The 71,906-nt window shown below is 39.6% G+C and overlaps 3 protein-coding genes across 5 annotated transcripts; 2 read left to right on the top strand and 1 right to left on the bottom strand.

Annotated features, from left to right (window-relative positions):
• Nucleotides 1-22,685: 22,685 nt before the first annotated feature.
• Nucleotides 22,686-40,152, top strand: HEXB (hexosaminidase subunit beta; the record flags this gene model as incomplete). The annotated part of the gene is made up of 14 exons (XM_082302030.1): nt 22,686-22,978; nt 23,073-23,230; nt 25,951-26,016; nt 26,793-26,839; nt 27,060-27,170; nt 29,724-29,825; nt 31,409-31,538; nt 33,219-33,399; nt 34,423-34,509; nt 35,089-35,161; nt 35,834-36,008; nt 36,791-36,881; nt 37,109-37,213; nt 40,019-40,152. The coding sequence occupies 14 exons, from the start codon at nt 22,686-22,688 to the stop codon at nt 40,080-40,082; spliced, it is 1,683 nt and encodes a 560-aa protein (XP_082158156.1). The 3' UTR covers nt 40,083-40,152.
• A 200-nt stretch (nt 40,153-40,352) lies between these two features.
• GFM2 (GTP dependent ribosome recycling factor mitochondrial 2) lies at nt 40,353-58,551 on the bottom strand. 3 transcript variants are annotated; one of them, XM_082301812.1, is made up of 22 exons: nt 58,295-58,551; nt 57,991-58,082; nt 57,602-57,691; nt 56,988-57,072; nt 55,922-55,967; nt 54,850-54,947; nt 53,725-53,850; nt 53,259-53,347; nt 50,845-50,933; nt 50,545-50,605; nt 50,264-50,449; nt 48,374-48,454; nt 47,512-47,660; nt 46,866-47,006; nt 46,686-46,785; nt 45,960-46,149; nt 44,631-44,707; nt 43,987-44,125; nt 43,685-43,870; nt 42,146-42,261; nt 41,722-41,904; nt 40,353-41,265 (listed from the first exon to the last, which is right to left on the bottom strand). In XM_082301812.1, exons 3-22 carry the CDS (start codon nt 57,662-57,664, stop codon nt 41,137-41,139), a joined length of 2,334 nt encoding a protein of 777 aa, XP_082157938.1. In that variant the 5' UTR covers nt 57,665-57,691; nt 57,991-58,082; nt 58,295-58,551; the 3' UTR covers nt 40,353-41,136. The 3 variants fall into 3 exon arrangements, with proteins under 3 accessions (XP_082157938.1, XP_082157936.1, XP_082157937.1); XM_082301810.1 differs by lacking the exon at nt 48,374-48,454 and having other exon boundaries at nt 58,295-58,335; XM_082301811.1 differs by lacking the exons at nt 54,850-54,947; nt 55,922-55,967 and having other exon boundaries at nt 58,295-58,335.
• Nucleotides 58,552-58,745: 194 nt separating this feature from the next.
• NSA2 (NSA2 ribosome biogenesis factor) lies at nt 58,746-63,985 on the top strand. The gene is made up of 6 exons (XM_082301834.1): nt 58,746-58,880; nt 59,101-59,288; nt 60,406-60,556; nt 60,896-61,075; nt 62,158-62,350; nt 63,709-63,985. The coding sequence occupies exons 1-6, from the start codon at nt 58,878-58,880 to the stop codon at nt 63,774-63,776; spliced, it is 783 nt and encodes a 260-aa protein (XP_082157960.1). The 5' UTR covers nt 58,746-58,877; the 3' UTR covers nt 63,777-63,985.
• Nucleotides 63,986-71,906: the final 7,921 nt, after the last annotated feature.

Genomic DNA, 71,906 nt, shown 5'->3' with positions numbered 1-71,906 from the left:
AAACGTGTAAATGGATTTAGTAGCTCAAAAGTAATAGTTCACCAGAATATCTAGGCAGATATCTCTAGTGCTCAGTAGCTTGTGTCACATGCCAGTACATTTATGGCACACGTGCACGCACACACAGAGCCTATTGTATGCACAAACCCAGCCAGAACTTGTGTTTGTATATGTGTAGTCACATTTTCTTATTTAGATTTTAAAAAAAAATAGAAATTTAAGGATGACCAATTATATGAAAATTCACCATATTTGGAAATCTGATATCAACATTATCTCAAGCAAATTTTACATGTTCATTGCTCATATGAAGATTGGAAATAACTGAAAATCTCAATGCGCATTAATAGAACTGCCAGATTTTAATGCAAATGAAACCTGCATTCATATGCAAACAGAATCCTAAGATTTATCTACAGTATCACCTGAGCTGCTATGATTAAGGTAGTTTGGAAAACCCTTTATTTGTCTTCTGCTCAAGTACTTTTGAAGAAGCTTTTCACTTGCTGGCAGTCTTTGAGATTCAGTTCTGTTAAATGAGGGAAAATCTTAGAGGTATAAAATATCTGACAAAAATCTTAAATGGTTTCATCAGATGCCATTGATTTTCCCATATCACAGGCAGATCAAAAGAAAAAAATAGATTACAAAACAAAACAAAACAAAAATCCTCCAACAACTTAGAATTCTCCTTTATGATTGACACAGCAGATTTAATTAGTTTTTATAAAATTAATAAATAGAATTATTTTATGTTGCTTCTCTGAGCAGCGTAGTGAAGATGTGTTTCTGCAAAATAATTATGTTGCCTGAGAGCAAAACTGTTTTAAATCTTCTGGGCTTCCTTCATCTCATTTCCCACCAAATAGCATTAACGTGTGAACTTCTAGGGCATGCAGTAAGTAATGTGATGTGGTTAACTTTTTCATGCTAATGCACCTCAATAATCAGACTGTAGAAATGAAAACACATTTAAAACACAGGACTCCCAGCCCATCCAAACACAAGGCATAAAATTTTGTCCATAATCTTTAGAATAAATTTAAACAAGGACCAATCTTTAGACACCTTGTCAAGTTTTTTCTTTTAGGATATTATAAATGTTTTTATATTTCAACCTATACCTATATATTCCTGTATGAGAAATCAGCTAAAAAAAAAAACCAAAAAATCCAGCCCATTGTTTAAGGAGACAAAAGAAAAAGATACTTTAATAATCTATTACTTCAACAAGGCTTACAAGAAGAGGAAATCTCTTTAAAACTTCATTTTTCTTCCACTGTTAGTTACAGAACCTACTAGTGTGGAATTAGCATCATCTTCAACTGTGTACTTGCTAGGTATAATGTTTTAGACTCCTCTTTTTAAACTGTGATAGTTGTAAAATCTGGGCTGAGTTCTGCAGCCGTTTCTCCCTATTCTCCCTGTGGTGAGATGGCAGATGCCTGCCCCAACTCAGCACCTCTGCAGGCAGGGTAGGACATTAACATCCTCCCTGCCTGACTAGGAAACAAGCATATGGCACCAGGAAAGGCAAGAAACTGCCCAAAGCTCATGAGAAAGGATGTTAAACTCACTGTTGAGGCAATCCATTATCACGAACAAACTCAGACATCTGAAAGAGGAATGAGTATATCCTGGCTTTGGTGAAGATAGCAATCTCAGATGATTGGAGACATGGTTTTTTCTCCCTAATTATTATAGAGTTAGACAATAATGCTTAGTGAAACAGACATGCATTTATATTACCTAGCCTCACAAATGTAAAACAATCTCCACCCTTCCCTCTTTAAATACATTCCTTTCCCCTTTTTTTATTATTTATGGTACAATTACTTATTCTTTATAGATAAACACATTCCTAAGGAACTCATTACAATGGCATTTTTCCTTTCTTTTCTGCATATATTCCTCTCTGCACAATTCCTGTTTTGCCCCACCTTTGCACAGTGCAATCATGTGCCTTAACTGTTAAAAACATACATTTCTCTTAGCTGCCCTCCTAGCTTAGCAGTATTTGTCCATAAAGGTAAAAGGAGCTGCAGGGAGAGAAGCCTGCCAATTGCACAGCCAAAATATACTCAGTCACACCCTGGTAATGGACGGATTCTGGAAGGATTGCACAGATTCCACCCTGATAGGTTTTGGTACCACACGCCCTATCTGATCCACTTTTCAGTGAATCCCAAAGCCATGAAAAGATAGGTCTGACCTGTTAATGCCTGCAGGCATAGTTACCCACTCTACCCTGATCTGAACCAACAGATTAACCCAAAGTTTCTGAAGCACATTTTTTCAACATTATTTATTTAAGACTAAAACCCAGCTCCTGTGAAGTCAGAGGGAGTTTGCCAGTGAATGTCAACACCTCTGCTATTTTATTCTTTGGCTTCCCAAGCAGGAACTGCCAATCATACCTTATTACACAGTCATTTTATTAGGCATCCAATCATGCTTTCATGAAGTAGAGACAAGTTACCATTTGCCTTTGCCAGCTACCTTCAGAATCGGGCGCCTTCAGCAAACCACCACATTCTCTACATGTTTCTTTTCTTGGAAAACACAACTCTAAACTTCAAACTATTCTGCCATGTGAACTGAAAAAACCCCATAACATTATACCACCATGTATATATAGTATCAAACTTCTATCTGCAAGCCTATTCCCTGACATTTTTCCCCCTTTCAGGACCTAAGTGTTTTCCTATTTCTTACTGAATAACAAAGCCTGTAAAATTGACTTTGGAAGATTCAAAGTTAGATAGTTTTGCAGAACTAGAACAGAGTCAAGGAAATGTAAGATAATATAAAGAACTGAATCTCCCTTTTCATCAGAAAATCAACTCAAGCTTATAAAAATGTGTAATTATGACTTCAGATTCCTTGTCTAGAGGTGTTTATTTCTGACTGAGGCATCTTCTTGTGTGATTATTCTTAAAAACAGCAAATCTACATATAACAAAACATATGCCTAATAATATTAGGCAACCTTCTTAAAATAATGACATAGCAACTCTTGGCAGAACTGAAAGCAGCAGACAGATATGGCTTAAACGGTCTTCCTCTGTTTGTTTTCTTTTCTCCAGTTCCAGCTACAGCCAAGGCAAAAAGCCATCTCCAAGCTTCTTTTAACATTCAATAGCCCTTGGGGAGGGAAAGCAGAAAAATGGCAGTACACATGCGCTACTTAAGGAACACAAAATGGGAGTAACACAAGACTCCTCCACCCAGGGGATTGCTTTAAAGTCATTTTGCACTGTCAGCATCAGTCACAGCAGCTCTAAGCACCATGTGCCATTTGACTGCACATTCCCCCTATTTACACTGTTGACTTGAACAAAGCTGGCTTTCTAAGCCCTCTTCAGCTGACCAAACAAAGTGCTGAAATTAATAATAAAAGGCATTATAGATTAGTACAGTCTATTTTTGATACCACTCATTCATAGCAGTAATATGAGAACATTTACACAAAGCACCCAGGTCATACAAATACTAAGGACCAAAAGAAGCAGGAGCTAAATAACATGGTCTGACCTCTTCTGACAAATTAAACTGCAAACAAAATACACAGGCCTTAGGGCTCATTGAACAAAAGAGATTACTTACGGATTGCCAAAAAAAAGCAACATCTGTTACTGGGGTCTATACAAAGAAAATATTACTGTTTAACTGCAATCAAAACCATTCTGCAGCTCTTAAAAGCCGCTGTTCAATTTAAATGTATTGTTTGGGGGTTTTTTGAAACTTAATATTTTGTAAGGTTTTCTTTATCACTTAAAAAAATGCTTTTCTCCAAATTATTTCCCAATCAATCTTGAAATTCTTTTCAACAGGTCTAAGTACACTGAACAATACTGCTTGCAAAAGATTTTTAGTTATATTGTGGCAGCTCTTTGGATTGTGAATCAGTGTTTAGATATATTTTCTTTGAGACTTTCCATAGTCACATCTTTCAGATCTCAACTTTCAGGCTCTACACTGTACTTTTAAAATGTTATCATAATAAATTAAATATTCACAGTAAAGATAAGGGTCTTGGGGAGGTGTGCGTATCAATAATTACATTGATTATATATTGAAGGATCAATTATTCATTTTGTGAATACACAGAAAGTTTAGAATATTTCAAATTTAAAGTCTTTCTTATAAACAAACCACTTTAAATATAAACTCCATAAATTACATCAATTTTACTTTGCACTTACCCATTAAGTGCTTAATTAAAGTTAATTTTGAGACCTGAGGTATGACTATGATGACTAAAAGATATCAGATTATTTTCTCTGTTATGGAAAAATCATAAAATGTTAGCTGGAAAGGGTCTTTCAAGGTCTCTAGTCCAATCTCTTGTTCAAAGGAGGGTTATTTTTGCTTAAATCAGGTTGCCTATGGCTTTTTCAAAAATCTCCAGACAAATTCTGAAAAATCTTCAAGAATTGAGAATATTAACTTCCCTCAACCCACTGATGATCTTCCTTATACCACGCAGGATGCCATTCACCATCATTGCTGTGAGGTCATGCTCCTGCTCAGGTTCAACCCACTGTTCACCAAGAGGCCAAGTCCTTTTCTGCAAAGCTGGTCTTGTGACAGTCAGTGCCCAGCTTGCATCAGTGCATGGGGGTTTTCTGCCTGAAGTGCAGGACTTGTTGAGCTTGTTTCTGCTTGTTCCATGGTTGCAAGGTTCCATGGGTTTGTATATCTCCAGCTCATTTAAGTATATTCTGATTTGATCCTTCTCTGAGCTTTATTACAACAGTGTACAGCAGAACACAACAGAATAGCCTAGTTCTGTTGGAAGGGACCTACAATGATCATCCAGTCCAACTGCCTGAATGAGACCAACCAGAAGTCAAAGCATGTTATTAAGGGTTCAAATGCCTCTTAAACACTGTGACAGGTTTAGGGCATTGACCACTTCTCCAGGAAGCCTGTTCCAGTGTTTGATTGCCCTCTCAGTAAAGAAATGCTTCCTAATGTCCAGTTTGACCCTTCCCTGGCACAGCTTTGCACCATTCCCATGGATTCCATCACTGGATCCTAGGGAGAAAAGATGGGGATCTCATCTCACTTCCCCTTCTCAGGAAGCTGTAGAGAGCAATGAGGTCACCCCACAGCCTCCTTTTCGCCAAACTAGAGAAGCCCAGTCCTTAGTGGCTTCTCATAGAACTTGTCTCCCAGAACTCTCACCAGCTTTGTTGCCCTCCTCAGTGCACATTCAAGGACTATCACATCCTTCTTCTCTGATTCTATGATTTTAAAATCACAAGGCCCAGAACTGCACTCTACTCTCCAGAAGAGGCTGTACCAATGCTGAATACAGTGATAATAACCTCTCTTGCACTGGCAGTGCAGTGTTTGATGCATACTGGGATTCTGTTTGCCTGCTGGGCTGTTAGGGCTCACTGCTAACTCACACTGAGCTGCTGCTGACCAGCGCACCACATCCCTCTCTGCAGGGCTGCTCTCCTGCCACTCCTCTTCCAATTTATATTTGTATCCAGTCTTATCCTGTCCCAGGTACAGAACCCAGCATTCGTACTTGAATTTCATGCCATTGATGATTGCCTAATGCTCTATTTAGATCCCCCTACAAAGCCTCTCACCGCTCAAGAGAGTCAAAAGCACCTCCCAGTTTAGTATCACAACAAACTTACTAATGATGCATTCATCTCCTGCATCCAGATCACTGATAAAAAGATCAAACAGAACTGGCAGAACCTGGAAGGCTTAGCAGGAGATTCTGCTAGTGAAGACTGAAAGAAGTGAAGCATTAAGTACCTCAGCATCTTTCATGCCCTTCATCACCTACCTGATTCACCATCAAGTCTGTGATTTCCCTGGTCTTATTTTTGCTGCCAATATGCCTGCAGAAGCCCTTCTTGTTGCACTTCACATGCCTTGTATGTTTCAATACCAGCCAAACTTTGGCATTGCTAATTTCATCCTTGCATCCCCATATGGTGTTTCTATTCTTGGCAGTATATCCCATCTTCTGCTTTCCATACATTCCTTTCTTGTGTCTGAGCTTAATCAGATGATCTCTCTTTGACCACACTGGTTTCCTGTGGTGCCTGCTGTATGTCTTGAATATTGGGGTGATGTCAGTGGCCAATAAAGATTGAGTCAAAGCAGGCTGAGTCTACAGGAGTGGACAACTTTTTAAAAATAATTGTTCCATTTTGGACATCAGGCGTATTCTAATATTTTGGCTTAGAATTATTTTTTCCTGATGAAACCACTTGATGTCCCTCATATCTGAATTACACATTAAGGTTGAGACATGCTATCCCTCTCTGTCAGGGCTGTAGATTATTAATAAATCCGTATGTGACAGTTTTGTTATTTTGTTATTTGTTACTGTAATGAAAGGGTTTACAGGAGCACTGGATCTTGAACTTGAATGTCAGGCCTTTTTCTCTACACCATGGTTTTCTTTTGCCTTCATCAATCTTGTTACCAAATTAAGCATGTATACCTACTCTGTTCATCACAGACTCAAAATTGGAAAAGGAGATCCAAATCCAGTGAGAATTCTAAAAATCAGGAGTTGATGTTGAACCTGAATTCAAAGATGCCTAACTGGAGAGATAGAGGGAGAATATACATGAAAAAGTAATCTAAGCACAGAATTCTGTGTCTCCTGAATCTTAAAAGTATAGGGATTTAGAAGAACTATAAAAGAAAGAGATGAAAAAGCTGAGACAGGAAATGATTCAAGAATGAATAAGAATTTCAGTAGAGCCAGAGCTGAATCAAGGAAGAAGCCTAGCAGTGCTGTAGGGATTGGGAAAGGTCAGTGACACAGAAGCAAACTGTAAAGGAGGATAGAAGGTTTAGAAATCAGGTCAGACTTAAGGATGGCTTCAAGATTTTTGGTCTTCACTTTAGCAGGGGGGTCCCAAGCGCAGGGGAGCCGGCCAGAGTAACGACACGAACACCAATACGATTTGAGCATCGTTCTCCACTTTATTGTTTACTTTCACTAACTTATATCTACTTTGCAAAGATTCACACCCTATTCCCACAAGTCAGCCTCTAACCCACGGGGGAGCCGACCAGTGTATAACTTCGTCAAGGATTTTCAAGGCTGCCTGCTGCCAGGTGTCTTCCAGGCTTGCCTACAGCCAGGGGCCAGTTCAGGGGTTCTTCCTCAGCAACCCTGGGTTGGCCAGACTTTCCTGAGTATCATATGCCCCTGTTCCACAAGGAATCCCTCTACACTTCACTACTGCAGAAGACAATTAAGCAAATTATTGCAATAGTTGGAGTCCTCTTACAAAGTTTAAAAAACCAAAACATATTTCATAGCTGCCAAACCAGCATCCCTGCAGGCTTTTGCTCCCTTTCAGTAAGAGTTAATGGAAGGAGGGATGCACTAATGGTATTCTGGTACTGACACCTGTCAAGGCTGGCCTCAAAGCACTTGCTTTAAAACAACCTGTAATGTATTTGGAAATACACATATAGATGATTTATTTCTTTGAAGAGATATTGAAGAATAAAAAAAAAAAAAAACCAAATTAAAGAAACTGTAAGAGATTGACATTGACAGTTCTTGTACAGATAATAATCATATAAAAAGACACGGAACAAAGGATTATAGCAAATGCAGAATGTCGTGTAAACAAGGCTCAATGTGCTCAACAGAAATGGTAATGGTAAATGAAAGAAAGTTCCAAGTTCCATTTTTGAAAAAGAAGTGATGTTCCAGGATGAAAATAGTGAAAACCTTAGACAAAGAAAAGGTGTAGAGGAGAGAACAGCTCAGTTACCTGCTTTTCAGAGTTGTTCGGAAATTAACGAAGGCAAAAGCAAGGTGGGCATGATTCAGTGGAATCCCTTTTCCACTCAATAGAAGTTCAGTTCACCTTACATGAAAATGCCATGCAAGATTGTAAAAATAGAGACTTTGCAGCTGGCTTTTATGAAAAGCTGTTGTCCTAATGAGAAAATATGAAGCGCTGAAGAATAGATGTAAAAGAACAATAATTTCATAGACCTGTAAATCTAACAGACCACAGTCCTAGAGAAGAAATAAACAACTCTTAGATCAAAGGCTTCATAGATCACCTTCACTGGAGGAATAAGTAGAAATTTATTAGTCGCTTTTTCTTTTTCCTTTTTTTTGGTTTTTTTGAAGCCAGCTCACAATAAGTATACAGTTTAATGTCAACTTAAATTACATCTACGGTTTTCTGACAGATTCATTTGCTTTTTCAGGTTTCTGTCTAACACACTGACAGTTTCTAATCAATAGGAGACAATTCCCTTTGAGAGTTATTAAAATATACCTTGCATTTAAATGCAATAAAAAGCATGACTGAACATGCCTCTGTTCCTCATAACACATAAATACCACATCTGGCCCATAAAAAACATGCATTATACAAAGGTTGTATGAATGCCAGATACGTATTATTACATGGAACTGTTTTATCCATCTAGCCTAATTTCCAGATGTTTTATTACTTGTAGACAAGAGTATTGTCAAAACTGTTGCTGCAAGTCCATTTATTTCAAGAGGGCAAGGGACAGGAATAGCAAGTTAAGCTACAGGAAATGTTTGTGATATAGTTAATGGCAAATCATGTGACTGAATCATCAGTGCTATCGTGTTTAAAGAGATGCACTTAAGAATTCAATTTCAGACCAAGATTTCACTTGACTGCATTTAAAATATGCACTTACTTATTCTTCCAGCAGTAAATGGCACATAATTGTAGGTAATATTTACAAAACCAGAGCAAGCAACTAATGAAAATGAAATGGAAACCATTAGTACAAAAATTGCTGGTAACTGTAACCATAACCAAAAACATATCAAGCAGTTAGCTAGATTCTGAAGACATTGAAAACTAATATCTTTTAATTCCTCCAATTTGGAATTGGGCTGTGGGATTCTTCTTGGGTTTTGGGGGTTTTTTGTTGTTTGGTTGGTTTTTTTAAAATCTGTAAGGAACAGAAATATATTTTCAAATATTATTTGAAATTAGAGTGACAGTTCTCAAAGAACCATATGGCTTCTGAAAAGCTTGTTTGGGTCCCTCACAAAAGCCAGGTTTCTAGTGCAATAGTAGAAGTATGAGGTAGAGGAGGGGAGGAAAATGCATGCAGGCGAGCACATAAAGGAAAGGAAAAGCAGCAGACACTATGTCATAAAAATGGTGTTTCACCAAGATGTCTGAAGAGACAGGACACAGAAGAGTTTAAGCACAGTGAAGTAGAAATGAAGAATCGTAAGAATACCACTAACAGGGTTTGGGCAGTAACCACTAGTTCTCCTTGCAATGAAAGTACATTTTATTAAATGCAGGGTTTGGTTTAATGAAATACAAGATATAAAAAAATGTGAAGGTTACCAAATGAAAACACACAGTTTTTAAATAATTGGTGTATCAGTGTGACATTTCTGATTTTATCCCTGAAAACAAACAAAAAAGCAACAATCTTAGAATTACTATAGTAAATATACTTCACAGTCCTATTCAAAATGGCATCATAACATGATCTCATAACTTCTTTTTATAATATAATAATGTTTCTAAAAAGTAACATTAATCCCAGGCTCTTCTCGGTCCTGTAATATTTCCTATACTGGCACTGAAAACCTAAAACTTCCTCTACTCAATTCATTGTGAGTCCTGTTTCAAATTACATACTATTTCTCACACCATGCCTTCTTTTTCAGTAAGTCCCAAGCAGAAGCACAGCCATTTATAAAAAAACCCCAGACATTTCAGGTGAAGGGAGGCAGACCTAATAGGGTCTCAGAGAAACCTGGAGACTACAGTCTAGGGTTGACTTCATAGTTAAATGATTAATTTGTTTACCTCTCTTCAAATTAGCTAAACACCAACACTTAAAACAGGTTTACACTATATCCACTAAAAACCTAGAAAACATTTCCAAGTTTTTTGAGATATATAATGGCTGGGAGGGTAATTAATTTTCCATAATTCCCGTAATTAATGACCCCATAATTTGTATTTACCTGAAATCCAACATAGACTACAAAAATGTCCCAAGGTTTTAGACAGGACTCAAAAAATCAGAAAACATTCATCATTCTGTCCATGAAAAATATGATGGCTGATCCACCATCACTGATAATTCCTCAGAAGTTGAGCTAAGATGATGATCAGTAACTTACCCTGCTTCTCAAGTTAAGACCTGTCCTGCTGCAGCAATCAGTTCTCTTCTCTAAAGACAGACTGTCTTATTGATTAGCATTTCAGCAGGCCCCCTAAACCAGTCAGAAAACTTGGGGCTTTATGTACTGCCAACTACAAGACAAGGACATTTAGAGCTACAGATTGAGTAGCACAGCACAGAAGATTATCCTTGGTAAACAAAAAGTTGGCTATTGACTTGCCTTCCTGTGAATAGCCAGCTGAATGGCTTTTCAGTGTGGCTTGTGACCAAAGCCAGAGTTCTTACATCCCATGTCTAAAGGTTTGTTTATAATGATTGAGATAGCTGTGACAAGACTAAGGTAGTAATTAATATTTCTCACTGTATGTATCAGCCTTATTGCCAGTGCATTTCTCTTAGAAACTCTTTGTTCTTTTATTGTAAACAGAAAGCAATCTGGACCAAGAGCATATCTGATTCTGCTTGTACAACAGATTGCTCAAGGAGGACAGAGTACACAGAAATATTCTGTGTACGAACACCAGCAGGAAGAGAGAGACAATGCCCTCGTACAATGCTGGAAGGAAAACATCCTGTACATTCCCTGCAGTGTTTCTGGGTTGGAAACATAAATTAATTTTTCATTTTTCAATCCCAAAAAGAAGTCCTGGTTAAATCAATCTTGAGATTCTGCTTGACTCCTGCTACTGAAAATAAAAACTACTCAGACTCTCTGCACTGCTAAATATCCTGATATCTCTAGGGATCAAATCTGTCACTTAGAATATGTCTATAATATATCCAACAGAATAAAATAAAAATTGACTGATTACAGCAGTATAAACACATAGCAAAAAAAAAAAATTCAAAACAAGCAGCTTGTTACACATATCACAAGACTTAACATCTTTATGCTCAAATCACTTTGTTTTCAAAGCTAAGAACAAAAAGATAATAAATACTACTAGTAGTGCTTATGTTAGGAGGTCTCCAAACACTTTGCAAAGAAGACACCTCTCTCTAAATGTAACATGCTAGCCAAAACCATGCTAACTAAGTCAGAGACAGAACAATCACAAGCTAAATCAGAACAGATGCAAATTATATGGCAGGTAGAACTGGCCTCATCCTCAACCTTTAGAATAATGCATTCACCTGTGTCCCACTATCAGTTTTTATTGAAAGCATCTGCAAGCTCTCACTGCAACACTCTATTGTCCAAGAGAAAGACAAGTGTTGTTAAAAACAAAACAGTATCCTCAAAGTTTTCCTCTCTGGAGATTTTTTAATATACTGTTACTATATTATTGTCTAAAACATAGGGTATTCCTTTCACAGTTCTCCTGAAGTCCAAGGAAAAAAACTATATACATTTATCCTTGATTTTCTGGTCTAGAAAATGCATCTGCCTTGTAGGTACTCTGGGTCCTGTTTGCATACATGCTGTAATCCTAACACATGTTCTTGTTTCATTTTATAAGGACCAGTGGAAGAGTTTGTATGCACTGGCTTCTTTACAGCTCCATAAAGCACGACTCTTCTGTAATCAAAGTTCGTGTTAAAATGAAATGAGCCTAAGGAGGATAATTTATATCTCCTTCCTCCATATTCCCCCATCCATACCATCCTATATTGAGAAGACTGTACTTGACACTGCAAAAAAAAGGGGTTAGATTATTTTCTTCTTAACAGACTGCATGCAGCTTGCTGCTTTTGGGGATCATAATCCTGTATTAAAATAATAAAAAATCAGTAACAAGTTGCCAGCAGTGAACAATGCACCAGATCTAGTCTGGCAATATACTAGAACACATTACTGGTGAGCAACACAATCTGACATTTTGGACCTAAAGATACCAAATAGATCACAGAATCATAGAATGGTTTGGGCTGGAAGTGGCCTCAAAGATCATCTAGTTCCATCCTCCTGCCACAGACAGGGATACCTCCCACTAGACCAGATTGCCCAGAGCTCCATCCAACCTGGCCTTGAACACCTCCAGGGGTGGGGCATCCACAACTTGTCCGGGCAACTTGTTCCAGTGCCTCAGCACCCTCATAGTGAAGGATTTATTTCTAACGTCTAATCTAAACCTAGCCTCTGTCATCTTACATCTATTTCCTCTTGTCCTATCACTACATGTCCTTGTAAAAAGTCCCTCTCCATCTCTCTTGTAGGCCCCCTTTATGTACTAGATGGTGTTCTAAGGTCTACCAAGAACCTTCTCTTTTCCAGGCTGAACAATCCTAACTCTCTCAGTTTGCCTTCATAGGAGAGGTGTTCCTGCCCTGTGATCATCCCCATGGCTCTCATCTGGGCTAACTCCAACAAGCCCATGCCTTTTTTATGCTGGAGGCCCCAGTGGCCCAGGTGGGGTCTCAGCAGAGCAGAGCAGGACAGAGGGGCAGAATCCCCTCCCTGGCCCCACTGGCTGCGCTGCTTTGGATGCAGCCCAGGACACGTTTGGCTTTCTGGGCTGTGAGTGCCCACCAGTACCCACAAGTCTTTTGACTCAAATCTGTTTATCAATCCATTCTCTACCCAGCCTGTACTTGTGCTTGGGATTACCAGATGTAGGACCTTGCATTTGACCTTGTTGAACTTCATGAGGTTTACATAGGCCCAGCTAGGGCCTGCAAGGTCCCTGCAAATGGTATCCCTGCCCTCCAGCATATCAGCTGCACCACACAGCTTGGTGTGGTTGGCAGCCTTGCTGACATCGCACTCAATCCCACTGTCCATGTCACCAACAAATATTTCAAACAGGGATAGTCACAATACTAACCCCTGAGGAACTCCACACATCACTGGTCTCCACTTGGACATTGAGCCATAGGCTGAAACCCTTTGAGTGTGACCATCCAGCCAATTCTTTACCCACCAAATGAACACCCATCCAATCCGCATCTCCCCAGTTCAGAGACAAAGATGTCATGCAGGACAGAGTCCTTTACAACAGAAAGAGCAACACAAGCACCCCATTTTTTGAGCATCTCTGCCTTTTACCTTTTACTAACCCTTTTCTTGCTAGGTGATCTGACTGCTCTTGAGCCAGAACTTGATGTGTGGGACTTTACCTCAATGGAAAAACTGGAGCACTGAGTGACACATGCACACATTTTTGTTCTTCTCTTTTGCTCTCCTACAAAACTTACTTCTCTGACAGGATGACACAACTGCAGTCATAGATTTGTTCCATGTCCAAATCAGCTTTAGTAAACCCTACCTACGCCAGCACACAACAGTGAAGCTTTGGGGTCTCTCTGCTCAGCTGCAGCAGAGAGAGGCACAGCGTGGCCAGGTGATGTAGAGTAGATGAATCTGGTTTAGGGTATCCAAGGTGAACAGAAGACAATATCATTAGGTTACTATTCCTAGTAACTTTTATGTCATACAGATTTCCCACTAATCAGTGCATATTCGTAATTTAAGTATAGTGTGTAATACAGATCTACTGCAGCTGGCACTAAGCCAAAGTAACATCTATGAAGGAGTACTAGCACGAAAGGACTTCTGCACAAAATGCATTAACAGCAACACCAGATGAGGTCAGCTTCAGCCAAACTCAAAGGCCCTATGGATGAAACACCACAGCCTCTCCAGGGAGTTTGTTTCAGTGCTGCACTGAAGAAGTTACCAACCATGATGTGCAGGGCACTGAAGTTCATGAGCTTTCTAACCAATCCTTAAGTTTCTCAAAGTCTCTCTGAAGCTGTACATGTAGGCATGTCACCCTCTCTGACTGGAGAGTACTGTCCATAAATTGGATAGTTCACCACAGCAGACCGGTGGGTCTCCACTTGAAACACTCTGTGTTTGTTTAGTGGGGACTTAGTTCCGAGTAAAATTAGGAGAAAGAGATGAAAACTTTTCCAAGGCTCCAGAAATTTAATTCATCCTAAGTTTAACATTTTCAGTGACAGCAAGGAAGGAAGTAGAAACAAAACAAGATCTACTCAGGTCCTGAGAAATAATAATTTTATTTCTTGCCTCTCTAAACATAGATGGTTTAGCTTTTTTTTCCCACTGGAAAATTCTTTTAGTGTCCCTAAAGAGGACACAGACTTACCCCTCTAACACCAGCGCTCCTATTATCCTGTAATCTGTAATCCATAAATTTGAATGTTAACTACACAGAATAAAAACAGTCATTAAGTAGGCATCTGATTTGCATGGATTTCTTCAGACAAAATGCAGTAATATTTATTTTGCTGTATAAGCACAGTATGGAGGAACTCAGCAAAAAAATATGTGCATGGAATCCTGGGATGCTTTCTAATCAGCTAACAAAATGTGCAGACGAGACTAATTGTTGCCATCACGCCTGTAGTTCCACTTTCAGGGCGATGTCCCCAGGAATGACAGACACTGATTCAGTGAGAGCATAGCACCACCTGCTGGTGAAAACATGGCTTCACAAGGGAGGAAAAAATTTGGTCATCTTTCCCCATTATAGATTTAATTAAATTAAAATTTAAAAAACAAACAAAAGAACAACCAAACAAAAAACCAAACAAAAACCCACAAACAAACAAACAAAAAAACCCAAACAACACCACCAAAACATTCTGTATAGACTTTGCCCTCTTTGATTATTAAAGAAATCTCCAACATAAAAAACTTGCAAGGGCTCTGCACCTCAGACATTGTGTGAGCACTCCTACTAGATGTTTCTAGGTTATTTCAATTATTCCATCACATCCATATTCAGTTCTGACAAGGTGCTTCTCTAGAAAACACCCCTTTCAGAGCTTGTACACATGGGAAGTTTGGTCTAGTGTAAACGAAGGGATATAGAAGGATCTGTGAGTTCAGTGTGTAATGTATTACAGTGACGCAACAGATAAGTGACTGAGTTGTTCTAACAGGAATATAACCTCAAACAAATGTACATTTTGCCCGTGTGGGTCTGCCTTTGGATCATAATACATTAGCATTTGCCTTTCTGTGCCTCTCCTCTTCCTGATTTACCAGTCTGCTCATGTGAATGTGTTCTGCTCTCTTGAGATCTTAGAAGTCTAATGTCATCTCAAGAAAAAAAAAATGCTGAGGTACAGTCAGGCATATTGAGGTTTTGTGGCAGGGTTTTGTTAGTGGGGGGTTACAGGGGTGGCCCCTGTGAGAAGCTGACAGAAGTTTCCCCAATGTCCAAAAGAGCCAGTGCCACCAGCTCCCAGATGGACACATGACTGATCCCACCAGTAACAGCGGTAGCATCTCTGGGGTAATGTATTTAAGAAGGGGGTAAAATCTCTTGTGCAGCCTGAGAAAGAAGTGAGAATATCTGTGAGAAACAGCTCTGCAGACACCAAGGTCAGTGAAGGAAAGAGGTGCCCGAGGTGTCCCTGTGGTGCAGACCATGGTGAGGCAGCTGTGCAGCTTCAGCTGAAGCAGCCCAAGCTGGTTAATGGTGGATCAGATATACAGCTACAGCCCATGGAGGACCCCATGCTAGAGCAGGTAGATGCCCGAAGGAGGCTGTGACCCCAGTGGGAAGCCCAAGATAGAGCAGGCTCCTGGCAGGACCTGCCCGTGGAAAGGAGCCCACACTGGAACAGCTTTGCTGGCAGGACTTGTGATCCCACGAGGATCCATGCTGAGGCAGTTGGTGCCTGAAGGACTGCACCCCGTGGGAGGGACCCATGCTGGAGTGGTTTGTGAACAACTGCAGCCTGTGGGAAGGGCTCACGTTGGAGAAGTTAATGGAGGACTTCCTGCTGTGGGAGGGAACTAAACTGGAGCAGTGGAAGAGTGTGAGGAGTGTTCTTCTGAGGAGGGAGGAGTAGCAGAGACAGTGTATGTTGAACTGACCGCAACCCCCTTTCCCTGACCCCCTGTGCTGGTCAGAGGTAGGAGGCAGAGGAAATTGTGAGTGAAGCTGAATCCAGGAAGAAGGGAGTAGAGGAGGAAAATGTTTCTAAGATTTGGGTTTATTTCTCATTATCCTACTCTGAATGGATTGGTATGAAATTAGTTTTTCCCCAACTCAAGTCTGTTTTCTCCACGACAGTAATTGATTATTTCTCCCTATCCTTATCTTGACCCACAAGCCTTTCATCATAGATTCATCATCTAGCCTTTCATCCATCTTCTAGGTGTCCTTGGTTTTGGCAGGGGCATTAGAACCAGATGATCTTTAAGGTCCACTCCAACCCAAACCATTCTATGATTCTATGATATTCTCTGTCTCCTGTCCAGCTAAGGAGAAGGGTGATAGAACAGTTTTGGTGGGCATCTGGCAAACAGCCAGGGTCAACCCACCACACTGAGTTTGGTCCACTTTCCAGGAAACAGAGCATGTAACCAGCGAACTCAGCACCTGCCCTATGTTCTGTGTTGCCTTTTCATGTTATCAGCTGGAGCTTTGCTGGGATCCTGGACTCCCTTGGGAAGCAGCAAAGACATAGGATGCCCTGAATATTTAACATCAGAAAACTTTCAAGGAAATTGCTGTCTTGCACTGCTATCATAGTTATCTTGCACAGACAAATTAGGGGTCCTGTCTAAGTCTCCTCTTACCAGATGAGTTTTACCCTCTATCTATAGGTACAATGAAGCACTAACATGATTAGAAGTTTTGCACTAAAACACCTTTTAGTATCACACACTTCCAGGACTGAGGGAATGTAGTTGCAGAAAGTGAGACACATAAGACTGGAGACTACAGTGTGCAATTCTGAAGAAGCCAGCCTAGAAGTCAAGAACAACCAGAGCTATTTTTAAGGACAACTGTATATAGGCAGAACTACTTGAATATTTGGGCTGTGGTGGTAAAAGATCTGGAGATCTTCAGAGAAGTAGTCCTAGAAGTAAGAAATTCTCCTTCTGCTTGAATAGTCCTTCTTCCTCTGTGCTCAAAATTGTTACCCTTTTGCTGACTACCTTGCTTCTGAAAGGAATAAGATGAATGTGTCTTTACAAAGAGACCATAAGAATTTGTTTGGAGATAGGGTCAAGAACTTACAGACAGGGAAGTAGTGGAAGAAACTATCAGTTCTAGAAAATGTTACTACTTGACACAGACTGCTGCTCAGCCAAGGTGGTGTTAAATTCCTCAACTTAGAGAAAAAGAACAAAGACTTAATAGAATTATGAACAGTGTTTTGTTATAAAAGAAAAAAAAAAAGGAGTGCATATTAGAGGGGGGCATAGAGCACGTGATTTGGGAAGTCTGTACCTTCCGAGTACCTTAGCCAATGGGGAAAGGAAGAGGGTGAAGTGGGAAGAAACTCAGGATAAAAAGGGGGATGTGTTCACCAACAATTTGAGAGACCCCAGGGAAATATCCCATGGCCTCTCCCTTTATGTGAATAAAGTTACTGGACTCCTCTGTTTCCTTTTTGGATGTAAACCTCTGGTGTTGTGAATTTTTCCATACACTTCTAATCCAGGACAGCTCTACTATGTCCTACTTGACAAACTGTCTGCAGTGATGGCCAAATGACTTTGAGAAATCAGCAGGTAATGAACAGGCACAAATCATTACTCAAATCAGACTGTACAATAGGCCTTACTCAGCCTTTTTCTCCCTCTGATATCTCATTGCAATAGCTGCAGACAAAGAACCAGTGCTGATGAAACCAAAGACCCCAGAGTAATCTATCTGAGAGCAGCATATCTCTATCAGAATAGGAGGCTCCATGAGTCTGAAGTCCCCAAGCCCAGAGGCAGCACTGCTTCAGACCTCACTTTCACAGAATTCCCAGACAGCTGTGAAACAAAAAAGACAAATCAACAAAAGACCATGAGGAGTTCTACAGCCAGCCAGTAGCCTAGAACCTTTCTCCATCTGGCATATGCTAGCACTTTCTCCCGACATGTTTTTCACACCTTCTAGGGGCTTAAGCACTGAAGCCACAGACCTGACTCAGTACTAGAATTATTCAGATTTCTTTCTATCCGAACAACACAACAAATACTAAACCACTAGTCAGACAGCAACACACAATGAAGCTGGCAGACTAAAACAGAATTCCCTTTACAAAAGAATATATGTGTATTACATATGCTGTGTCCACAGTTTGCTTTCTAGCTGGTTCACCTACTTACACTAATCATGCATCTGGCATGTGCATCCATTCATAAACTGTCCTTGCTATTGTTTGAAACATTTTTAGTCTGTGAGTTTCCTTGAAATTACATCAGTTAAACATCCTGTTTTCATTAGTGCTGTTCCCTAATTATGTATGTCAACATCAGTACCAACATTCTCAGTGTGTAGCTCACACACAGCTCATGTATAATCTTCCATTTGGAAATTCTCTTCAGCCAACAAACATACTTGCAGTCAGACAGTTCTAAACCCATAATTCAAGCACTCACTGGTCACACATGGGATTTCTAGGCTGTCAGGGTTTCCAGCCTTCTAGATGTAAAAAGTGCCCAGATCCTCCTGATATATAAAAGACACCCATAAAAATATATCTATACAAAGTGTCCAGGATGAAAAAGAACATCTATCTGGAAAAATGTGGACATACCACACCCATACAGAAGAGTGTGTGCAAGCTAGATTAGGAATTTACAGTGCAGCAAGTGACTCCCTGCTAGAAGTTTATTACATTTCCAAACTGCAGCCCCCACTAGAAGTTTATTTCATTTCCAAACTGCAGAATCTTCACAATCTTTCCCTATACAAAATTACTGTCAGCAGCTATGTATATGTAGTATGAAATACATAAATGTATATGTAGTATGAAATTATCATCCCAACTTATTCAGTCACAACACCCCCTTGTAGGCAAGACCTTCATCTGAGGTAGCCTATGCCATTCACCTAGCAAGTAAGCAGCTGTGTGGAAAGATTCAGTCCCATCTGCAAAGGATATGTACTACTCATAGGATATGTTCCACTATTCGGATAGTGGAACAGCAGAACTTATTACAACCATGGTAAAAAGCATTTACTTGTGATCTGTCAGTTTCAGGTAACTTAGGAATTTAGCTTAGCTTGGAAATGCAGCAAATAAAATATCACCTGGTTCCCAAATACTGGGGGAGTTATACTTTTTACTAACAGTGATAAATTTCTTTCACAATTTAATGGATAACTTTTAACATACTCCAAAAATGTCTTTGCGAGACATTGATGTGCAATTCCCAGGTCTGGTCTGAATTCACACCCTAGTCTACTGGGTAGTAACATTCCTATAAGTTGACCAGACTACAGTGGCCACAAAATATTACTCAGTGGTGGTAAGTTGCTGCCTTGTTATTTCTCAAATAAGAAGTGGAGTCAACCATAGAGACTATATGGAACATTTCTTTGCACACCTGGAAACGCTCCTGAGAGATCTCCTATCACTTTGAAGTGACTGCTGTAGCCACAGAACAACTGCAAGAACTGAGAGCTACACAAATAAAAGAATTTCCTCCTGTAAATGTTACTGGTGTGCAGCCCAATTCCACCATTTGGGTTAGCAAGGTGAACTTTTGAGATTTCTAATGTTCAAAACCGATTTTTTTATTCCTATTTAACACAGGGATGTGCATGAAGGAATCTGTACAATTCTGTTGTAGGAGCCAAGCTCACCCTCATTTACCATGTTTTTTTACTGTAGCAATTTTCTTCCTGTTTTCAAAAAGGGGTCATCTGCAACTAAACAACACATAACTTTTACCTTAGGGAATGGAAAAACCATCTCTGGTAGAACCAGGGGATCCAAGTTCCTTATCTGAGTAACTCATGATTGTACTTTTCAATTTTTCCACAAAAATGCAAAGCAGTACTTTAGTACTCATTCAGTAGGTATGTATAACCTATAAAACTACGTAAGTCTTTACAAGCCTAGATAAGAGTACATTCCCATTTTAACACAGTTTACAATCTAGGCAAAAAGTGAACAATAAAGAAGATCAAAATCCATTCCTCTCAGAAAGCACATCAAACTTGTAGAACAGGCAAAGGATAAAGCATGGTGGATTTCCACGTTCAAGATTTTGAGTTGATACTGGAGCTTTTTTTTTTTTTTTTAGAGCATGAAGCACGCTGATGTCTTCTTTCATTGTGCACATGCTGGAAACAATTACAGTCCTAGCTCTGCAGTTCCATCATTCTGCTGTGTTCGGTGGAAATCCCACTGAAATCACCTGGCCTCCGAAGAGAACAACTTCAAGACTGCAGCCTGCAGTCCAACACTCTTGGATTCAATGTGTCCTGCTTACACTCTACTGTGAGTTAGAACCAGTCCTCACATGCAACATAAAACTGGGTTACATCATAGCACCTGAAACCGAAGTGTCTAAAAATGCCAAAGCAAACTGAGATTGTTTGTGGTAATCAAAGACACTACAGTCAGGTTTCCTTAGAAAATGAGGATAGCACGTTTCTGTCTGACTACTCCACCCAGTAATTTTTAAATCCCAGAGGCCAAATTCAAGCAAAACTGGCAAAGATGTAAATATCTCAAAGACACCAAGTTTCTACAATTTTATCCAGTATACCAGTGGGTAAAAGAAAGAAACTATATCCATGGACTTACACAAGGAAAGACTACCTGATCTCTTAATTGGTCATCAGAAAATCTACCCAGAGAAGGAAAAAAAGCAAAATTCATTTAATTAGCATTTTTTGCACTGAATAAGTATTTTAAAGAGTGGCAATAATAAATGATTAGGCAAATATTTATTAGGTGACTAATGAACAGGTGTGCTTCATTGGTGTAGAACAGCCTTACTCTACAGAAGATAGAGCCACTGAAAACAAATGAAAGCAAAAATTTTCAGTGTGTCTTCAGTAACCAGACCTTAGGAGTGGCCAGGCTGCTTAACATTTATCAGTACACAGAAGATTTTGTTTAGTATCTTACAGTCCCCTCTGCAACTGCAGCTACTTATTCTTATCCACTCCTTCCCTGAGAGCTTATTGATCTCTCAGATATCTCCAAGAAACCTATGAAACAATCCATAATTTCTTAGTATGTCTAAAAAGATGAACAGAGGTAGGCAGCATGAACAGTTGAATCAGCACAGTTGAGGAGACAATCACACCAGGTAAAGGAAAGATAAATAAGGTATATGTAACAGGCAACTGGAAACCTCTGCCACCGCTTGAAGAGTTTAACAATTGCCTCTGAGTGAGCCAGAAAAGACGGCTGCAGTGTTGCCATTTCCACCTATCTCCTGGCATGCAGAGAGCAGGAGGGTAGGTTTGCAGGTGTCATGTCCTGTGTGCCTCTTTGATATAATAAGGAATTGCTTTTACTTACAGCATTACAAGATTAAATAACACTCTGCTCTGCATCAAACACTTTCCATCAAGCCTTTGCACTGTAACTGCATGGTTGGGCACAGCAAATGGCAACAACCAGGATGTTTTGTGATTCATTCCCTTCAGGACAGCTGACCAGCTCCTCAGTTACTCTGCAGAAGCAGCATGCAGGTGTCAGCTCCCCTCATCATTGCTGTGGTATTAACTGGTGCATCAGCCAAAGCAACAACGATGACACTTCAGTGTACACATTAACCATTCAGTTAGAGGTGGCATGAAGCCTGAATTCCTCCCCACTGTGACTTTCAGTCTTGGAAAGCTTGAATTTCCTTCCTCACAAACAATTAAGAACAACTTTCCCAAGCTTGCATTGAGATTGGCCAAAACACCAGGTTTGGTTAAAGGTTGAAACACTTCACTGCAACTCAGACTCCAGCTTATTTACCATATAGCTTGTAACACATTCTGTAGAAAGCCTGTGAAAAAGTAGTTTCTGCTGAGCCTGAAATTGTTTTGTAGCACTACAAGAGATGTAGAGTCTTTCCTTCATAAAAGTGTAGCCTGCATCACACCCTCTCCATACAGAAATTAAGCTGGCCCAGCCACGCTCCTTTATTCTGTAGAGCAGTTCCATGTGCAGGACCTCATGGTGCCAGCTATTAATGGAATATGCTGAGCTGGACGGGACACATTAGGATCATTGAAGTCCAGCTCCTAGCTCTGAACAGGAGAGTCCCAAGAATCACACTACGTGCCCAAGAGTGTTGTCCAAACACTTTTTGAACTCTGTCAGGCTGGTGCTGTGACTACTTCCCTGGGGAGACTCTTCCAGTGCTCAATGACCCTCTGGGTGAAGAACCTTTTCCTGATAATAACCTGAACTTCTCCTGACTCAGCTTCACGCTGTTACCTCGAGTCCTGTCACTAGTTACCAGAGTAAAGAGATCGGGACCTGCCCCTCTGCTTCCCCTCACGAGGATGTTGAAGACCAGAATGAGGTCTCCCCTCAGTCTCCTCTCCTCCAGGCTGAACAGAGCAAGTGACCTCAGCTGCTCCTCATACGGCTTCCCCTCCAGACCCTTCACTATCCTCGTGGCTCTCCTTTGGAAGCTAATAGTTAATGCTTTTTATGTGCGAAAACCCCTCAGAGGAGAACAAAGAACTGACCCGCTCCACTCCAGGCCCTCACCCTGCCGCACGCCCGCCGAGGGGCCACCGGGCGGACGGTGCCGTGGGCGGGCACTGAGGCTCCCGAGCCCGCCCTAGCCAGCCCCTTGGCGCCGGAGGCGGAGTCGGGCTACCCTGTGAGTGTAACAGGCGGGCTGAGGCAGCCGCCGCACTATGGGCAGAGCCATGGGGCTGGCTGGGCTGCTGCTGGGGCTCGTCGTGGTGCCCGCCGTGCTGGTGAGCACCAGCCTCCGCCACGGCGCCCCGCGGGCCGGGGCCGAGCCGGAGCCGTCCGACTGGGAGGTGGCGGCGGACGCCGTCCCCGAGGACTCGCTGTGGCCGCTGCCGCAGTGGGTCCGCACGTACCCTCGCCAGCTGCAGCTGGCGCCCGGCCGCTTCCAGCTGGTGCACGGCGCCGGCTCCTCGGCGGGCCCGGGCTGCGGGTTGCTGCAGGACGCCTTCCGCAGGTGAGCGGCGGTGGGGTTGGGAGGGCTGCAACGGCGGCCCGGGGACGGGAGCAGCCGCCTCAGGGCCCCGCCGGCGCCTGTGCTTCCCCGGCAGGTACTACGAGTACATGTTCGGGCATTCCCGGCGGCGGACGCGGAGCCGCAGGCCGCTGGCTGCCCGAGCGGAGCCCGAGTTGTTCCAGCTGCAGGTGGTGATCGAGGCGGGGGACCCTGGCTGTGACAGGCACCCGCAGCTCACCTCCAGCGAGGCCTGTGAGTACCCGCACGGCCGCTCATCGCGCTCCTCCTTCCCCGGCTTAGGTGGCACCGTTAGGAGCTTGTTTTCCTATCACGTGTCTGGTATAGAAGTCAGCAGGTTTTGGGGGTATTTTAAAGGAACTCGAAAGCAAGGGCTCTCGGAAGCGCTAAAAACCATTTCACAACAGTGGCGACCAGAAGATAATTCTTGCTCTTGATGCTGTGGGAAATCCCAGCCCACAGTGGATCACGAAGCTCGTCAAGTGTCACGCATGATTTTTGCAGTTCAGCTATCATACAGCTCATTTACCTGCTACTATCCTTTCTAGCAGCTAGCATTAGGAATCAGAGATACCATGCTGTGCAATACCCACTTATCTTTGGTGAGATCTGTGCACAGTCAGGCGATGATTCCTTTCAGTACAGCTTATTTATTGAGTGAAGGCTGTCACTGCTTGCCGTCTCCTTAGAAATGACTACATTTGAATTGAAGCTACTTACACTGAGATATGTACATGGTATTTCCTGTTTTTCCAGGAAAACCAGAAAGTGCTCGTTGAACTTGTTACTCATCTTGCAGTTCTATAAACCTACTTCCTTTATATCTGTAAATACAAGAAAGGATTTTAAAACATGTTTATATTGGATTCATTTTTCTATGCTTCTTTAGTTCTGTGACTGAAGTCCAGAGTGGAGAAGTATTCTAAATAAAGGACTAATCACCAGAGAATTTCCTTAACAGAAATAAGAATGAGCAATAGTATTGCTTTTTGTCTGGGCAGGCTAGCACAAAAATCAATATATTCAATTAATCTAGTTCTGTTTTGAAATAATCTTCTGTTGTTTGGTATCCAGGATACAGATCCTTAGAAAAAAGATCCTTTTAATCTTAAATCATACATGTGCAGCAGGATTAATTCCACCTGACTTGTAATAGAGTGTACTGATATTAAATTTACTAAATCCTTTTGAGACGTAAGCCAAAGAGTTCAGTTTTTATGTGATGCTTATAAAACTTTTCAATGCAAATGAAATACAGCAGCCAACATGCTAATGCTCTCATTGTTCTGCCAGTCAGGTTATTGTGCTGCTTGATTTTTATTTGAACTTTGAACTGGTTTTTGAACTTCAGATTTTAACCAAAGCTGATTCTTGTTTTCTGTCACGGAATCTGTCAGACCATGTGATTTTTAGGTTGCATTCTTTAGAACAGGCAGTTTTTTCCCTCTGCTCTAAGAAATAAGTTTCCTGTTACATGTAACATATTTTCTTCATGTAATAAGCTAAGCTTTCCAGACTTCAGTAAGTTTTAATTTTCTGGTTTTTGATGGGCTATCTTTTTAAGGGTACAAATTCTTAAAAAATGCTGTTATTGCTGATTTGCTGGTTTGGGTGGTCTGGCTCCTTAATAAAGATAGTATGGACAGTCAGTGACTATCCTGTAGCAAGACAATTGGATATGTAATCAAAGTACAGGTTACCTGTCCTCTTACCTGCTTGCGTAAAATGTTCCAAGTAGCTTATTGTAGAATTATCCATCCAAAGTTAATTTAAGGTATGATATCTGTTCAGAAAAAAAAACCCTGCTGTGTTGGAAATAAATCCTTAACAATTTATCACATTTTCCCTACAGTTTACCTGTGGAGATTGCAGTAATCTTCTAAGTTCTCTTTCTTACCCCAAACTTCCAATACGTGCAATCAGTGCTTAGGTTAATATGGAAACTTGAGGTACTTTTTTCATATTGCTGAATGGCTTTTCTCTGGTAGTTTAGATAAATGTTTGAACTGTGTAGATTATACACACCAACCATTCTTTCATACTGACACAGATCAAATAAATGATTGTACAGCAATTCAACCCTTTGATTTTTTTCTCTGCTGTTTCAGATGTGCAGTTATTACTTTGATGTTTGAATAATATAAATCTGTAGATTTCTAGATATAGTGTATTTTTATGCACATATATGTATGTGATTTTAAAAATTTATTTTAAATGTATTTGTTTGTTCTTTAATATTTACTGAATCGCCTTAAATTCAAAACCAAAATTAATTTAGGGTTGCTTTTTTTCACTAGTACTTCATAGTGTACTTCAGGACTCAAGGGAGGATTGTTACAGATTCCTTCAGATACCATTTTCATTTTACTTACTGTACTTCACCTCACTGCCCCTATACTGATGCTCAGGTCAAGACGGTGACCTGACATCCTTTTGGTGCATCAGGCACAGCATCACCAGCTGGGCAAGGGAGGGGATTGTGCGGCTCTGCTCTGCACTGGGGCGGCCTCACCTCGAGAAATAAACCGTAAACTACATAAAAGGAAAATAAAAGGAGAAGTAAACTTTTTGTGATTAGGTTTGGCTTAGCTACCCGACCCTTATCACATATGTCTTAAATGCAAAAATACAGTCTGTTATGTTTTAAATCAGGTGGGTTAAACTTTGCTGGAATTTTGGCTCATGTACAATATTTTAACATTACCATTACTAAGCACCTTACTTGTTTTATCTTCTTTCTGATTAGCTGTTGACTCTCTGAATAGTAGCTTGCTTTATATCAGGAAAACATAGATGAAAAATAATTGCATGCTATCACTTTTAAAAACAGGATTGATTGGAATTTAAAACACAAAGGGAGATGTGGCACTTGAAGAATCTTTTTAATGCCTTTTGGCATTGTCCTGTCAATTCATGGTTTCTTGAGGAGTAAGCTTTTTTTTCCTTTTCTTTAGATCATTTAACTGTAACTGAGCCTGTGGCTATACTGAAAGCTTATGAGGTATGGGGTGCTTTAAGAGGTAAGCTGATAATTTTCACATTGAGCTATTTGTTTAGGGCTTATACAAACTTCATGGCAGACCAAGAACCAGCTGACCACTTAGGCTTGCCCTCATTCAGTACCTCATTGGAAGTAAGCTTAGTCAAGCCAGAAGGATACTCAGATATGTATCAGTTAGACATTTGGTCCAGATGCTCAGCATCTCAGATCCAGTGGCACACTGTAAGTACATTCTTGCTGTGCCTGAAATCAGCCAGGCCAAGCAAAAAGCTGTCTAAACTACAGTGTGAACAGATTATTTTCTGACTGCACCTAATAACTGGACATGCTGAATGCATTGCAAAGAATAAAAATCCTGACATTTCAGCCTGCTGTTCTTACTGGAATGTTGACTCTGTATATTAGTTACCTATAAATCAACAGATTTTTCATGCTGAATTAGAAACTTCACCAGTTCCAGAAATTACAGGAATAGATGCATAACGAGACCAGAAATTCCTACCTCACTCTCAGTAATTGTATTACTATTTGGGGATTAATCTGCTACAGCTGAGCGGTAGCACAAGTATTTGGTATCTGTGCATAATGGAGAATTTGAATGGTTCTCTCCAGAGTTTTTTGAACAGTGGTGCTTAAGCAACTAAGGAAACTGTGCTAAAGAGAAAGAAACTCAGCTACAAGCATTCTTTCTAGCTATATGAATGCCTGTAAAAAATTATGGTACTGTTTGTAACTAAAACTTTAAGGGCAAGTATTGGTTTGTAATTGAGATCCCTTTCTTGGATATTTTTCCAGGCTTGGAAACCTTCAGCCAGTTGGTTTATGAAGATGACTATGGAAGCGTAAGTATAGCTGTTAACTACATCCACTGTCCTGGTAACTGGGTGCTTTTCTAGAAACAGCAGATCTACCAGTTTCGTTCAGCAGCATTTCAGTCTGTTACAGATTTCCAAGAATCATTTTCTGAAAAAAAAAAAGTATTTCCTGTTTGAAATTATGAATATTAAAATAAACATTAAATATTAAAATAAAATTCTAATTTTTAATTTTTTTTTCTCATAGTTTCTTGTCAATGAATCTGAAATCAATGACTTCCCAAGATTTGCTCATAGAGGAGTCTTATTAGACACTTCAAGGCATTATTTACCATTGAAATCTATTCTGACAAACCTGGTAAGTAGGCAGTTTTGTGTCATTAATAATGAAGGCTTTTTGTTGTTGTGTTTTGTCCCCTGAAGTAGGTAGGAACTGGAGCTGGTATGAAAGAAGAACCCATCTCTTCTGTATGATTTTAAAAAGACAGAGTGAACTTTGCTAAGCAAAGGTCTGAACGTAGACTGGAGAAGCATTGAGTGGACAGACACAATGAGTATTAAATCTGTAAAGGGGACTGGTGTTTGTGGTACCTCAAATTCTCTGTATTTTCTGTTGCCTAAACCAGCTTATGTATTATTTCTTGGAAGCATGTTTTGAGACATCTGACTGTCATCAATCAATGCAAGGGATACCTTGCAAATTCTGGCTTCAGCGCCAGTGATTTCAGGAAAACTCCAGTCTTTTGGAGCAGACTTTGGTAGTCCAGTAGCAGCCTTTGATAGTCCTTTCTTAGGCTACTAAGTGCAAGCCAGTAATTAAGTACTACAGAGCAAGGGAGAAAATTCAAAACCCTCACTGGAAGCTACTGAAAAATAGACGAACGAAAAAAAAACAAACAAAACTTTCTCCAAAAAGCTTAAATAAGCACATTAAGAATTAATGTGCTCCAACCTTGATGGAAGGGTGATGTATTTGTATAAATTAGCAGCCAAATCTTTGGGGGTTTCTGTTTTGCACTCCCCGTTTTTTTTTTTGTTGTTGTTGATGTCCTTGTAGGAGGGATTATTTAGTTACTTGAAGTGGAGGAATAGGCAGTTTCCTGTCTTGTCTCTGTCTTGCTTCTCCAAGGTGAAATAATATTCGAAATTTCCCCTCCATGTTGCAGAACTTTGCAAAACAGGTTTAAGATAAGCAGAAAGAGTGCACATAAAAACAGTCTTAATTTCTGAGGTCATCCTTGAACTATGCTCAGAACTTGTCCTTTGGGTATTTAACACTTGTATTCAACTTCAAGGTCAGTGCCTGTTCAGCAAGTAATGCTTGTGTAGTGTTACATTTGCAACAGAGGGTGCTTCAAAGTCTCAAGTAAATATTTGTGTCAGTATTTTTTGGTTTGTCTAAAAGAGATGTCCACAGAGACTTGAATTTCTAACTATTTTTGTGTTTCTGTAACTGCTGCTGTTCTGCTTTTTTTCCTTAAATTGCATGTCTGTCTCTAATACTATATCAGAGCTACATCTTATGCTCTTTTCATGGTTTTAAGAACAAGTATGCTTCTCCTCCCTCCTCTCTGCCTGCTTGAATCCGGAGTAATAAAAAGCATCAGTAATCTCTGACATGTGGTGATTAGATGCTTAGGGCAGCAATTCAAGTACATTTCTAGTTTGTGTTCAACTGCTGCACTGTATTTCCAGGAAGGGCATTGTCCTTGAGGAAGGAGTAGGTGAACTGAAGGTTCAGAGATGTAATTTTCTATGTAGAAGGATGGTATGTGTTAGAAATGCATGAAAACATGTGGCAATTAAAAATTCTGCAGTGTCATGAAACAGATGAGATAAATTTGGGGAATGTACAAAATATGAATCTTCTTTTGGATTTGGTGGGAGTTCCTGAAGAGATTTTATCACCTCTGTAAATACCCCTAGGTAAAAAAAGAATGGGGGGAATGGGTGGTGAAAACAATTGTATTGTGGCAAGGGCTTGGGAGCAGCTGTGTTGCAATCAGTCATGAATGATGTAAACACTTAATTTGGTCTGCTCACAGCACACACTTGTAGTCATTAACGAGCCAGCATAACCCAAGGTATGTATGTAACTGTCCAACTGGAGTCGTAATTCTAAAATATGTGTGTTAACATTGATCTTGATTATCTTCAAGATCAAAAAAAGGGAAGTACTGACACTGTTATGAATGAAAGCATAAAAGAAACACTGTCTTTTGCAGGGAAAATGCATAGTTTATTTTGCATGCATTTGAAATGGATTCTGCAGAAGTCACTAGCAAGAAGGGATGTACTATGTAGTAGGAAACTCTCATGCTGTTCTGTTTTCAAGTCCAAGGTGTTTCGTTAGAAAAGTATAAGCTTTTCTGTAAGCTGAAATAGGTGATGGTGCATAGAGAATTACCCACAGAACCATCTGAGTTGAAAGGGACCCAGAAGGATCATCAAGTCCATCTGTTAAGTGAATGGCCCATATGGGGGTCAAACCTCCAACCTTGGTGTTAGCATCACCATGCTGTAGCCACCTGTGCTAATCTCAGGGTATGTGTTCTGAAGTGGAAGAAATTCGTAAGTGTTCATAGCAGTTCATACTACACGGGCTGGTAGAATGGGGGTCAGATCAAGAGCTTGTTAACAGCAGTGGTGACAACAGATTGCAGGGGGATGGAGCAGTAGAGGTGTGTGCTTCTAGGATTTAGTGAAACGTAGAAAGGTTTTTTGGTTTGTTGGTGGGGGAATTGGGTGAGTTTTGGTTGGTTTTTTGGGTGGTTTGGTTTGTTAGAGGTTTTATTCTTTTTTAGGTGTTGCTCTAGGCATCCGGGATATGCTGGGACAAGACCACTTTTTTGCATAGGTTTTCTATGAGAATGAAGTGTTTAACTAAACTCTATTGCATTATTTGTTACAGGATGCCATGGCTTTTAATAAGTTCAATGTTCTCCACTGGCATATAGTAGATGATCAGTCCTTCCCTTACCAGAGCATTTATTTCCCTGAATTAAGTGACAAGGTGAGTAAACACCATTTGAGCAGGGTGGAAGGGCAGAAATCTGGCACATACTTCATGAAAATAAAATGCAGGGTTTACCAGTGCTTGAGTATATCTGATTTGGCTTATTGTAAAACAGTACAATGGGACCAGTAACCAGCAAGTCCACATTTAGGATCCTACCTGAGTGTCTGTGTGGACCATTTTTTAGTCTTCCCTGGTGGATACATGGTAAATGATCTTCTTAACTCTTCTATGCAAATTTTCTGCATGATCTTCAGTGTTTGCAGGCCTTCAAACACTAATGGTGTGCAAATAAGTAGTGAACCCTGCTTGGATTTCTGTTGATGGGATTCTTTAACTGGTTGACTTCTGCCACTCAAACAAATGTAGGAGATTTTCCTGCCAGCTCTTGGTCTGGAACCATTACAATAGTACTTCTGTCCTGTCTGATACCTAGTTAGCTTTACAAAACACAACATGTCTGTAAGAGGTCCAAAAGTGCAAGGTTGTTTCCTAGAAAAAATACAGTACAATGTGTCTTATTTCTAGATGCGTAGTAGGCTTTGTTACATTAGTGAGAGCCATCATGAGGTTCTTGCTCAGTCACGGTACAGTAGGAGCCAAATCAAACGTAGTTAAGTAGTTAAGAATAGTTAAGTAGACTAAGCCTAAGTACAAGATTTGTGATTCTGTTTTAAAGTGCTTGCTAGAATCTGACACTCATGAAAATTATGTTGGCAGTGCTTGAGCAGATGCTATGAAGAATTTTATAATTCAAAAATTTTATATGTTGCATAGTGCAGTCAGATTATTTTGTCCAGTAAAGGCTATGGAATTCTGTCGTATTTCCCATTGACAGCTAGAGAGAGGGAGATGGCCTGTGTCTGAACAAGCTTCTCTTTGAAAGGCTTGTTTACTGTTTCCTTTTTTTGAGTAACTCAGCTGTGGAAACCATTTCCAGATAAACAGAAGCTTAAGGTGCTATTAATCATGAAGAGTCACGATGTATTCTTATGTAGTTTGGCTCTTTGGCAAGCATCTGTTTCACCAAACTGTAATAATCAGGGTCATTGTCACATTTGTTGGCTGTGTAGGAGTGGAATTACACTCAAATTTAGTGTCACAAAACAAACATGTCCTGATGCTAAATTGGTCACTATCAAAACTGAGAAGCAGAGATGTTGGAAGTTCTTTCTGACTTGGCAGAATTTTTCCATTAGTCATGTATGTTATGTAGCAAGGGCCCAATGTTTCAGAGCTAATGGGGAACAACAACTTGCCTCTATACTATAGAATTGAAAAGTGTATCTTTCAAAATTCTGAAAGAATAGAAACAACGTTTTCTGTGTTCTTCAGTAACAGTGAGCTAAGGAGGAAAGGAAGGTCTCGTCAGGGAGGTCTGTCTCAGTGTTGTGAGTTTGTTGGTTTGGTGGGTTTTTTTCTCTCCACAAGTTAACTGAAAAGTTCTGTCTGTGCAGTTGATAAACCAGAGCCAACCTTTTAAACTGCTCTCCAGTCTAAGTTAAAATATTTCCATCCAAATTTTGTGATCTGCTGCTATATTGTGTTGCAAACTGTCTCTAAATGTGAATATTTTACAGGGGGCATACTCCTCTAATCTCATCTATACTCCTACTGACGTCCATCTGGTGATTGAGTATGCTCGGTTAAGAGGCATCAGAGTTATCCCAGAGTTTGATACCCCAGGACACACGCAGTCTTGGGGAAAAGGTATGCCCAAGAAAGTAGTAATTGTTAAGAGATTGCGGTGAGTAGTAGCGCAAAATGAATTTTTTCAGAAGTAACCAATAAAGTGCTTTGGAAGGCCCTTGATAAGGAAGAGGCACTAAGTAATGTCATGACCTTTACAGGTTAGAGGAAGTAAGATTAATGAAGAAAGTTGACATGTTCTGTGCTAGATGTGTGTGCAAGGGTACAGATATATTCTGCCTTACACTTTGTTGTTGGTACCCCATCACTCAGAGCTTTTGAGTTTAGAATAATAAGGCAGTGTCTAGAAATAAGGAGTTGCTTGCTCTGGAGTTGCTTTGGGAAGGTTCTTTGGAAGTGACTGATGTTTCTTTCTGTTGGTGAAGTGGTAATCTGCCAGTGTATAAAGCACAGTGAACTTGGATGCTTCTTCACTGACTTATCTTCTGGGTCTCAGAGTAATACTTCTCTTGATAGAGAATGCTGGTATTTACTTGCACTCAAGGATCAGGAAACCGTGTGCTTTAATACCACGTGCGCTGAATGCAATGTCACTGCAATTTACGTAAGATGACTTTGGCCAAAAGTAAAGATTTTTCTAGTGTTTCATAGCTTTAGCTTTAGCCATGGAATGAGTCTCGTAGTCATCCTGTGGGGATGTGGTCATAATGTTGGAAGATGTTTCAGGCTCTTTTCTCACTATTTAAAATGAGGAAGAAGGGAACCAAGCAAAACCTAAATTTGCTAAACACTCCTTTGGAATCTTCATCTGAAGCGGTCTTCACTCTTACAGAGGTCTGTTAAAACCATTGGCTTGCCTGGTGATATGTGAGGTGGTCTACATTCACTCAAAGAGCAACTTGATCTCCCTTTCCTAAAATCAGTTGTTCTCAATAGCTTCCTGCGTAGCTTTTTTTAATGCGATGCACAGAAGCCAGTTCTGGCTTTGCTTATGAACTTGGGCAGCTATGCTTTCTTTGCATTCAAATTGAAGATACTAGATAGAAGTCTTAAGGTTTGTGAGTTGAGTAGTAGAAGCAGTCTAGCACTAAGGTCTGTTTGGGGGAGATGTGCTCAGAGTAGGAAACACACAGCCAGGAAGGTGCTGCTGCTGCAACTACAGTGTACACCAAATAAACTAACTTTTTCCTGTTTAGTTTTCCTGGCTTATGTTGCTTCAGATATCTTGACTTGAGAACCACTGCATAGTTTTGATCTCTGTTTAGCCTTCATTTTTTGTGTAAAGGTACATTCTTTGCAGAGTGAGATAGGACATCTACCTTGAGCTATGTACCTGACAGCTACTTACATGTTAAAAAAGCAGAGTAATAGAAAAGAGGAGTCTGAAGCACACTCATTACGTTCAGCTTCCTTCTAATTGGCTTCCTTCTGATATTCATTAAAGCTTTTTTTGTTTTGTTCAAGTAGTTATCCAAGTTATGTTTTCCAGGTATTGTGACATGCTACGTGTATTAGTGTGTGTTAAATCACAAATCTGAAATTAAGAGTCCCGATTGCCAGTTAGACCCTTCAGCATTTTACAAGTTGTCTTATTTCATCCTGCCTCTATTTGATTATACTTAAGATAGGTGAGCACTTAGGTCATGTTTACCTTTTTAATATGGATAACTGCTTTTTCCTGCTAGCAAAGTTAGCATAGCAACATGAAACTGAATATCATCTATTAATTGTTTTTCTTAGGTCAAAAAGATCTTCTCACTCCTTGCTACAATGGAGAACAGCCAACTGGGTCCTTTGGACCTGTAAATCCCGTTTGGAATACAACTTACGACTTCATGACTAAGTTCTTCAAAGAGATCAGCAGTGTATTTCCAGATGAATTCATTCATTTGGGAGGAGATGAAGTGGACTTCAGTTGTTGGTATGGTGACAATTCAAAGAACAAATATCTAGTGCCTCCTAAACCTGTCCACCTCCATCAATTACAGAACTCAGTTGCATGGGACAGTTTTCACTGCATAGACAAAAGATCTCCACTCCTACCTCTGTAACTATTTACAGGTAGATCATTTGCGATCCTCCACAAGCAACTGATGTGCAGAATTTTGCTTTGACTCATAGTTTCATAAATATTCTAAAGGATTTCTTTATGAAAATTACCCTGGCAGGAAAAAGAACTAGTATGTTAGAAAAATACTAGGTAAGAAAATTAATATTTAAATGCTTTGTGTTAAAGTAGATCTTACATTGAGTTCTGCCCTCCAGAAAATCTGCTAACAGTAAGAATTACCAAACAGATTCATGTGTGTTTGTATTAGAGGTACAGCATGTATTAATAGTGTTCTTAATTCAGTTGTGGATTTTGAATATTTTGGAGTCTCTCTGCTGGAGAGACTAACTAATAATAAAGAATTTGGAGCATTTTGATGAGTATTCAAATTGATATAGTTAGTATTTCTGCATTCTCTTTAAAGATAAAATCCAAACACTCGGGACATTATTTAATTTTTATAGAGAAGGAAAACTTCTGGCAAATGCTTAACACAAATGTGTTGGTTTGTTTTTATGGTGGAAACACAAAATTGTTGAGTTCTCAGACTGCTGACAACCTTAGCACAAAGTGGCTGAGATGCCAAGAACCCCAGAGCTCTTAAAGAGTTTGGGGCAGCCTGCCAGAGACCACTTCAGAACAGGGACTCCAGCAGTTTTACCAGAGAATTAAGTCTATTGGCTTTATTTCAAATCAGGATGAAACTGTTTAAAAATACCTAAATCATGTTAACTTGCTGCTTCTGCTCTGCTGTGCATTCCAGGTTGTGGCATGCCTAAGGTATCAGCCAGTGTGCTGTGCATAGGTAGAAATGGTTGGGAAATCTGGTTTAAAATGTAACAAAAATAATACTTTTTTTTTTTTTTTAAACTTGTTTTCTTGTTGCGATTTAAGGAAATCTAACCCTGAAGTGAAAAAGTTCATGAAGAAGCAAGGTTTTGGCACTGACTATGCTAAGCTGGAATCTTACTATGTTCAAAAGTATGTTGTTTTTTTAATTCTTGCTCAGTTTTTCACAGTCATTATTTGAGGGTGGTGTTGAGGTGCAGATACGGAAACTGATTTAGTATCTATATTATTTTGAAAAATTGCCACATATTTGGGACTATCCACTTTATTTTCAAACACCAGGTCTGAAGTTCATAGCTTTAAAACGAGGGACACAGCACAGATATGTAGGCTGGTTTTACACACACTGTGAACGTATGGGGTATCTTAAACTACGGATCTGCAGTAGTGTCAGCACACACAGTGGGGAGGAAGTTTCTGCAGACATTTCTTTCTCTCCTTAAATAACACAGATTTAGTCACCCTGTATGAGTTGCTGGTAGTTCTGAGCATCAGTTTGCGTAAATGCATGTGCACATTGTTCTCTGTGGTAGAACATGCTCTGCAAGACAGAGCACTGAAGGCCAAAACCAGAACAACCTGCTTTTTCATGGTCTCCCATGCAGTGGTGGGAAAGGCCTGAGGTGCCTTGGGGTAGAAAATGTTGCTAATTTGAGTGCTTGTACTTATCTCATTGAAGTTCACAAAACTGATCTTATTTCTAAATTCTAGCATTGTGGACATTGTTTCTTCCTACAACAAAGGACAAATGGTCTGGCAAGAAGTGTTTGATCACAAAGCGCAGGTAAGATGGGAAGATTAGTAAGGTACTCTTGCGTAACAGCGCAATATTGCGTGAGGCTTCCTAAGTAGACTATTAAATAGGTCTGGCTTTGTCTCTTAAGAGTTAAAGCAAGTCTGTTGACATTAGCAAGTCTCCCCAGCTGTTGGAGCCTCCCTTGAAATTATCATTTGTTGAATATGTAATAGGAGAAACAGGAACACCAGCATTGAAGTGCATTTTAAAGGTGAACATAACCCGGTTATATATTAACCTGGTTAATATAACATGCTTTAAAATGTCAGAATAAAGGGTAGAGAAGTTTCTATGGGTTTTCTTTCTTTTTTTTTATCACTTAAGTGTGTGTCTGGTCCAGTAAGACCAAATGCTCAGTTTTTTAAAGAGCTGGTCAGATACACAGTGCATGTAGGAATCCCCTTAGAGCATTAACTGTCTATAGTATAACCTAGGCTTCTCTCTAGTATGAGTTGTGTTTAAAACCAGCAAAGAGCTAATCAGCTTTAGACTTTGGGGTAGGAGGGATGACAAAAGGTAGTTTCTAAAACATTCCTCTTCAAAACAAAATAGAGAGTTTTGAAATTCATGATCCTTTTCCTTGATAACAGCAATTAGGATTGCCATTAATGTTTTTGTGTTAAGTTGGTTAGTTAGTTGTTTTGTCTTTTCCTCTTTTAGCTGAAACCAGACACTGTAGTTCAAGTGTGGATGGCAAATAACTATGCTCATGAACTGAGCAGTGTCACTGGAGCTGGGTTCACCACTATCCTGTCAGCACCCTGGTACTTAGACTACATTAGTTATGGGCAAGACTGGAAGAAATACTACAGTGTTGAACCACTTAACTTCCCTGGTTTGTTACTTTTTTTATACACATGTTCTGTGCATGAAACTCCTTGGTTTATAGTACAATGTACATGGAAAGAATAGGGCTCTTTAGAGTGGCCATTCCATCACTGTGATTATAGCATAATCAAAGGAATTATGGTCAGCTAGAACTCTGGAAAACTCTTAAATTAAAAAAAAGAAACTTTGTACTTCTCACAGGGAAAGGTGTAACCTTCCTCAAGCATCTAGTACTGGTGTTTGCAAAAGAGAGAATGCTGGGCTAGGTGGGCAGATGATTTAGGAACAGAGTTGTGCAAAATGGCTGTTGGTAGACAGATACTGAATTTGTTATCAACCTTCTTGAGTGCTAAGCTATTCTAGAAAAAGACGTTCTCTCCCTGTGTCTAAAGTTGATACAAACATCTTATGCTTTCAATGGGGCTTTCATTTTGTGCAAGGGACCTCTCAGAGCTCATTAAGAACACCTAACTAATTTTTTCAAGGAATGTTCTGCATGTGATAGAATGAACAGTTTCCATCAGGACTTAAATCTCTAGGAATGTCAAAAAGCTGAGGAATGTCTTCAGAGCATAAAAGGTAAAATCCTTTCCGACAGAGCAGAGAAGTGGCTTCTCTGGGCAAATGGCTTGTAATTCTCACATTCAGTAACAAGACTAACAAAATGTTCAATTAGTGGTCAGGATAGGTATTTTATATGAAAACAACTGAACATCAGTCCTATCTTAATTGTTGATTATGTACATCTTCTGGACAGAGCGAAATTCTGACTTTCTGCTTTAAATTCAGGAACTGAAAAACAGAAGAAACTTGTAATAGGTGGAGAAGCCTGCCTGTGGGGGGAATTTGTAGATGCAACTAACCTGACACCAAGATTATGGTATGAACTGCTTTATCATTAGATTTTAGAAAGCCAGCTACAAGAAGTATTAATTAATCCAGCAGGACTGGATGATAATGGTAACAGTGCTCCGTGCTGAGCCTTAGCAGCTATGAAAATTAATGCTTCTGGGTATTAAAAGTACTATATTAGACCTGGTATTAAAAAAATGTATCTATTCTTGGTTAAAGATGATACCTACTCTAAAACTGAGTATACCTTTACAGGCCTCGAGCAAGTGCTGTTGGGGAAAGACTATGGAGCAGCAGCAATGTGACCAACTTGCAGGATGCCTACAAAAGGCTGACTAATCATCGATGCCGCATGCTCCGGTAAGATTTAGTAGCTACAGTGTATTTTGGTTCTCAAGTTTTATAACCACTGGAATAAAGGTACAGGCATGAACTGCTGGCCTGGAAATAGGGAAGAGAGCTAGCAGTTTAACCTGACTGAAAATGCAATCGCATATAGTTTTGTATCCACAGAAGAGGAAGACAGATACATTAAGAAAGGAGCTCTGGACAGTTTGGCAACTCAAATTTTCAGAACTCACTTTTTTCAGTGAAATACTAGGACTCATGTGTTTCTCTTTCCTATGAAGGAAAAATAAATACCATGATTGACTTATTTCAGACAAAAATTATATTAAAGGGTATGTGGGAGGAGTACACTGGCAGAAGGAAAAACAGACTTCTCAAAAAAAAAAAAGGTGGTGTTATTTATTTATTATTAATAATAATTAAAGACCTGCAGCAGGTAATCAAGTGGAGCTGTTTGCATGAGAGTTGAGCTTGGGCAAGCTATTCTTTCGTATTGCTTTACTCTAGGGGCTGAAAGGAGTGGATAAGCAGTCCATGACAAATTTTAATTCATTTATGAACTGACTTTGTTTACGGTAGTCCTAACACATTCTTTTCCCAGTTCTTTCCTAAAAAGTACCTACACAAGTTACTGGTTATTCATTGCTAGTGTTGTCTTTGTACATTCAAAGTTGTAGATACGAGTGATTTCTAGGAATTAAGTCTAAGTTTGACTTCACTTCAAAAGTATACAGTCAGAGAGCTGACTAGTTGAACTGCAGCAAGTGTGAAACATACCATTTTGTTTCTCTACAGAAGTTTATGACAAGTCATTGAAAATCTCAGCTCTGTGTGGTAGTAGGTCAAGGTAGATACAAATCAGTGTTTTTAAAAACAGGATACAACAGCAGTTATAGTCAGCACTTAAAACTCAAGCTCTCTGCTCATGTTCCTGAAGATGTCTTAGCATGACTATCTGTAGGAATCACTTACATTTAGTTTAGAATATACCATATATGTTTAGCTTACAGTCACTCTTTAATCAAGAGTGACTGAAGGACTTTTAAGTTTTGACTTGATTGGGTTATTTCAAGCTGGCTTAAAATAATGATGTAGGAAAATAGCTGTATGTAAGTTGTGTTATCTCCCTCAGTCATGAGAAAAATAGATACATGAAGAGAGAGCTGACAAATACATATTAAAAATAATTTTAAAGGGCTTTAAAAACTTCTGTCCTATTACTTAGTGGGATGGTGCATCTCTTGGGGGGCTCAGGTACAACTGAACAGTGAAGTGTACAGTAGCTGTACCACTAGCATTAGGGTTTTACAGTGAACTAAGCCAAGATGTTCTGGACCTGTTTAACTCCACTGCTGCATCTGCATCTTCTTCCTTAACACTTGTATTGCTGTGCAGGGAGCTGGTCCAGATGACAGCAGCTGCTCTGGTAGTGCTGGCATTAGTGATGCAGAATGCAGGGGCTACTCCCTGTACTTGTTGCACATACTTAGCATCAGAAAGAAGCCTAAGGAAAAACTGTTTTGCTGGCTTAAGATGAACAATTCCTGTTAGAAACTAACTACCTCAATAAAAAGATATGTTGTCCTGAAAATGAATCTTTTTATACAGGCTTTGAACCAGAAAAACACTAGAGAAACCATTCCCTTTCCATTGATGAAATGAACATTCCATGGACCTGCAGTTGTTGCCTTTCATGTATATGGGGCTTCCTCAAAGACCTGACTTAGTATCAGGCTGTTGCAGTCTTAGCATGTACGCAAGGACTGTTCCTACTAACGTTTTTATTCATCGTGTATACACAGACTGTGGCAGTTATAGCAGGACAAGGGGCCTTTCCAAGAGAATAAACAGCTCTGGGTTGCTACGCAGCTGGTTACCAGGGAGCAAGGGAATGGGTAGGTAGCACATTGTAACAGCTAGATCCTGGTCACTAGAAGAACAGTAACTGCCAATTTAAGATCAAGGCCACTGCTCTTGAAATATTACAGTGAACACAGTAGGTACTATTCAGATGTAAACTTAGCTTTCTCTAGGACACAGCAGGCCAGATTGCAGAGAAAGGGTGATGGGAGGAAGGAAACAAGAAGATGGGCATATATTCTAGAGCCCTAGATACCAACCCTTTTCTTAATTAAGAGTACGTTTTGCTTAGGGGCAGCAATCATTCAGCTGAGCTATTTCATTATTCAGTTTCTTCCACTGCACCACTTTTAAACATTAGTAGCACTATTATCTAGTTCTTAAACATTTAAGAAGTAGAATTTTGTTTTCAGCTACTTTAACTCTGAAACATGTTTTTATACTCTCTTACTGCACCATCATAAGCCACAGGTGTTGGTTTGTTTTTAAAGCCACATGAGAACATAATCATTTATGATAGTGTAAGCTGAAAGAAACCCTGACTCCCCCCAAAAATAATGAAAATTATGGAATTAGAGCTGCATATTAAGGAAGCATTGAGGCTGGGAGAGGGGAGAATATGCAAATATTAGTTGATTCACATTTGCCTTCATTATGACTTCTTTTCAATAAAAGCAATAGATTTTGCAGAACATCAAAGAACTAGCCCCTGAATTTAAGTTTTCAACTTGTTTGCTAATAGTTTGGTGCCTCTTGATTGAAACAGAGGCTCAATCCAAAGTACAATCAAAAGTACAATAGGGCCCTTTTTCACTCCTTAAATAGGCCATATGTTCTTTCTTGGAAGTAGTTTTGTTTATATAATTACTAAAATAGATTGCCAGTATCTCTCTTCCTGCCTACACAAGCAGCCAGTTTTTCGATTGCAGTCATACCCATTCTGCTTTATTTTAACAGCCGTGGCATAGCGGCCGAACCGGTGTTTGTTGGATACTGCGCCCATGAAGGTAGAGCGCTGTAACTGCTGCAAAGACTTCTTGTCAACAGCCTGAAGTGCCTCTGGGGGATAACTATATACATGCAGTTTTGTATCTGAATCATGACTTAAAATTTTCACTTTTAAAATAAAATTATTTGACAGCCTTGGTGGAGTAAAAATGATCATTTTTAACCTTTCAAAGAACTGCGATTCTTCACTGTAAGATCATGAAACTTGATAACATAGAGTTACTAGTTTGAGTTTACATACACTTTAAGGTTGAAGAAGAATAAAGCTAAGACACTGTTTAAGTAAGGAGCAAACAATCTTCTTTATTTCAAAGTATCACTTGCCATTTTTCTAGGTAAACCAGATACTTGCAATCTATAGCACATCAGAACATTACAGCTTAATTCACTCATTCCTAAAGGTAAACAAACAAATCCTTTCTCAACCTACTGCAGGATGGTAGGTAGGAATTACTGTCCTGGGACAACTGCCTTTCTTGTATTTTTCTTGCATGGATCTTACTTGATTTGCAGAATTATCCATTTCACTTGCTTGCTAATGGAAACTCAGGTAGAAATTATACCTAGCCCTGAACTCTGGTTCATAACTGGTTTCTACCAGTAAAAGTAATACTGGTAAGTTGTACAGTGTAAAGTGCTTATTAACAATATCCTTTTGTACAGCCAAAAACAAATCAAGATAGAGAGTGCCAAAACTGTAAAGCTATTTCACTGACAGACAAAAACTTTACAAATTTTATTTACTAGATTAAGAAAACAGTCCCAGTGGCACATTAACATGGACTTAGTGCTCATTTCTATGAAGAGGATTTGCATCACTTCTCATTACAGATGTCCGCAAGATAAGAATTTGCAAACCAACAACTTGTGGTTGCATCCTTGCTTTACAATCACGAGGTTGTACCAGCAGAACAGAGCCTCTTGAACCTTCCTCCCTGGACAGTTAAAACAGTCTGTTCATACAGCTGCTAACTCATTATTCACCATTACCAGTTCATCCCAGACAAACACACTGGTGTACATACGAAAATATTTAACAGGAGGATAGAAAATACCATTCCTAAAGATCACACCAGCCCCATCCTCCTGTGAAGAAGTGCACTTTGCTCCTGACTGCTCAGGGCTTGATAACTGGCAAGCTCCAATGTGAAGGTTGCTGAGCCTGATGTTAGAGAACGCAAAACAGTGGAGTAGCCCTAGACAGAATGGAGAACACACATCACTCAATTTAGGATAAGGGGCAGATAAGTTAGCATAGAAAGCTGCTTAGACCACAGAGAGAAAAAGAGTGTCAGAAGTATACTGCAGTGTACTAGTAAGTTAACTTTTCAGTATTACTGTATTATAATTGCAATACATGCATGAGTCAATAATAATCTTTTTAAAAAACTGTTCTCTGTAAAACCTATTTTAGTAGTATCTACTACTTCTCAACTTACAGCTGAATATGTGGTGGTTTAGCAATCTGAATTGGGCATAAAAAAGCTGCTCAATTTGTGGGCACTCCTTCTGGCCTTCAGGAATTAAAATACAATTTTAAAAATCCATTCTAAATTTACTTTTCATTTTGTTATGGATAAGTAAACTGAAGCCAAATTTTTTTAAAGCAGATAAAAAAGATCAGTTTTGCAATTGGTAAGGTAGTCACATACCATCATTTCTGCTAGTGGAACAGCAGCAACCACAACTCTGTTATCTTGACGAGACTGGATTTCCTGAATATTACCTCTCCTCTGTGCAAGATCAGCAAGTGCTGCACTGAGATGATCTTCACTTACTGTGATTTCTAGGTTCATCAGGGGCTCCAGTATTTGTATACCAGCTTTTTTCAAAGCCTACATAGAAAGGAAGGAAGTTACTGATGTATTCGTACGGGTTTTTTTAAATAAAATTGACATAAGTACTTATATCACTAAAGCTGTCTCAAACTCTCTACTTTTAAAAGCTATAAAGTCCCCAGCAAGGGCATTACAAGGGCATGCAGAGAGGAACAATGACCAGGTATTGATACACATATATTCTCCCAGCAGTAGATCATGCTGCTGTGTTCCACAGCAGCTTACAGTTTCACTGTACCTTTTGCATGCAACGGGAGACACAGGCTGATACCATTGTGTGTGAGGTGTCTGGATGCACTGTCAGTGATTGCACTGTCACATCTATATCTTGAACTGGGAATCCAAGCAAAGGTCCTGGGCAGGGCCAGGGAGAAGAGGTAAAAGGAAAGAGAAAAAAGTTCATTTGTTTTTCAGAGTATTAAGACACATGCAAAATTTCTTCAGAATTAATTTGAAGCTTCTCACTTTCCTCTTTGCTCTCTCCTTCCCTGTCCTCCCCCCAGGGGAGTGGCTACTGGTCATGTCCCTCATTTTGACGTTTTGTCATTACCTAACTTTGCCAAAAGAGACAAAGGAATGCAGACTCATACTTTCTTACTCTCTTTATCAAAGGACAGATAATTTTCAAGAAGCCCCTGAATATACTCATCCAGACAACCATTGCCAAAAAGTTACTTTTAAATACATTATATTATCTAAAACTAGTCTGTTGAAAAAGCCATCATTTGAAAAAGTAGGGAGAACTTTTGTTAACCAGAAGCCAGAATATTTTCTATATTTTCCTTTTGAACACAATATAATCAGAGCAATGCCTGGTACTAACACATGACCAAAACTCCAGGGGTAACTCAATTCCATAAAGGATAAACTAGTGTTCTACGCACATTGCCTCCCTCCAACCCAGGACTCTCAACCATACCAAACTGTATTAGACTAGATGTGAGGCCTGAACCACATCTGAGAAAAAAGGCATCACTTTTTTTTACAGAGAACATGGCCAGGTATTTTTATTTTTTTAAAGCACTTAATGGCATCTATTTTAGGCTGGAGACAGCACAGTTCTGAAGTGTCTTCAAGGAGCACAAAGAAACCACATGGTTAAGAGTCACTCCACAGCCAAAGATGGGAGATGCTTTCCAATTCCACAAAACAACATTGAAAAATCACATCATGCTGCTCCTTACAGAGAAATTCTCCTTTGTCAATCCACTACCTATTGATTTTACTGTAAGGCAGTTTTTTGCTCACAAGTTACTTAAGACTTTCTATTTTTAATCAAATGTCAAGGATACTTCTAGTCCTTTAGAAAATGCAGACTTAGCAATTAGATAAGGCTTTTTACTGAAAAGTCATGATTTTAACATATTTAAAAATCAAAAAAATGCATTAGTAACAGTAATAGAAGTGTAATACATGCTGGCCTATGAAAGCATTTCTGTTACATCACTATGGTTTATGTGATGTCATCAAGAGGCCTCATCTCTTATACCAGATTAAAAAATAAACCAAAACAACTCGAAGCTCACTGTTGACTGACTGAAATGACATCAACCTTAAAAGCAAACCAAAGGCATTCTGCCTTCCATTCCTGGCGTAGAGAAAAAGGTGTTTGGCAATTTTTGTATTTGAAGACATTTTGTAATTTTCCTTTGTACCTTACACAGATGTTAGTATGTACTATCTTTTAGTTTCCAAGCTACCAAGCAGGTTTTCCTTCTAGAGAATTGCTTCTTACAAAAATATTAGACCAGTATAGCTGTCATAGGACTTCCTTTACCTTGAATGCATGAATTTGTGATTCCATTTTCTATAGCTCCTTGGAGTTCTTTGGGTAGTACTTCACTGACACTCTCAGCATAGCTGATGATGGGTTTTGTTGTTGCTCCTTCTCCTGACCTGGGCCTTACCTCTACCTCTGCAGTTACAAAGTGTCGTTTATCTCCTACTGTTTTGTCCAATACATCTGCAGGGGAAGAAAAAAAAACCATAAAATTCATCTGAAAGTTACTCATTTATTATTTAAAGTAAATCAAGCTACAAAACCAGAAACAAGATGTTCCTTCCATTCACTTATTTTACCTGTAGCTTGGGCAGCATTTAAGATGGTTTCTCGGTATGCTATTTGAAGAGGTCCCAAGTAAGTCTCAATTCCATATTCACGTTTGATTCGGTCATGAATGATTTCTATGTGTAGCTCTCCCATGCCACAGAGGATAGTCTGGTGAGAGGATAGCAGAGAAGTGGAAAAACATGCAAAACTCAGGTTTTAATACAAATTCTTTAAGCAAGGACTTGCATGCTTTTGTCTCTTATAAATACTTCTAATTCTAAGGACCGTAATACTTCAAATTCTAAGGACCCTAGAGAAACACAATGCTTTAAGTCATCCGACATAGCCACCATTTAAGTGAGGGTTGTTACCAGTACTGTGACCACCATAAAAAAGATAATCTTACCTAACCTTAAAGACTACGTAATTCAAACCTTTTTAAATACAGAATTGTCAAAAACATGCAGAGCATAGGGTGACTTCCTCTGTTCTGTAAAGCACAAGTGTCCAAGACTCCATTTTAGTTTCACAGAACCTTGTACATGTATCACAGAAACATTTAGAGAGTCCTTTTTATTGAAGAAGAATCTCAATATGCAAATGAACTAACTAAAGTGTGGTTTTGACATTCTAAAATAATGTTGTAAGATAAGCAATAGAAGATTCATCTTACTTGTCCTGTGTCAGGATCTGGCTTCACTTTTAGACTTGGATCTTCACGCTGAAGGCAGCTCAATGCATTATCCAAGTCTGTACAGAAATATCAAACATTATATCTGAAGTGAATTCAGTAATTTGATAATCATAGTAAGTGCCTAAATATCACTTTATTTCCTCAAAACAATCAAAAGGATACTAGAGGAGCATAGATTTTGGCAAACAGTCAGGTCAAAATACAAGTAATCTGCAACTTCTGATTTTATTCCACAAATTAAGTGTGCTACAGAGTAATTTAATTATTATACATACTATTTACAGAGTGACATTTTGTGCTCCTATGAAGACAGACTGCAACCTACAAATTATTCACAAAGTCAGTAAAAGTATGGTCCTTTTGTACAGATAAAAAAATGTCAACTGTTACATGATTTACTTAAATATTTCAAGATGAGTTAGACATGAAATCATTCAAATGAAAATGTACATAGTTTTTTGTACAGGGTTATTTTTTTTTTCTGATTCCCCATTATCTTAACTGCTGAGGAAAGCAGCAGAATGATGAACCAAGAGCCGAGACTGCGTTTATCTACCTCCTAGTCTTAGGGAGAAAAAAGCAACAAAAGTGAACAAACAACCAAAAGCAAACTAAAACATCCAAACATCACAAAATCAGTAACACCCTCCAACCCAGTGGCTCAGCCTGCAGACATGTTTCTCCAAATCTGTTTTCTACCTTGCTCCATTCCATCACAGTACACTGGTAGTTACACCTCCTCCTCTTCACCCCCAAACAAGCTCAGCTTTGTTAGAATGAAGATAGAAAATTTAAAGGGTATTTCCAAAAAGAGTCAAATAACCAAGCCCTCTGGTACAGACTGTTGGGAAAGACAGTAAGATTACAGGTCTTAAGTAGGGATGCAAGGATGAACCCTAACAAGACACACAGAAGTCTTGGTATATGGTAATATAATATATTGTATTACTCTATAATATATATATTATAGAGTAAAACTGCGAGTGCCAACTGAAAAAACCCCCGATGTTTCAAGATTATTTGTACTCGGGACAGTAGGTACAGCCCACCAGTGTGACTGCAGCAAAACTCAGAATTCTGAGTGCTTCCACCTCTCCATTTCTAAATGATGAACTACTACTTTTCTAGACCCAAAAACTAGAAAAGTAGCAGTACCAGTCCTGCTTGACATAGAAATAGCAAAGGATATGGACAACCATGATCTAAAGTATACCATCAGTGCCAAACACCAGAAAGAACCATACTAGATAGATCACTGGCCATTAAGTTTGTGCAACTCATTCATCCAGCTAGGTGGCTGCATTGTACCTTGTTGTCTGGCCATTGAAGGAGGTTCAATAGTACAGAAGAAGACAGGCTCAGGGATCTCAACACCTGCCAGCAGAAGACTGTCTACACCACTCACAGACATCTTCTTTTCCCCAGCATCCCTCCTGGCTCGGCGTGCTGCAGCAACAGCTGAAGCCTTTGATGACACTATGGTATCTCCAGTGGCACTCTACAGATCAACAGAGGAAGTGATGTGAAATAAAAAACCAAAAACCGTAAACCCAAAATATATGCCGAAGCTGGTAACATTTTAGAAAATCTGTGCAAATGAGATTCATGCAGCCTATTCAGACAGTAAGAAATTAATTAATAAACTAATAGAAGCAAGCATGAAACAAACTTCTGTAACTTAAAACTGTTTCTTTTGGGTAATTGATTCGGAACATTATTCTCCATTCCCACAGGAGGTCTCTGTGGCATTACACTGCATTTTAAGAGTTACACTATTAATACAAGCTCAAACCCTAACAAAATACAACTTCAGCTTTCAGTCCTTTCCGATCAGCACTGCAGTTTCCTGGTCAATTACTGATATTTGTACACTGTGGTATTTAATTATAGGAGGAAGTACATCTGAACGTACTTCAAATAAAGCAAGTTTACATATGTCACCATAATCAAGAACAGATCTGAGATAGAGTGCCATAGAAATAGAAAGCACTCTAGTGAAACAAGCTCCCTTACGGTATCAATATTTTTCATTACCTGTTTTAACCCAACAGTCAGGGCAATGTTGCCAGGCATTAGTGATGGTATTTCAATTTGCTGATCAGCAAAAGGCAGGAGCAGCCGGCTCATTCTCTCTCTAAAAATAAAATTCTCTGTTATTGAGGACTTTAACAGATATTCCAGTGCTACACTGAACCACACCCCTCTCTTACTCACGTGCAGCTTTTGTTAATATTATATACAGCTGACTGAGGTTTCAATGAACCTGAGTAAACACGAACAAAAACTAGTGGTCCACGACATTTATCATGAAGAACTTTGAATGCCAGGGCACACAGATCATCCTTGTACCACTGTCTGCAAAATGAAAAGCACAACAAAAAGCATACTTGTAGGATTAATCCACTCAAACCCACATTTACCTAAATTTCCACTCATTTAAGAGGTGATATGTTTCTTACTGTAATGTTAATGGAGGCAGACTTTCAAAAACCATAATTTGTACCAATAAATAATAATCTAAGCAGTTCCACCTCCAACAGGACATTTATGATGTCATGTGATTCAGTCAATACTAAAAAGGATCCCTAGACCACATTTTTATAAAATCCTCAGATTAAAAAAATACTTAAAAATTCTGAAGTGCAAGTTTGACAGCTGGAAATAAATGCATCCAGTTCCAGTAGAACTGATCAAAGCAGGTTCAGTACTCAAGTGTATTTTTCTGTCCACACATCTCCACGGCTATTTAATAACTAAAGAGGGTAAACATTTTTAAAGACTATGAATGCTTTATTAATATATCTAATTTTCTCCTTTTGTGTTTTCTTACTTCTGAATCTCCTCTTCTACCCATACTTACAGAAACTCATACGAACGCTCATTAGGTGCGGGCAAGTACAGAGTAATAGCATCCAGTAATGGCTGCACCCCTTTGTTCTTCAGTGCACTGCCACAGAGGACAGGGACAGCTTTCTGAGCTAGCGTGATTCTGCGGATAGCAGACTGCAACTGCAAAAAAAAGAATTATTTTCTGTTAACGCATGAATTACAATTTAGCCTTAAGTTGCTCCAGGTATCAGATACTGCTAACCAATCCCCAAAATCTAAAAAGTATGTCTGTAAATACATCACTGATCCAAACTCCTTTCACTGCTTTTAACAAGCTCCAAACCATAAACCTGAACATTTAGATGCTAAAACAGAAGACACTGGTTTTAAGATTTCTAAACATTTCATATAGATCTGCTGCTGTTCTTGTTCTAACAGTCATTTTAATTCAGTATGTTGTACCTCAGTGCTATCAACATGCAGTGTCTAAAGATCCAACTATTTCAAAATAGTTGAGATGCTACTTTTGTTAGTGAGAATCAGCAGCTCAGTCACAAACTGCACTGAGTCCACCTGAAAGTTCCATCCACTTTTCCCTAAACTCTTTTGCAGCAGTAATTTTCAAAAAAAAAAGAAAACCCCAACTTCCTGAACAAATGTACCCAACTTTTAAAATTATGCCTAGCACACTGAAGAATCACAGTGCATTTTTATAAAATTCATACTAAGCCAGAATACATTCTATTCTAAATTCACACAACTGTTAATTCACTACAGAAGCTGGTGTGATCTATTTTTTGTTGATCAAACTGCAAAATCATAATTTGCATGAGCCAAAGGAAGAATAACCCAAAACCTCAGAATAAGAGATAGTAAGCACTTGTAAAAAATACCTTGTCAGCTGATATTAAGTCAAAATTTTCACTATGTTCTCCTAGAACCAGTTCAGCAAATTCATCATCCAGATCTGCAACCTTCAACGGAATCGTTCTTTATTATTTGGCATATAGCAATTTCATATACAAGTCACAAATCTTACTTAGGATATATAGCTAAACAGAGCAGGAACAAAGCCTTTAAAGACATCAGCAATTATAAATCCGAATCACATAAAATTATGGAAATGAAGGCTTCAAGAACGGATGGGGGGAAAAAAACATTAAAATCCACTTATAAAGCTGCTGTCAAGCAAAACATCCGTGGGAGAGAGAATGCTTGTACTTGTCCCTGAAATGGAAAAAAACCTCCAGCCATAGAGGGTTTAACTGATGTACTTCAGTCCTGCAAACATGGTGAAGCCTGAAGTAAGCAGCAAGTAACCTTTGCAAGCCAACAGACACTCGGCTGATAAAAAACAGACAAGCTTCAGGGCATTTTGACCTTCTTCATGTCAAGAATTTGTAGGTCCAAGAGCAGTATCTGTTTTCAAATTGTACCAGTTATCTTGACATGTAACTTAACTCCTTAAACTGTGTCTCACATACACCCCTGCACTGTCACAGACTCAGGACACCTAAGCGCAGGAAGGCACTTTGCCCCCTCTATTGGCTACAACACCAATTGGCCAAACTTTGAAATAAACCCTTGATAAGCAATTAGAAATCTTATCAAGTTACTAGTTAAAACATGAGAGATAAAGGAAATAATTCATTTAATTAAGTGAAAGGAAAGTGTGCAAAAGGGCCGGTATTCAAAATGCTACATTTTATAGTGTTTCTGATAAGGAATATTAACAGCATGGAGAGCATTTTGAAAAATATTTTATGAACACAAGGTTATCTCAATTATCACACTACTGCTCTACCTCTTCCTCCTTCAGGAAGGGCCCAGAAAATAAAGGGGAAAAAACCAACACTGTTCTTACAAACCTTTTTTTCTGACAATATATTTCTTAAGATAAAAGGCTGAGTATTAATACAACCATTTAAAACCTAGTAAGTTTGAAAACCATATTGTGCATATGTTCTACTGAACTCAGAGCAATATAAAACAGATCTCTCCAGTTTCAAAGGAAACAGAAAGCTAGCATCAATCTGTTTACGCACTTTCACAATGTTATTCAAAGTTGTGTGGAAGGCAGCCCTACCAATAAAAATCTATTTATGATTGGATTGAGCTGCTTCTAACACAGTATTTAGTGCCATTTTGACCAGCCTGCAACATCCCATCCAGCTTCTAGCTATCACTTTAGAAGTGTATGGATACCCCGCAGGTTCTATGTCACACCTGTCAGGCTTCGCATACCAAATACCTTTTGGCATCTAAGACAGTACAAGTACTGTCTGTTTTGAGCTTCCCCAGAACAAAAGAGACTGACAGATTGTACGAACTCCATTGGAAAACCACTAATGGGGCTGGAGAGCAGCTAGAGGCCCAGAGAGATGGGGTTGTCTGGCTTGGAGAGGCTAAAGCAGGATGCAAATACTGTCTCTTACTATTTGAAATAGTGGTAGTGGGCCTACTTCAGGGAAAACAGAACCAGATTCTCCTCAGAGGTATACAAGGAAAGCACCAGCATGGCTGTCTCAGCTTGCAACACTGGACATAAATTCCCATTGGACATAAAGAAATGAGCACTGGGACAGGCTGCCTACAGAGAATCATCGTCCTTTGACTTGAAAACTCAACTGAACAAGCCTAAACAAGTTGATCTAATGCTGAAGTCAGCCCTGCTTTGAGCAGGTCACTTAACCTGACACCTCCAGAGGTCCCTCTCAGTCTATTTTTTCTACTGCTCTAAGTAATGGTTTCAAATATATTATGTATTTACTTTAGAACTTTACTTGTTCTATTAAGGTATTTCTTGCATCCTGGACTTCTTGGAACAGGTTTGGATCATCAGTCTCCTGCAGTGGCTTTCGCTCAAAATTTTTTCCATCATCCAAATCAGAAGTAGGTTTCCAAATTATTTGCTCCTTAGTCACAACATCAACCAGTCCTCTAAAGCTCTTGGCTTCCCCAATGGGCCACTGCAAATAGAACAAAAACTTCAGACAGCTGCAAAAAATTAAGAAAGGAATTCCCATCAAAAGAAAGGAAGTAAGTATTAAATTTCTAATCTTACCTGTAATAGCAAAGGTTTCGTCTTCAACTTTTGTTTGATGCTCTCAACAGCATATGTAAAACTACAGAAAAAAAACAGATACTAAGTTACACAAGAAGTTATGACATTAGTGACAATAGGTCAACCATTCCCTATTTACTGCAAAAATTACTCCTGTAATTACACAAAAATATGCATTTGCATAATCAAAGAAGTATATAGTAAGTATTAACATAATTGGGTTGCTCTGCGCTTAACAGGAAAATGCTAGACATTCTCTTACAAGCTTTTTAGCAATGATTAAAATAACTGCCTAAATACCTTGCCCTGTTTTTGTCCATCTTGTTTAAAAAGCAAATTCGTGGTATCTGGTGTTTGTCTGCTTGTCTCCAGACTGTCAGAGTTTGTGCCTAAAGCAAAAGACAAAATGGAAACATTAGTGCCAACAGCTGAACTATATGCTCCCCAACACCACTGAAGGTCTGAGTCTGGAGAAGAGAAGGGAACTGTGCTGTGTATTGTGACAATCCCGTATCTAGCAACACAGACGAACTTCACAAGCAGCTTTGTCTCATCTTGTCTCAGCTATTATCATTCCCTTTCCTGCATTAAGAGCAAGCAGGCATAGTGGCAAGGGAATATGGAGAGAAACTAAGCATTACGGGGGGCATATATGGGAAAAACTCAGTAATGCAGCAACTTTATGCTTTATTGCCAAATTACTTAGGCACACATAGGCAGGCATTTCTGTGGCTACATATACAACACTAAAAACTGCTGTGGTTTTGATAGTAATTTGTGCACTGCTGAGACATTTCTTTTTAGTTGAAAGCTAAAGCAGGTATATAGAAAAATGAGTTCAGATTCAGAAATAGTCTCTTACAAATACATAGAATAATCCAAGAATTTGCTACAGAGTTTTAGAAAAAAACAAGCAGATCTAATTGTTTTGTTGTTGGGGGTGGAGGCTATCGCTCAGTTCAGGTTCATATTTAATGGCAACTAAATGTTTTCCAGTAGCAAGTCAAATAATGTGATTTACAGTGATTAAGAGTTCTCTCATCCCTCATCCAGGGAAAAAGTATGTCCCATGCAAGAGAGATTTCACATGTAACTTTCTACAGGACTGAACTACTGAAATGTCTTATGCTATAAAAAGTCCAGTTCTAGCCTGCCTCCATCTTTTCTGCACTATGTTAAAAAGGCCATTGGGGAGGGAGAAAATCTGGCAGAAAATTACCTATTTTCTACATGAAACCTGAAAATGAGAAATTGACAGATATTAATTTCTTTCCATTTATGGAGCTAGTCAGAAGCATTCACCTCAATCACCATTTGTAACAACAACAATCAATTTGTAACAATCAACAACAACAAAACAACAAAAACATGCCAAACTTCTAATTGTAATCCCACTTATTTGCTGCTTATTACCATGGAAATTCCTGTGCACTATAGGATTTAAAATGAAATTCTCAGCTTCCTGAAGCTGAATTTTGATAAAAGCATCAAGAGAGAGAATACAGAACAAAATCTCTGTACATTATTTCAGTCTTATTTAATTTATTAAGACACTGTGGGAAAATGACTGGGGCTGACTGGAGGTAAAATCAGAGAAAACTGGGAAGGTGCATTCATGCTCTAACAGAATTTATAGCAGTGTGGAAATTACAGGGTGAAATGCAGTTGCTACTCCCCAGACAGGATGCAATCAGCATGCCTGACTTCCCACACACAATACATGCTGAGGGGGAGCAGAGTGGAGACACTGTGTCCAGGCTCTGCAGAAATCCTTGCAAGAGGGGGAACTCAATGGTACTTTGTAGCTGATAAACCACATAGCAGCTGTCAACCAAGGGAGAAAAAATAAGATTTCTTGTTCTTGAACCAGGAACTGTGGCAAGATCACAGACATACACCTCCATCTCAAAGGTCATCTCAGATGTAACCCTGACATTACCCACCTACAAGGTACGACCACCCCCACTGAACATGATGCATGACTACAGTCACTCAAGCTCCACCTAAACACAAAAATAGTATAAAAGTAAATTAAAAATGGGGAGAAGTTAGAGACTTCTGAAAACTTCTGGGATCAGTCCTGATGGACTGAACTTGCCTTCTCTCCCAGAGTGACACCTATTGGGTTAGAACCGTACTCGACGCACGCGGAATGACTACATCACACTAGCTCTGGTTAGAGATTAGAGCTGCTTAGTATATTGCATTGAATACATTTTTGCAGCCAGATGCTATCACCAGAAGCCTTCAAACCTTAATCTGTCACAGTTTTCGATTCTCTTAATGAGGAGTGTTATTCCATGAACTGTTAAGTCTGAGTCCTTTTAGGGGGCTAACAGTTGCTGGCAGCAGGTAATGTACTTGGCTGTGGAGGACCAGGAAGGGGTTTCTCTTACGCTGTTGGCATGTGTTCCTGGGTCTTTCCTGAGACACCAACAGACCAATTAAGGACACCCCAGGAGGGTGTCTTTCTGTTTGCACATGAACCTGAACAAGGTAGTTGAACCACACTCTGATCCAGTGGACTGTTCAGTGAAGGGTCCCCAGGTCCCCATAATGGGACACTGACAGACTGACTGGACTGACTGGGCACAGGGATCTCATCTTTCCTGGGGAACTGACAGACTAATCAAACACAAAGGGTTTGAGAAAATCTCTCCCCTTTCCCATGACAGACTTCATGCACAACAAAAGAATCTAACAGTTGATTTTACCTCAACACCAGCTGAAGCATCAAACACTGCTACTGCTCCATCCAGGACTCTCAAACAACGCTCAACTTCCACTGTAAAGTCCACGTGACCTAAAAAACAATTTTCCTTTTATACCATCATAATTCAAACAGGCAACATCAACAGGTCATTACACATGTAAACAATTTTTTTCTTTCAAATTATGTCAAAACAACTTTTTCTTTACTTGCAGGGAAATACACATGCTCTTTGAAATGAGAATTATAACAGTGAGAACAACTTAATGTGGAAACATCTGAACTTTCTTTATATAAGCTAGTTCTGGAATCAGCAAACAATAAATATCTAAAGCTGAACAGAGTTTAGTTTAGGCATTTTTATTGATGCAATTAAACCAATTAAATTTTGCACCATATTTAAGACACCCTGTGACACTCCACCTCACCCACTCTCCCTTAATAATATGAATACAGCTAAAAAGCAGTACCTGGGGTGTCAATCAGATTGATTCTGTAGTCCTTCCAGTCAAATGTAACAGCAGCAGACTGAATGGTAATACCACGTTCTCGCTCTTGTGCCATAAAATCTGTCACCGTGTCTCCATCATCAACATCTGTAAACAGAAAGCAGGATTGGGTAGGTAATCAATTCAAAATCTGAAACTGCCATTGAATACAGATGTCAAGAGAGAGTTAGAAATACAGTCCCTTTTACAAATACAGATGTATAAGCTATGAAAATTAGCTTTTTTAAAAATATTGTAGTGTCAGGTAATTTACCCAGGCTCCCTTTCCAAGGAACAAGTGCATTACGAGTGAAAGACAAGTAATTCCAAGAACCTTGTTATTGTTCTTAATTCTAGTAACACCATGAGCATCCTAAAGTCCAAAATCATGAACAAACTGCAGCTTTTAAAAATCTGGCTGCCCTCACTGTGTGGAATGTGACTGACATTTTATAATTTGGTAATCACAAGGTAATAAAATCAAAAGTAAACTACAAACAAACAAACCACCAAGTAAGAGGTTTGGTTTTGCTTAATTTTTAATAACAAGAGAAGCAGTTCCACATTTTTAAATTAGCAGGATGCAAGTTCAACCACTTCACAAGCCTAACATATTCTATCAGTCATACACAGTAGAGAACAGGCTATAAAATTTAAGAGGTCAAAAAGAAACACAGACAGAGGCTGCTGTGACCATTTCAATCTTGGAAGAATTCTATTAAAGTTGGTGTAGCAAGGAATTCTTCCTGCACTATGACTTTAAAAAGAAATGGATACTTTTTTTTACTCTGGTTTCTTCACAGGTCAAAAGAGAACTCCACAAACTGCTTTACCAGAATGGCCAATGAGCAATCAGTAAAATAAGGAGATTCTCTAATTAAATGTTAAACAAAACATAATGTGCTAAAAGAAAAATACAAACCTTTGGTATCTCAAAGCAGCACTGCCTTAGAACACAAAGGAATATACATTAAAATTCAATCAAATTGCAGCACAGTGTTGGAACAACTGCCTTCTACCTGAGGTATTCCACCAGCAACTGTACTGCATGTAATTGTACTCTATTAAATTTCTTAAACCTACTGAAATACAAAAAGTATTTCTAACCTCCAAGTGTTCTTATATATCCAGAATAATACAGCATTCTCTCTGTTGTTGTAGTTTTGCCTGCATCTATATGAGCCATAATTCCAATGTTTCGGATTCTACATAAAGTGAAAACATTGTGGTTAGTGTGGTAATTTTTTTATCCTGTGATAATTCTTATTTACATAAATGGTTAATATTCCCAAGAATACTACACCAGATTTATAGCATTATTCCTCTGCTGCATATCTGATACAGCGTACATTCTAACACTGAAGGAATGAATGAATTAATATCCTGGCATATGGTGGATTTTCTTCAAATCAGTAGTACTGAACAGTGTTGCAAAAGGTTTCCAAGATCCACTTCAGGGAAGGCCACTTCTTGGGCTCATCCTCACCCATCTGCCCTCCCCACAAGCAGAAGCAGCCCCTCCCCTCTCTTGTCCATCCCAATCCCTGACCTGGTGCCCAAAACAATCTGTTGCATTTATACCCCAAATACAGCACTCAAGTTCCCATGAAGTTGTCCTTGATCTGGTTCAGCCTACTCTTCCTTTCTAAAGTGGCTCACCAGTAGCTTCCAGAACTGCTTTGCTTGCTCTGTGCAGCACAGGCTTGTCATCAGCCCCCATGCTCACCATTAATACTAGCTTGACCTCACCCTCAGGTACACCCATACCTACCCTCAGCAGCCTTCCAAGGAACTTCAGCCCCAAGACATTTCTTTGGCAGCTTAGCCCCTAATTGCCTTGCCCCCCCTTAACGTGGCAGAGTGCTCCCACGAACACAGAGCACACGGCCCTGCCCACAGCAGCAGTCTAGCTGCCAAGACATCCTTCCCCCTTCTTCAAAACCATGGCTTTGGAGCTTCTCCAACAGCCCAGTTTTGTTTATGATGGTGCAAGCAAGAGACAACCCAAGACCTCTGTGCCACCAGCAAGCACTATATATTGAAATGTCACAAGGGTAAAGGTAAGCAAGTACTAACTTTAAATTAAACATGCACATGTGACAGGCATGGCAACAACCTACGATTCTTTATCACACTGCTGACTGAAGTTACATCCAAACAATAAACTAGCTTGATGTACCTGGATATATGAGGATTAATGACAGAACGCAGAGACTTAACATCTCCTGGAAACAAACAAAATGAAACAACAACTTTTCAGACAGAACCCAACGTAGAAATATATTAAGAAAACTTCTAAAAACCTTATTTAAAACAATGAGATTCAGAGCCACAAGTCATGATAATCTGTAATCTCTACCACCCCACATTTCTAAAGACACATGCTTAATTTCAAATAAACCTCTCCTCACCTCAAAAAAAGAGAAACACTTCAAAAGACAGCTGTAATTTAGAAAGAACAGGAAAAAGCCAATGCAGAAAAGTATCATCAGCACAGTAATATCTTACTCTGCAGAAGCATACCTCAGTTCAAGACAACTGTAATGCTGACATTCATCTGAACTGGTGATTATATAACATATTTGAAAAGTTATTTCTCCTTTAAGCCTTGAAGCTATACAGCATAATTTTCAGTGATAAAAGGCAAGCTGACCTGAGTTGAGAAAATATGGGACTGGGAAGTTTTAAATGCTATTTTCTTGCAAGATATGTTCTTTCTCACACAATTTAGCTGGAAAATAAGTTGTCACGGTAATATTTTTTGAAATTAACCCAAATCCAGTCACTCAAGCTATTGAAGTTGTGTTTCAGGAACTCTCATAGTACTTTAGTTCATCTTTGATAGCGCAAATAGAATTCAACAATATTTAAGCTAACATTCCCTCACCATCTACAGATCATCTGTCTCACCAGAGAGACATTAAAGAAGCATCTTACAGGAACCATTAATGAGGGGTTCCAGCACACTTCACAACTGACCTGTCCTCTTATAACGTGTACCTTCTCTTATTATTGCTTTCTAAAAGCTTTATACCATGAATGTACTGAGAAAAGAGCAGCAACACAAAACTCTTCAGTCCTTAAGCTACTTAAGGCCTCTATTTATGTTTCATGCACTAAATTCTAATAAAAAATGACCAAAAGAATACAATGAAACAGAAAGTACACAGAAATAGACAGTATTTTTTATTCTTACTCACTTTTAAATTAATCTTTACTATTAAGGAACCAACATAAACTTATACCTGGTGGAGAACTGTAGTTTCTCAGACTGCAGTTTTGCTGTGTCACACTCATGATTCTCATTTTTGTCCTTCTGAAATACATGTACTTGAAAGAAAAAAGAATCATACATAATGTTTATTGTTACAACTAGTTACTTTGTAGCTAAATTTTTGGCAGCTGTAGAAAAATTAACTAAAAAAAATACCTACAAGAACAGATACTGTTGGCAGGTACTTATATAAGGTAAAAACACCAACTATTTAGAAGCAGATGCTTGAAGATGATGCCTACACTGAGGTTTAAACCAGATTCAATCCCCATAATATTTGGGATGTTCAGTAAAAATCTATGTATTTTGTCAATAGCCAAAATTTTTGAAATACATCTAATTATTTGTGCAAATAATTTAACAATGACAAGAGTTAAGTAGTCAAAAAATTTACACAAAAATTACAAATTCAACTTCCCGATTCTTAAGTCCCATTCCAACATGAAGTATGCATTGTCTGGAGGCCAACCGTTAAAGACAAAAAAAAAACCACACAAAAACCAACACCCCAATTAAAAAAGTTTACTCAGAATAACCCAAGTGTTTCCTTTCCTCACAAAGTATCAAAATTGGGGGAAAGTTTACCTTAGTGCACAAACTTGATGACTTCAATACATTCACTGAAAATTTCCCCATAATTCTCAACATTCTGGCTCCCGTCTCTAAAGCTGTTCCCTGGCAAGGTAAGTAAACATTGTACAAGATGTTTATGACAGGAAACAGGTTAACTAAGTTCCTTTGACATAACTCAATCATAAAATGTCATTCTTTTTTAATGAAAATCAGGTTAATATTTTTCAGGTTATTGCTCTGCAGGTTAAATCAAGTGTCAGATCTGTAATAATAATGTCATTAAGCCTTAACAATACAGCATAAATGCATGCCCACAAACACTAAATATATTTCTCATGAAAATAATATACTTCTCAAGGAAACAGTTAAGCAGAATAATAAAAATCAGAGTTTACACTCACTCTCAGACAAGCTCCAGAGCATCGATTACTGGGCAGCAAAGTGCAAATAGCTTTTCTAGTCTTGAAGGAGGAAGGATTGCAGGGCAAAGTACCTATTTAGGACAGAAATAACAGAAAATACTAAGTATTATGACCTTTTAAGCATAGCCAAAAACCACTGCAACACAATGCCCGTGCAGCAGCTTCAAAAGCATTCCTAGATGGCTTCTGGTTATTTGAGGAGACGTCACTGTCCAGCTCCCGTGACTTTATGCTTCGTAGTAGTTTCACAGTGAAGGGTAAGAGGCTCAGCGCACACGCTCACCTCCCCTCCCTCCTCTCGCGAGCCGCACAGGTCTCCTGGCGGTCAGCGCACTGTGCTGACCGGGGGAGCGGGACGAGCGCGGTGCGTTCACGCTGCCCGTGACGAGCCCCCAAGCCGAGCGCAGCCGAGTCCCGCGAGGGGCCGATCCCCGGTGGCGGTCCGCAAAGCGACAGCGCCTTCCCGCCGCGCTACGAACCCCTGCGGCGTTTCTGCGCCGGCTCCGGGTCGCCGTCCGCCCCCCGGACCGGCCCCACGGCCCAGCCCGGGACCCCGCCCCTGTCGGCACAGCCGCCGGAAAGCAAACTGCTTCTCCCTTCCCCCGCCACCTCACCTCCCTCCCGCGTTCCGCTCTCCCGCCACAACCTGACAGACCAGGCAGCAAAAACCGCCTCTTCAGCCTCTCCCGCTCCGTCTTTCCCTCTCTTCCCGGTCTCGCCTAGCCAGCCGCGAAGCCCTCGGGGGACGCGGACCGCCGCCTCTCCGCCGGGAGGAACCAAAGCGGCGCGGGCGAGAGTTTCCAGCCGGGGCCGCTTCCCAGGAGGCCCGCCCTTTCCGCCGCGGAGGAGGCCGCGGGACTGCCGACATGGTGGGAGCCGGGGCTGCGGGATACGGGAGCTGGGGACACGGGACACGGGGCCGGGGCGGCGGGATGCAAACGGGGGGGACGGGGAGGCTGCGGAAGGCTGGGTGGGCCCCGCAGTGAGGAGTACCGCCGTCGGGCCGCCGCCTTCCCGCGTGTGGCGGAGGCGCCGTGCCCGCCCCGCGGGCGCCCGTGCCCGCTGACCGCGCTGCCTTTGTGCCCACAGCCGCAGAACGAGCACATCGAGCTCCACCGCAAGCGCTATGGCTACCGGCTGGACTACCACGAGAAGCGGAGGAAGAAGGAGGGCCGGGAGGCGCACGAGCGGTCCCGCAAGGCCAAGAAAATGATCGGGCTGAAGGCGAAGCTCTACCATAAGCAGCGGCATGCCGAGAAGATACAGATGAAAAAGACGTGAGTGTCCGCTTCCTCTCTGATGCCGTCCCGTCATCCTGACGCTTGAAGGCTGAGACGAGGCGTTGATATTGTTACAAAGGGCTCGTTATTACTTGGGTCACATGTTACGGTTTTAAATAGCAGTCAGGCTGCAGGAGGATGAGGACTTAAATGAATGTTAACAGTTCCACTGGTAGTTCTCTCCGAGAGAAGTGTTGATGAGCAGTCAATCGTGACTAATGTAATCGTGACAAAAAAAAGTGAATGCATTTCCTTGGAGCATTATATCAGCTGCTGTGTTACTGTAGCAAGAGGCAGCAGGCGTTTTTTAATGGTTAATAGAAAATATACAGTAGCATACATAGCATTTGAGCAGAAGGTGAGGCCTCTCTTCAAGGATAAATAACCGTGTCAAGTATAGATAAATAGAAGTATTTTCTGTAAATTTTACCTGTTGTCCAGAACTTGAAATCAAAGCTGTTAACAGTCTCATTAGTTGCTAATGAACGTCATACCTGTTCACCACGTTGTTTTTGCTGGTTTCAAAGTCTAGCTAGCTGTTTTCCTCTGCTACTTTTAAAGATAGTTGGTTTATTAACTAGTTTGTGGGTCTTTTCTTCCCCACAGTAAATGACCTCAAAATTAACAAAACTTGGCCCCTTTTACAAACACATATTCCTCACGTATGTAAGCACTGGCATCAAATCTCAGAAGAGGAGTAGAATGTTATTTTTTGTCACGAGAGAGGAAAGCTACTATCTCTCAAAGTGCTTGGTGTTCACTTTAGGTCATTCAGAAGTTCCTTAAAGAGGTGCATGTCTTTCTTGAGTTTCTGTCCTAGTAGGAAGTGACAAGATTAGGTGAAGATAGTAGTTTACCTTGAAAATTATTTAGTATTATTCCTTAAATATAAATACATAATTCTTTACAAATATCTCTTAAAGGAAAATTTGAGCAGGCACAGGAATCAACAGTCACTGTGCAGGCTGCCTGTTGGATTGTACTTCACTACTAGTTTGATGGTGTTACACAGCAGCCTTGGAAAGATTTTTATTGACACAGAAAAATTAAAGGGATATATCTAAAAATCAGTATTTTTTCTTGTGTTGTTAATATTGGTTTTCTTTCTTTGCAGCATTAAAATGCATGAGAAGAGAAACACAAAGCAGAAGAATGATGAAAAAACACCCAAAGGAGCTGTACCAGCATACCTGCTGGACAGAGAGGGCCAGTCCCGGGCCAAGGTCCTGTCTAACATGATCAAACAAAAAAGAAAAGAAAAAGCTGTAAGTAAATGTATCAAAGTTCAGATACCTACAATTACATGTAACAATGACCACTTTGTGTTGCTGATGCCTGGTTCCTTAACAGCCTTCAAGCAAAGGCTAATTAAAGCATGAAACCTTGAGTAACTGCACAGTTTAGGACAATGCGAGCATATGCTGTATCTTGATTTTTGTAACTTTTAAGTGCTAATCAAAATAAGTGGCTATGAATTGCATAACAAGTATAGTCTACCCTTGTGCCTTACAGAAACTTAATTTTATGCTTTGGTTTTTCCCCTTTCATTTAACTGTGTGACATGTAAGAATATTGACCTTTTTTTTGTTTTACCCTCCTTCCAGGGGAAGTGGGAGGTTCCTGTGCCAAAGGTTCGTGCACAAGGAGAAACAGAAGTTTTAAAGGTGATTCGTACAGGGAAGAGAAAGAAGAAGGCATGGAAGAGGATGGTTACAAAAGTTTGTTTTGTTGGAGATGGCTTTACTAGGAAGCCTCCTAAGTACGAGCGATTCATTCGACCAATGGTAATGTTTTAGAGCCTTAAAGAACATTTAAGTGATAGTTCTTTTGATTTACTGCTTTGATTTTCTGTGGTGAGGAAACTTTCTTGTATGATAATGTACTTGATCACTACTTATGTAGAACATTCCTATTAGTTCCCTTGCAAAAATATAAACTTATAATAGCATGGGGGGGGTGGGGAGATGCCTCTGTAGTCACAGTCTGTGTTGAAATACCTGCCTTTATTCCTGTAACTCAGATGATGCCAGTAAGTTAAAGCTACAGGCTCTCAAATTAGCATGGGAAAATGTTTATCAAAGGTACTTTGCATAGCTTTTAAAGCTGGAGGTGTCTTTTTCAAGCTGCTGTGATTCTCTGAACTGCAGAAGCCCACTCTGTTCTAGGACTTTGAATTCCCTCCTTTTGTCTTAGGTAATCTTGAAGCACAGTCGGGACTGTATGCAAGGGAAAGGCTGTGCCTCCAGCCTGACCTTTACTTACACAGCTGCAGGAACAGTGCCTGGGCACTATCATCCTGGCAGTGCACAGGCAGAAGAGCTGGATTCAGTGATATAGTGTTATTTTTATACAAATACCCGTTCCTGTTCCCTCACAGGAATCAACAGTCACTGTGCAGGCTGCCTGTTGGATTGTACTTCACTACTAGTTCGATGATGTTACACAGCAGCCTTGGAAAGATTTTTATTGACACAGAAAAATTTATGGTACATAATGGTGAATTACCCTCTATGAGGTGCAGGTCACTAGATAAAAAGTGCTACAGGAGATGAGTATTTCATATTTTGCCATACTTTCTTCATGGAACAGAAATTGTCCAAGGTAACAAGTATTACTCTTGGGCTACTACTGAAAATTGACATCCTGAAAACATACATGGAAAGCTTTATCTTGTCATTAATCAGATTTTAAAATAAGTCTGGCAATCTACAGTAGGCAGATGGCATTCCATATTCTAAGTTGTTTCATTCTTCCCAGTATCTCTAAACATATAAAGATGAGGACATAATTCTCAAAATGTTTAACCATATCAGTTGTGAGAGCTTAAAGCAAATACTAACTCATTCTAACACTCTTTATCAAACAGGGCTTACGTTTCAAGAAGGCACATGTGACTCATCCTGAACTTAAAGCTACTTTTTGCCTACCTATCCTGGGTGTAAAAAAGAATCCATCATCTCCTTTGTATACACAACTGGGAGTAATTACTAAGGGTACCGTCATTGAGGTGAACGTGAGTGAGCTTGGCCTTGTGACACAAGGGGGCAAAGTTATTTGGGGTAAGTTTAGCTAGTTATACTGCAGAACTATTTTTTAAAGTCTTCAGTCTTCATTGCATCATGTATTGTTAAGACCTCAGCCTCTAGTAACAATTGATCCATTGTTAAAAGTTAGGTTTGGGCTGTAGCAGAAGCAGCTAATAGCAACTCTAAAAATACAAGCTTTAAGTGTTAATTTGAGGCTTTTATTCGCACTTCCAAAATCAAATCAGGTGAAATTCAGAACAAAGACTCAGCTTGTTTGCCTGTGTATCACATTGAGCAATGCCACAAGTCTGTAAAGACTAACCATGTGAACCGTGAACAATTGAGATTTTGCACCTGGGATGGGGCAGTCATGGTTGTGTGTATGGGCTGGGGAACAATAGGCTGGAAAGCAGTGCCCGGGAAAGGGACCAGTGGGTCCTGGTCACTGGCAAGCTGAACATAAATCAGCAGTGCCCTGGCAGCCAGGAGGGCCACCTGTGCCCTGGGGGCATCAGGCACAGCATCATCAGCCAGGCAAGGGAGGGGATTGTCCCGCTCTGCTCTGCTCTGGGGCGGCCTCACCTCCAGTGCTGGGGCAGCTTTGGGTGCCACAGGATAAGAGAGATACAAAGCTATTGGAGAGTGTCCAAAGGAGGGCCACGAGGATGGTGAAGGGTCTGGAGGGGAAGCCGTAGGAGGAGCAGCTGAGGGCACTTGGTCTGTTCAGCCTGGAGAAGAGGGGAGACCTCACTGTGGTCTTCAATATCCTCACGAGGGGAAGCAGAGGGGCAGGCACTGATCTCTTCACTCTCAGGGCCAGTGACAGGACTCAAGGTAACAGCAGGAAGCTGAGTCAGGGGAGATTTAGGTTGGATATCAGGAAAAGGTTCTTCACCCAGACTGCGGCTGAGCACTGGAACAGGCTCCCAAGGGAAGTAGTCACAACACCAAGCCTGACAGATTTTATGAGGCATTTGAACAATGCTTTCAGGCACATGGTGTGATTCTTGGGGGTGTCCTGTGCAGGGCCAGAAGTTGGACTCAATGATCCTGATGCATCCCTTCCAACTCAGCATATTTTGTGATTCTGTGGTCTTCATAGGATCAGACTGACTTTGTTTAACAGAGGGGTTCACTTGGACAGTAGGAAGCCTAAGAATTTTTTTTTAATCTGTTCAGAACTCTAAATGGTCCATTTATAAAACAGAGCTTGAATATAATGTTTTGAGAACATAAGTTTACAGCTCAGTAGAAGGTAGATTTAGATTTCAAAAGGCATTTGAGTCCCTATACTTTAGAGACTTGCTGTTTGAATTTGCAAATATAGAAAGATCTAATCCATATGAACTACTTCAAGGTTTTGTACACAATATATTCCCTTTTCTCCCTAGGGAAATACGCCCAAGTAACTAACAATCCGGAAAATGATGGCTGTATTAATGCAATTCTACTTGTTTAAATTGGATACCAAGCATTGGATATGGGCACCTACAAAAGAAGAGGACTTTACACAAATTTACAAGATCTTTGGAACCTTCAGCCATTCCAGAACAGTGACCCCACATACTCACAAGCTGATGAGGAACTTCAGCCAGAAACAACTGCTTACATTTTTTTATTTATGTTTGGTCAGCTGAACATTGTCCAAATAAAGAGATTTAATTTTTATGCTTTGCTCATGTGCTATGGATTGGCTCTAAACCTTCTTGGTGGTTTTACAGTAGCAGTTTCCTTGCTTAAGTATGTTGTACCTGATTTAGCTCACATTCCCACTGATGGAAAATACAGCCACTGTCTCACGCAATGTCCTGCTGTAATAACTGAATGTTCAACTAATAACTAAAGGCTTGCTAATTTGTATTCGACTTCTGGGAAAGCAGAAGAGCTGGAAGGCTGCAGCTGGAATCCTACTGCAGACTGACATTAGAAATTAAACACCAAGTTTGATACTTGCCCCTGCAGAATCATGGGCTTGGGAACATGTGAGTTACATACGAGTGTTTGAGATTGCTTAAAAAATCACTGGCAAGGGCACCAGAAAGGAACAGATTTAATATTACACAGCAGCACAACAAAGCAAAGTTCACTCTACTACTTACTAGACAGTTAAGGCATGATATGGTAAAAACAAGGCAACAAACCAAAACCCAAAATTAGTCAATTGAAACAGTTCCTGGTTCATTTCTATCAAGGGTGGGGGTGGGTGTGTTTAGGTGTGTGACAAAAGGATAGAAAGGGCAATGATAAAAAAGAAAATGGCCTAAAAGCCAAACAGCATTCAAACTTAACTGCGCTTAACTTACACCTTAAACTTCACTTATAACTTAACAATTTAGCAGAGGAATAACACTTAACAGGACTTAACCTAACTGATAGCTTAACAACTTAGCAAAAGAACACTGGGCAACATTAAACTTAGTTTATGTCTTTACCTTACAGGCCTAACTTAGATATCTAAGGTACTTAAACATCTAAGAAAGCAGCATTTCTCCCAGATTTGCTGTAGCATATGCATACATACGTGCACACAGACAAAGAATCAGTGCAAGGTACCTGTGAAACATTCCCCTCAAAGGCAGTGAAATACTCTGGATGCTTGGATGCTTTTGTGTCTCCTCAGTGGACGAAGGGTTGGGCCTCAAGGAGTGAGGATATCAGCCCAGGACTCTTCATCATTCGGCAATCCTGTGACTACAGCAAACAAGATTTAGCTGGCTCTGAGAAGCCCCTCTGAGAGAGAGGTTGCTGGTCATAGCCTGCTGCAGTTCAGGAGAGCTCAAGGGGTCTCATTTTGGACCTGTGTTTATGGGCCGAGAGAGAGTGGGCTTCAGTCATAACAATGTTTCACCCTGGCCGCAGTTTGGATCAGCACTTCCTCTGAAAGTGTTAGCACAACAATGCTACAGCCGTCAGGCAACAGAAACAGTTTCCAAGGCTGTTTATTATGGAAACAGGAGCTTGCTAGCTCCTGATAAGCTCAAGAGGAGCTGAGCCCCGATGCTGTTCAGTCATGGCTGAGGCCTAACAAGAACTTGTCAGATCACAGTGTGGCCTGGAAAAGGAGGGGGGGATGCACCACCAGAGTGTGGGGTGAAAGATAACCAGAAGGGCAGCTACTCTCCACCTGCCCCCTACCTTGTGCCTTTCTCCCCTTTGTTTCCACGACTGCATTAATGGAAAGAACAAATGTAGGAGAGTGTAGCGTCTTACTTTCAAGCAAGAGAACAGTTTCAGTAAGTTTAAATGTATGAATTTAAAAGGGCTTAAAGATATGAAATTTGAAAATGGTCTGACAGCCCTGATACTACAACTATTTGTAGCAATTTTGGTGGCTTTAACAAATATTGGAGACAATCTAAAGGTCACAAGCCTCAGCTGATCAATATATATTTAGCTTGCATTCTTGAAATGAAAGGATCAAAACTGGATTAAAAGATAAAGGATAAAAGATTCTAAACTGGAAGCTTTCAGCAATGCTGTATATAACTGCATTGGTAATCTTCCAGTCATGAATGTAGCGGTAAACAGAAGTATTTTATCACTATAAATAACCACACTCACCATTTTATATTCTTATTCTTAAGTAGTACTTCACTCATAGCCAAGGAGCTTTTAGCACTAATTAATGACAAGTAAAATCCATATAAATTTCCTCCTGTTTATGCAGGCACTAATCACCTACAGCAGGTTTGAGTATATTCAGGGGTGGAGATTCCACCACCTCTCTGAGCGACCTGATCCAGCATTTGACCACTTCTGATTTAAACTGGTTTTTGTTTAAATAGAATTTCTTATATTCCAGTTTGTGCCCAACTGGGCACCCCTAAGTCTTAATCTATCTTTATATCCTGCAGTGATGCATGGCCTCTACCTCCTCCACAGGCTGCTCTATGATCTCATTCGGTTTTTGCCTTGATTAATGATTCTGCACAGTTAAGCTCCCCTTGAGCTTACCAGAAACACTCCATAAACAGGAACTTCTGATGCCTAACTAAGGAGGGGCACAAGAGATGATCAACCATCCCCAATAGTCTTGGAACATTACGTACCTGAACCATAGCCAGTGGTACAGTATTATTATTAGTGAACTTTTGAAGAATTGCAGTAATTACTTATGGCCAGGATGAAGATTAACTGATGTCTACAGTCAATAATCTTGCAATCCTATAAAAAAATGTTCCTAAGTGAGGCCCTTTTAACCCTCCCGAGCCACAGCAGGCTCCTCTGAGTGGAACACTTCCCAGAGCTCACCAGCTCGAGAGTTTGAGATACTCAGTGGACCAGTGCCGAAAGCTATGACGGGGCCTGGGCTGATAGCTCCCCACACTGCTTAAGGCTCAACCCTCACTCCTTCAGAAATGCAAAGGCATTCAATATGAGTATTTCACTGAACTCATGGGAAACTTTAGCAGAGATCTTTATCTTTGTACGTATCTATCTATCTATCTATAGATACACACACACACATCTGTAAATTGATTTAAACACCCTGTAGCAAGTACAGTATAAGTGTTGCCATCTCAGATCTATAATTAAGTGATTATTGAGTAAATCCTACTGAATCTCTTCATAGATGTTAAACTAGTTAATGATTAAGTTCTGCCAAGTCCTTTGCGCATAAACCACTAACAAAGTCCAGAACTAAGACTGGACTCAGTCACACTCCATTGGGAGTTTGGAAAGCTGTGTTGTCCCATCTGTAGTTAGAAGGAAGCATCCAAGATTCATAGGTGCTTGTGGTTGAACAGAATGACAACAGAGGGTCCTCAAAATTCCATACTTAGCATGGAAATTGGCATGTTAGCACACACGAGTGGGGTTTGGATAAAGGGTAGGGTGAAAAGGAAGAGAGAGATGGAGGGAAGATGGACAAGTGTTGAGCCAGCTGATGGGGTGTCCAGGTCCTGGGGCACATATGTACATGGGCTTTGTGGAGTCATGGGGGTACCTCAACCCCATTCCTGTGCCTGTTCTGTACTGTGTTGTGCTTTATTTTCAGGAAACAGAACAAGGATGTTTGTCCTGGAAAAGTGATACCCTACTTCTGTATGACCCCTGTATGACTGTATTCAGTCCATGTCCTGCTCTTTCTCAGTGTGTAATTACCAACAAACCTTATCTTCTATGCTTCTACAAAATTAAGGGGGTCCTCTCTGAACCTCATGACTCAGCAGGAGGTCTCCCTCACTCTTTTGCATCCTCCATCTCTGTAAATAATTTTAGATTGATCCTAATTCAATTTTCCTTTGTATGCTTCATCTCTCTAGTAAGTAATAGAGCGAATCTTGCTATAAAACTTTTTTAAGTCATGCTTTTGCATATTTATATTAAACCTGCTTTTGCTAATACCTTTGACAGTGATTCTTTAAGAAACCTAAACCACTCGTGACATACACTCCCCTTCCACCAGGTATGTGTGTGCAAGGTAGGACCCTCCTGAGCTTTCTCTTCTTCCCGGAGAAGAACTGCTGCTCCAGCTCTTCTATCACAGGTGCTTCTCCAGTCATGTTTCAGACCTGCAACTCCAGCAGGAAGTCAAGCTAGCTGCTTTTTACCATCTTTGTAACTTCTCTTACACAATCTGACAGAGGAAGTAACTGTAACTACAACCTGTTACGAACTATTCCATTAGTTTAACACATTGCGCCAGTCTAGACTTCGTAACTTAGTATGCGTTTTACTTTGTGTAAGTGACAAGTGATTTGAAAATAAGAGAGGGTCACAAACCAGTAAGTTATTTGCTTAGAGAGAGGGCATTTTGTCAGAAAAGATAAACCTCCATGTATTCTTATAAAGCAAAATTCTTGTTGCTTTAGTCTTTGCTGGACATTAACAACATGAAGAGAATACTTCAATTTCCTACAACTGTTTTGAAAATCTTTATTACATTTAGTGCTATAAATACATGACTTGTTGGCTGAATAACACAATTGCATTTAGGACATTTTAATGTACCTCACTCTAGGGGAGTGTGTTACAGCACCTCTAGTTGGCTTGTCTATAGCAAACTACATCCTAAGTTTACATCAACCTGCATAACTGATATAAACAGCAGAATACATGCTGTAACATTCAGAAGAGCCTATTCTGCTGCTTTTTAAAAATAAAATCTGATGCATAAGCTAAAGAAAATTATTTTCATTGACATGAGATTTTTAAATTAATAATTTTTGATTTTTTAAAAACCTCTTTGTAGAAAATAGGTTGTAAAATGACAGTTCCAGCGAATTGAACCACTTTGAAATGTGCTTCCTACATAGCAGAAAGGACCCAAAAACCAAGCAAACAATAATCACAAAATAAAAGTTTATTACTACTTCAAAACATTTCAAAAGCAGCAAAGACAGTACTTAAAAAAAGGAAAAATTAACACAGTAACAAGACCAATGTACAATACTATGCAATAGCAATACATCTTTAATAAGATTTATAAACAGGGTATCACTAGTTTAGAAAACATCTAACACCACATTTGTGAAAATAAATTTAGAAGTGTATCCCCATAGTAATATTTTAGAACAGTCACTTAGAAGCAAGGAAGCTGAAACTTATGCCTATTTGTTGCTAATAGTGTCAATGACATTGTAAATGATCAATTTGATTACTGACATTTACAAATTAAATGGTACAGAAAAGCAGCAAGGTTGGACATAATTTGAAATAAGTTAAAGCGCTTTTGAAATAAGATGTATACACTTTCATGCGAAGGACTATGAAACAGGAGAACAGCAAACAAGAATTCTGCATTAAATTAAAATTGACCCAGAGAGAATGTGGAAGAAGCAGTACGAGACAGACATTTGAACGAATATTGGATTCAAGTACAAAACCATTTACCATTTAAGTGCAAGGCTGAAGTCACAAATTAATGTTCTTTAAACTCTATTCCTAGACTAAATAAAGCTCAAAAATAATACTGCTTGCTTTCACTGTTCACACATAGTTCCACAGCATGTTGTAATAACATTTGGTACAAACTTGTATAAAGTTGATGTTTCAATCATTCGTTGCTGGTGCAATAGGATCTTAAAAATTATTTAAGAGTTTGATGTTAATAGGACAGTTAATAGTCCCCAAGGTAAAACACTCCCGTCAATATAGTTGTCAAACATGTTCCCTTACATAAGTGTAACAGAATTAATAAGGTATTGAACTGCTGTTCCTGTGGGACGATCAGTACAGCAATAAAAACTATTACTTAAAGTCAGTATTTTGATTTTGCTACTCTGCATTTACTGGAGGAAGATTGATGCCAAAGAAGTTGTGGAAATAAAATGTGTCCTTTGGTTCAAAGTACTGCTGCGATCACTGTTAGAACAGTGTCCATTTTTCAAGACTGTACTGGTTATTGGAATTAGAATTGCACCACAACTGCCCACATTCTGTGTAAAAGTCTATATTCATCAGCTATTATGCCAGGTACCCTAGATTTATAAAGATACCTACTCAAGGGTATACTTTTCACATGTGAATTTAAGTTCAGTATTTAAAACTGACTCGCTGAAATGACATCAGAAATGTTATTATTGTTCTCATTAGAAACCAAGACTATCCTAATATCATAATCTCATAATATTTATGTATTTACTCTGCAAATGTCTCGAAAGACACTAATTGAAATTGTTCCAACTTAGCCATGAAAAGTAGAAGCCAGGTGAGTGAAATTACCTTCCCATGAGCAGTTTTCCAACCTCACAGGGACTATAAGTGATAAACATATATATCAAAAATCCACCTATATATCAAAAATGCACCTAGAAGTAATTGAAATTACTACAGCTCATAAGCAAAAGAATCCTTAACTTTTTCAAAGTGGATACATTTGTATCAATTGAAGGATTCAGAAGATTAAATCTTCAGTAAACTTGTCCTAAAAATGGAAGATGAGTTGCTATAAACTGTATACAACTGCTCTATTTTAGGCCACAAGTCCTCAAAAATCCCCAATTCTTAGCTATGCAATAGATGTGTTTTCTAGCCACTTCTTTTTTTTAAACAATTAATCTCAGCAGTAAAAGAGAAGCCATAGAGAAGATAACAGAAATTTTGTTTTATATGCTTTATATAAAAAGCTTTATGAGTTTTAGAAATGCTTAAGGTTCACTTGAATATGTTTACACACAATCAGAAAAGATCTTGAATATTTATCAGTCATGGAGTTCATAAAGAGTATCTGTATGTACGTTGATAAGATACTATAGCTACATGCAATAGTTTAAGAAACTCAGATTTAAATCCGTAATCTCACGCACCCTGAATCTAAAGTTTAGGTAACACACATTTTTTTAAAAACTGTTTGTTTTTTTTTTTTTCTATAAGCTGCCCTTAACAGACTAAAAAGGAGCATGGTACTTCATCAGCTGAAAAAAATAGTATGAATGTATCTTATATAGTTAAAATATCTTATAAATAGAGTTAAACTGTATAAGCATAAAAATCCAAACCCAGATTTTTACATTACCTTCATGAAGGGATAAAAGTTAAGACAGCATTGCAACTATTCAAGTGAACCTAGCTCCTCTGTTTTTGAGACACTGTGAAAGACTAGTTCACTCATCTTGGAAAAGGCATACACAGGACAAAAAGTGGTGTAATTTCCTGTTATTAGAATAATTGTTCTGTTATTTCTGAGTTTTTAGCCAAATACGAAAGGAGCTGCATTTATTGGAAAGAAACGCATAGCGAACTAAGGAGTAACTTAGGTATGTGTGACAAGTTAAATATATGGTTTGCCAAGAGAACCTCAGAAGAAAAATAAGCATGAAAAGTTTGGGTTTATTCCTGCCTGTATACAGCAAAGTTTGGTTGCTGCTTTCAAGAAAAGTCATGAACTGGGAAGCTATCATCCCAGGAATTACACTCGAGTTGGACAACAAAAGTGGGAACCAGAAGTATTTGCAAGGTATCACCCACTAACTCCTAAAGGCATAGAAGTTTGGCAAACAAGCATTTGCTGAAATACCCACTAACACTCACACTAATGAATATCACAACCACCTGAAATGTCAGTGCTCACAGGAGTCACACACCTGGAAGACACAACATCTTAATAGTTACCCCACAGCACCAGCCAAGTATTTGGAAAACACAAAGAACCACTTCCATTCGGACCAAAACAAGATCAAGAGTTGTCATATCCTTCTCCTGTAATGCAACAAGTAATCAACTATCCACTCAACACATGCAAGTAGTTAGGAAGGCAGTTCAAATGATTCCATACGGAGGCTACATTCCATACACTCTGGAAAAACTTGGGCTTACCAAAATGCTTGCTTCGGAAGCTACAAATAGCTTACTGCGTAGGCATCTCTTAATCTTTGCACAAGAAATCCATTATCAGGAAGCTCTACGGCAGATACTGCACAGGGTTCTACCAACTCAGCTGTTTCAAGTGATTCTCTTGAAAGACAAGTGCTGCTCACGTTGCATTGATCTACTGAGCTACACCTTCTTGTACACTGTGAGACCTAGAATGAAGAATCTTACATTCTTTTAATCTCTTAAGCCTGTGGGAAGGGAACAAGAAGCAAAGAAGGATTTTTCCTTTTCTCTTCAGTTCTCCTTTTCTTCACAGTAGAGAACACAAAGT

The sequence above is a fragment of the Coloeus monedula genome (assembly GCF_965178545.1).
Source record: "Coloeus monedula genome assembly, chromosome: Z".
NCBI lineage: Eukaryota > Metazoa > Chordata > Aves > Passeriformes > Corvidae > Coloeus > Coloeus monedula.
Note: the sequence above shows the minus strand (reverse complement) of the source record. Positions and strands in the feature narration are given on the sequence as shown.

What these genes read in the sequence shown, in the direction of transcription:
- GFM2 (XM_082301812.1), bottom strand. Translation starts at nt 57,664, where the DNA reads ATGTTGAGAATTATGGGGAAATTTTCAGTGAATGTATTGAAGTCATCA. An exon ending in CGAAACCTTTGCTATTACAG is followed by an intron (nt 50,450 to 50,544) that starts GTAAGATTAGAA and finishes TTCTATTTGCAG; the next exon opens with TGGCCCATTGGGGAAGCCAA. An exon ending in TTCCACTAGCAGAAATGATG is followed by an intron (nt 41,266 to 41,721) that starts GTATGTGACTAC and finishes CATTCTGTCTAG; the next exon opens with GGCTACTCCACTGTTTTGCG.
- NSA2 (XM_082301834.1), top strand. An exon ending in AAGATACAGATGAAAAAGAC is followed by an intron (nt 59,289 to 60,405) that starts GTGAGTGTCCGC and finishes CTTTCTTTGCAG; the next exon opens with CATTAAAATGCATGAGAAGA. An exon ending in AAAAAAGAAAAGAAAAAGCT is followed by an intron (nt 60,557 to 60,895) that starts GTAAGTAAATGT and finishes CCCTCCTTCCAG; the next exon opens with GGGAAGTGGGAGGTTCCTGT.